Genomic DNA, 63204 nt, shown 5'->3' on the forward strand with positions numbered 1-63204 from the left:
AAATGTTTCTGTGTGAAATGGCTTTTCTGTGTGACATTACGAGTCATCTGAATGCAATGAACTTGCAGCTGCAGGGTCGGGATCGTGTCATCTCTGATATGTACAGTACAGTGAAGGCATTTAAAACCAAACTGACTCTGTGGGAGACGCAGATGCGGAAAGAAAATTTGAGCCACTTTCCCAGCTGCCAGACCATGAAAGAGAAGCTCTCTACCAGTGCATTCCCGAGCGCACAGTTGGCTGATAAAATAGGTATGCTTGCCGCTGACTTTCGACGCCGATTTGCTGACTTTGAAGCACAAAAAAGCAGGTTGGAACTGCTCGGTAACCCATTTGCTGTTGACGTGGAAAGCTCACCACCAAACCTCCAAATGGAGTTGATTGACCTCCAATGCAATGATGCACTGAGGGCAAAATATGCGGCAGTGGGTGCTGCGGAGTTCGCCCGTTTCCTCCCCGACACAATGCCCCAGCTGCGCATCCAGGCTGCTCAAACGTTGTCTATGTTTGGCAGCACATACCTGTGTGAACAACTGTTTTCTTTGATGAACTTGAACAAAACATCACACAGAAGTCGACTTACTGCTGAACACCTCCACTCAATTCTGAGGATTTCCTCAGCTCAGAGCCTTACCCCGAACATTGATGAACTTGTGGAAAAGATGGGACACCACCAAGTATCACCCTCAACCTCAAACAAGTGAACATTACTGTGCAATCACATATTTAGAGTTTTTACTCAGTTCAAGTTTAAAAGTTAAAGTTTAATATTTGTTTTCACTGCATGTTACTTCTCCTTAAACAAAGTGTTGTTTTTGATTAATAGATTTTTGCACTTTATTTTATTGTATTTCAATCCAATTATATTTTAAAAATATTTCAGTTGAGTGGATGATAGAAAATTGCTATTATTGTTTTTTTCTTTGAAGTAAATTTAGCCCACTTTTGCTAAAATAGAAAATATAGGCTACTGATGGTGCCTTGAATACCGGTTTCTTTCATTTAATGTTCATGTTATGGGGATTTTTATATAAAGGAAATTTGTCTTTTGTGTCTGTTGAAAATTAAAGATTACTGACAGAGCCATAAGAAAATATTGCTTTATTTATCTGATCATATTGGAATATATTTGTTAGGTTTTCAGTAGGTTCAATTAGGTTCACTAGACTATATGCGTCATTTAAAATTTTTTCAATGAACATTCGAACAGTCCGGCCCTCGGCTTGTAGCTAAATTTTTTATTTGGCCCTCCGTCCATTTGACTTTGACACCCCTGCTGTATGCTATGAACCATGCTCACTGGATACATAGAGCACAAACTTGAAATAATACTGAACAAAAATGTAAACGCAACATGCAACAATTTTTTTTTTTACTGAGTTCGAGTTCATAAAAGGAAATCAGTCAATTGAAATGAATTCATTAGGCCCTAATCTATGGATTTCACATGACTGGGAATACAGATATGAATCTGTTGGTCACAGATACCTTAATCGAAAGGTAGGGACTTGGATCAGAAAACCAGTCAGTATCTGGTGTGACCACCATTTGCCTCATGCAGCTCGACACATCTCCTAGAGTTGATCAGGCTGTTGATTGTAGCCTGTGGAATGTTGTCCCACTCCTCTTCAATGGCTGTGCGAAGTGCATGGATACTGGCGGGAACTGAAACATGTTGTCGTACATGTCAATCCAGAGAAATCCAAACATGCCCAATGGGTGACATATCTGTTGATTATGCAGGCCATGGAAGAACTGGGACATTTTCAGCTTCCAGGAATTGTGTACAGAATTGTGTACATGGGGCTGTGCGTTATCATGCTCAAATATGAGGTGATGGCAGCGGATGAATGGCATGGCAACGGGCCTCAGGATCTCGTCACAGTCATCGATAAAATACAATTGTGTTTGTTGTTCATAGCTTATGCCTAACCATACCATAACCCCACCACCACCATGGGGTACTCTGTTCACAACGTCGACATTGGCAAACCTCTCGCCCACACAACGCCGTATACGTTGTCTGCCATCTGCCTGGTACAGTTGAAAGCGGGATTGATTTGTGAAGAGCACACTTCTCCAGTGTGCCAGTGGCCATCGAAGATGAGCATTTGCCCACTGAAGTCGGTTACGACGCCGAACTGCAGTCAGGTCAAGACCCTGGTGAGGACGACGAGCACGCAGATGAGCTTCCCTCATCTGAGATGAGCTTCCCTCATCTGAGATGGTTTCTGACAGTTTGTGCAAAAAGTTCAGTTGTGCAAACCCACAGTTTCATCAGCTGTCCGGGTGGCTGGTCTCAGATGATCCCGCAGGTGAAGAAGCCGGATGTGTAGGTCCTGGGCTGGCATGGTTACACATGGTCTGCGGTCATGAGGAATGTTGAATGTACTGCCAAATTCTTTAAAATGACATTGGAGGCGGCTTATGGTAGAGAAATTAACATTTCATTTTCTGGCAACAGCTCTGGTGGACATTCCTGCAGTCAGCATGCCAATCGCAAGCTCCCTCAAACCTTGAGACATCTGTGGCATTGTGCTGTTGGACAAAACTGCACATTTTACAGTTGCCTTGTATCGTCGCCAGCGCAAGGTGCACCTGTGTAATGATCATGCTGTTCAATCAGCTTTTTGATATGCCAAACCTGTCAGGTGGATGGATTATCTTGGCAAAGGAGAAATGCTCCATAACAGGGATGTAAACAAATTTGTGCACCAAATTTGTGAGAAATAAGCTTTTTGTGTGTATGGAACATTTCTGGGATCTTTTATTTCAGCTCATGAAACATGGGACCAACACTTAACATGTTGCATTTAAATGTTTGTTCAGTGTAATTTGAGTGTCCCGGATTTACATGTGCTATGTTACATCTACTCTATGAGACTCTATGAGGCTGGAGAGTCAAGTCCATTTATATGTGAAAAAGAGCAACACCGTGTGGTGGTCTCTGGTAGAGGTGCTGGTTTAGATTTGTATTTGTATTTATTAAGGATTGCCATTAGCTGCTGCCTCAGGCCTCTACTCTACTACCACATATCTACAGTACAAAATCGATGTGTGCATGTGTGTAGAGTGCATGTGTAGCATGTGTATGCCTGTGTCTGTGCCTGTGTGTGTCTTCACATACCTCGCTGTTCCATAAGGTGTGTTTATCAGTTTTCTAAATCTGATTCCACTGCTTGCATGAGTTACTTGATGTTGAATAGAGTTCCATGTAGTCATGGCTCTATGTAGCTAATGGGGATCCTTAATAAATACAAATAATGTGTTCTGGACTTGGTTATTGTGAAGAGACCTCTGGTGGCATGTCTTGTGGTGTATGCATGGGTGTCCGAGCTGTGTCCCCATCTTAGCTACTGTTTTGACCATGACAGTTTACAATCCAGGGATACTCCAAGCAGTTTAGTCACCTCAACTTGATCAATTTCAATATTTAGTTGAGGTTTAGTGAGTGGTTTGCCCCAAATACAATGCTTTTAGTTTTTGAAATATTTAGGACTAACTTATTTCTTACCACCCATTCTGAAACTGACTGCAGCACTTTGTTAAGTGTTGGAGTAATTTCACTCACTGTAGTAGCTGACGTGTATAGTGTTGAGTCATCTGCATACATAGACACACTGGCTTTACTCAAAGCATGTCATTAGTAAAGATTGAGAAAAGTAAGGGGCCTAGACAGCTGCCCTGGGGAATTATGTTGGAGAGGCTTCCATTAAAGAACACCCTGTGTGTTGAATGTCCTTCCCTATAAGTGTGCTGAAAGTCTTTAGTCAATTTTTCCAGCAGCAGACTATGATCAATAATGTCAAAAGCCGCAATGAAGTCTAGCAAAACAGCTCTCACTATCTTTTACAGTAAAATAGCATTGTATCTGGTCAAACATTTTTTTCTCCAAAAGTTTACTAAGAGTTGGTAACAGGTTGATTGGTTGTCTATTTGAGACAGTAAAGCGGGCTTTACTATTCTTGGGTAGCAGAATGACTTTTGCTTCTATCCAGGTTTGAGATCACACAATTTCTTGTAGGCTTTGATTGAAGATATGGCAAATATGAGTGGCAATATCGTCCGCTATTATCCTCAGTAATTTTCCATCCAAGTTGTCGGACCCTGGTGGCTTGTCATTGTTGATAGACGGAACTCAATATTACAATGCTTGTCTTTCATAATTTGATCAGTGTAGTGTCGATGTTTGTTGCTGGCATGTCAAGTTTTCTAATCTTGCCAATGAAAAAAAAGTGTTATAGTATTTGGATATATCAGTGGCTTTTGTGATGAATGAGCCAACTGATTCAATGAATGATGGAGCTGAGTTTTCCTTTTTGGCCAACATTTCATTTAAGGTGCTCCAAAGAGTTTTTACTATCATTTAATCTTTGTTTCATAGAATAGTTTCTTTTTCTTTTTAGTCAGTTTAGTCACGATTTCGAAATTTGCAGTACGTTTTCCAATCGGTTGTGCAAACATACTTATTTTCTATTCCTCTGCCTCATCCCTCTCAACCATAAAATGTTCAATTCCTCATTAACCCATGGGGATTTAAGTTTTTACAGTAATTGTCACGCCCTGACCATAGAGAGCCCTTTGGGTTCTTTATGGTGCAATAGGTCAGAGCGTGACTAGGGAGTGTTCTAGTCTTGAATTTCTATGTTGGTGTGAGTATGATTCCCAATTGGAGGCAGCTGATGATCGTTGCCTCTAATTGGGGATCATACTTAGTGTGGTCCTTTTCCCACCTGCATTTGTGGGATATTGTTTTGTTTTGGTTTAGTGCTACGAACTGCACGTTTGTTTATTCTTTTTTTTTAAGGTTCAATTTGATAAATATATGGAACTCTACTCACACTGCGCCTTGATCCGCTCATTATGTATATGACGAACGTGACAGAATATCCCACCACTACAGGACCAAGCAGCGTACCATGGAGGTAAAGGAGAGCTGGACATGGGAGGAAATAATGGGTGGATGCGAGACATTTCCTTGGCCGAAGTCGCCAAGTAGTATAGGAGGACAGCAACAATGCCGGGGTCCACGGCCACAGAAACCCCAAGATTTCTTTTGGGGGGGGGGTCCACAAGGGGCTGTCGGTTGAGCCGAGGAGAGAGCCAGAGACCGTCGGGGAGTCGATGGAGCTGTTGTAGGAGGGAGATCGGAGAGAGATGTTGGTTAGGTGTATTCTGCACAACATTCACCCTGAAGAGCATGTAATCAGTCCGGTGCCACCTGTGCCGGCTCCACTCACCAGGCCTTAAGCGCGCCTCCCCAGCCTGGTACATCCTTTGCCGGCTCCCCGCTCTCGCCCTGAAGAGCGTGTCATCAGTCCGGTGCCACCTGTGCCGGCTCCACGCACCAGGCCTCCTGTGCGCCTCAACAGCCCGGTACGTCCTGTGCCGGCTCCCCGTACTCGTCCACCAGTGGTGTGTACAGGCCAGAGTCTCCAGCGACGGTTCACAGTCCAGAGCTTCCAGCGACGGTTCACAGTCCAGAGCTTCCAGTGACGGCTCAGTCCAGAGCCTCCAGCGACAGTCCACGGGCCGGAGTCTTCCTATGCGCCGGTGTCCAGTCCAGGCACGGCGTTCAGCCAGGCTTCAGGGTCAGATCAGCGGTCTGAGCGGGGGCTATGTCCCACACCGGAGCCGCCACAACGCTAGTTGCCCACCCTAACCCTCCCCATCCAGGTTCAGGTTTTGCGGTCAGAGCCCGCACCTTTGGGGGGGGGGGTTCTGTCACGCCCTGACCATAGAGAGACCTTGAGTTCTCTATGGTGCAATAGGTCAGAGCGTGACTAGGGGGTGTTCTAGTCTTGAATTTCTATGTTGGTGTGAGTATGGTTCCCAATTGGAGGCAGCTGATCCTTGCCTCTAATTGGGAATCATACTTAGTGTGGTCCTTTTCTCACCTGCGTTTGTGGGATATTGTTTTGTTTTGGTTTAGTGCTATGTGCCCTACGAACTGCACATTTGTTTATTCTTTGACTCTCCTCACGCTGCGCCTTGGTCCGCTCATTATGTACTATATACGACGAACGTGACAGTAATTTTCTTAATGGGTACATGCTTATTGGAAACTGGAATAAACCATTTCATAAGTGTCAAGTGCAGCTTCTGGTTGCTCCTCATTACACACCACAGGCTAGCAAATATTATTTACATCATCAACACAGGAATCACTACAAAACTTATTGTATGACCTCTTATACACCATATTATGCCCAGCCTATGGCTACTATATTGTGATCACTACATCCGATGGATTTACTAATGCATGTTGATGATTTCATTCCTGTTTGCTATTCGTAAATACCCTGGTAGGTTGACTGAAACAGGTTGTAGGCACTGGTTACAGTTTGAAGCTTTTTGCTGAATGGTCAGCTGGATGAAAGACAGTCAATATTTAGTTCACCCAGAAAATATAGCTCTCTGTTAATATCACATACATTGTCAAGCATTTCACACATATTATCCAGATATTGACTGTTAGCACATGGTGGTCTATAGCAGCTTCCCACCAGAATGGGCTTTAGGTGAGGCAGATGAACCTGTATCCATATTACTTCAACAGTATTTAACATGAGATCCTCTACATGAATGTGGCCCTGAATATACACCGCAACATCACCCCCATTGGTATTTCTGTCTTTTCTGTAGATGTTATAACCATGTATTGCCACCACTGTGTCATCAAAGGTATTATCTAAGTGCGTTTCAGAGAATATGAATTCTATCTCTTACTAGCAAGTTATTGATTTAATGGACCTTGTTTCTTCGGCTACAAATGTGGGCTATTTTTAGCCGATTTCTGCGATGCTTGATTGTTTTTATTGCATTACTGGGAGGCTTATCAGAAGTAAACATGACAATGTTATTTATATATAAGCTGAGCGTAAGCTGATAGTGCAGGGTGAGCTGAACACAGTGGACTTACTACTAGAGCACACTGCATCAGTGCTATGATTACTGTATACAAGGCACATGATTACTGTATACAATAGCTGTAGGATCAACAGCGGCATTCAGCGGAGTTAGAGGGACATACATTAGGTTACTTACATTGTGACTGCCAACACCACTGTGATAATGTAAACTCAGCAAAGAATGAAATGTCCTCTTACTGTCAACTGCGTTAATTTTCAGCAAACTTAACATGAGTAAATATTTGTGTGAACATAAGATTCAACAACTGAGACATAAACTGAACAAGTTCCACAGACATGTGGCTAACAGAAATGGAATAATGTGGGGGGGGTCAAAAAAAGTAACAGTCAGTATCTAGTGTGGCCACCAGCTGCATTAAGTACTGCAGTGCATCTAGATGTTTTAAAAGCATGCATCAGAGGCTTGTATGTAGCTTGTATGCATGGAGACCTGGAGATGCTAAACTCATTTCTGTTAATTAATGGTAAATTACCGTGATACCAGCAGTCTTTTGTATGACAATAGCCAGCTGACAAAACCAGCTGACATGACCTCCACAGCCATAGTGGGGAGTATCAAACATAGAGGAGGAAAAGTGTGGAGCATCACCCTTGGCCAATAATGTGCCAGTGTTTTCAACCCCAGTAGTGTATCCACAACAACAACAACAACCTCCACAACCTCTTTTACAACATTAACAATGTCTACACTGTATTTCTGGTCAATTGTATGTTATTTTAATGGACAGATAATGTACTTTTCTATAAAAACAAGGACATTTCTAAGTGACCCCAAACTTTTGAACGGTAGTGTATATACTGGTTGACCTCCACATTAGGAACGTACTGACTTCACTAGCTTCTGTGTTATGAGAAGATGGGCGTGTCACTTTCGCCCCGGCTCTCCACTGCCTGGCTAAAAGGTGAGCCACCTTCTTGTCAATGGTTATCCCAAGTTGAACTCAGAATTGATCAAAGTCGTCTCAATAATTCCTCTATTCCGCTTTGTAGTGTACATCTCAGTTCAGGTCTGACAAAAGGTTAAACTACATTAAACTGTAACAAGCCCGTCAAAACATCTTGAACTGAAGAGTGCCATTATCGGACACTCAACATCTCATGAAAGCAATGCTGCAGGAAAGCAGTAGCCTAGGTAGAGAGGAGGACTGTATGTATAATGTCCATACTAGCCTACTAAATAGTGTGCAAAAAAACCCAAAAGTTTATAGTAGGCTGTGACATTTCGAAAATAGTACTTCTAAAGCGTGATTGCGGTGACTCCTGCCATTCGTTCATTTTGGTACAGCGCGTCAATTTATCTGATTATCAGCGGTTGTCAAACTTGAGTCGTAAAAGACCAGTGAATTCTACTAGATCAAACGTCGAAATGAGTATGAAATTAAGTAGTTTAAGTATGTAGTATGCTCATATGGCTAATCGTACACTATCTTGGGAGACATCATACTGACAAGTGAAAAATGTGTAATTAACAATGATAGTTATTCCACTACCTACAAAAACAGACAACGCAAGGTTTGGTCCGTAAGTAAGTGTTTTTTACAGTAGACTACAAACAGTTTACAACCAAGGATTCACAAATAGCTCATTTATTTTGATGTGACTGTTTTGTGTGGAGATTATTCCCACCCAGATCTAGCCATGATGCATCCAATTAGCACTAAGCAAACACTGTTCAAACATGACGTACAACTCTAACGATAATCAGACAGGAATATCATGCAAAAGGAACAAAGTGCTGCGAGAACATCACGCAACCACAGCATATTAGTGTAAATTAACTTCACATTATTTCAAATGACAGACACGGTTCTCACAGCGCATCCAAACACTGACGGAGGGAAATTGACAAACTACATGTTTTGTTTTCTCTGCGTAGTCTCGTCGCCCTTGTGTGTTGTGTAAAACAAACAGCTTTCAAAGCAAAACAGACTTCGTGGAGGGGCAATTTATGACAATTTAGGAGTCCTCAAATTTGAAGACTTTGCTGCGGCCAACATTACTGAATGAAAGGACACTTATCCTAATCTTTTAGTCACTATGTAGACCAAACAATACACCTTCTAACAGGATAATGATCTGAAATTGTGTCCTGATTTACAATACTGGATAAATAAGTCATTAGGTAATAGGCACCAATGGAAGAAAACAGACTGAAACAGGGAGTGACCACCTAGGCTTGTCCAATAAACATTAATTTTCCATTCCACAACTTTTGAAACATTTTTGCTACGATGTGCCCTAATAAATATGACCCAGACATCCCCACAAGGCAGACTTTGAAAACACTGATTTTGACTGCTGGTTGATGGAATAGATATTCTATAGGTCATTCATTTACAATAACTTGGGCATAAAAATGTAAATAAATTAACACGCTAGTACAAATAAATAGATACACCATGTCTCCAGAAAATAACTACTATAACACAGACGTTTAAAAAAATTACAATTAGACATTAGCCAGTTGTAGTTGTCCTGCACAGCATTTGTTAGAATGGCTACAGATGGAAATGCTTCAAATGGAGGAAAAAATAAATACATCTGTTTGTGCATGCATTTAGTAAAGCTGTTGCTGCCCTGAACATAACAGAAACAGGCTGAGATGTTCTTCTGTACAATTAACTTGTTGTTCTTCCTTCCTCCGTTCCACTTCTATCCATCCACAGAGGCATCGGGCTTTAATATCTGATAGCTGATCAAATACTCTGGATAGGCCTAGAGTAAATGACACAGGTGTCAGATCAAGTCAATTTGAACAGCTTGGTTGTCCTAAGGGCATGCTACCATACAATTAACACATTAGATCCAAGAGGAGCGGTATTACAAATGTAATGTAAGGCTGATAACAAATAATGACAATCCTGTGACTTCAGTAGTTAGTGTCAAAATGAAAGTCACACACTAATGCAATATGCCAAAGGCACTAGTTAACGTACCTGCTCTCCTCTGTAGATGACATACTCTGCCAGTGACAGTCCGTTGACACTGGGCCTCCCTGTGACAGAGTGGTGTCCTGGAGGGGAGTGGGCCATTTTCATGGCACTGAACTGCAGGAAGGACTTGCCCAGGGTCACCCTGCAGAACAGCAGGTGCCTGAAGACCCATAGAACCCATCACAGACAATCAGACATCACGCCACATGTGATGCCAGGAAGGAACCTCCATTCAATCAATCCACTTGACACATTTGAGCCATTCTTTCTTAACGTTGTGAAACTCTCATTGGAGTGTTATTAGCGCCCAGCTATGGCTTGGTTCAGTTGTACTATGGTGACTACTAAGACCTCAGCTTTGATATGGTTTACTGTAGAGAAACATCAAAGGACTGGATGGCTGGTTTACCGTTGGCACACGTAGCAGGACCGGTCTTTGTGCAGAGGGCAGCCTGTACCGCCTCCTATCCCGTAGACGTACTGGTTACTCTTAGACGAGTTCTCAGCAAAGTAGATGCCTGCGCCGAACATGCCGCCTTTGTAAGCATGCCTCTCATCAAACCCCTTGTGGAGGATGGCGTTGACAAACGGCGAACCTGTTGGGTCAAGAGCGGCATGAATGCTGGACTGAGCACTTGTGAATAGAATTTCTGAGTGTCTAAAACACCTAAGCACGCAACAAAAAGATCAACCATGAACACAACATGACCCAAGTGGTTTCTGGAGTGTCACGGGTGATGGGTTCTCATTGGAATGTGGGCGGTGCTATTCTGTATATTATTCTCTTACCGTGAAACAACATCCGTTCATTGGAGTGATTGTGATTCTCCTCGGAGACCTCCTTCCTTCGATGGGTGTACCTCTCCCAAAGCTTCTTGTTGCACACTTTCTGGATCTGCAGATCAAGAGGGGAAAATAGTGAATTAACAATACCTTTCTCTCAAAGCAGGGATAATGGTTAATAAAGTTGTTATAACATCATCTGAATGTGCAGTTGAATAATGACTTCCATTAACTAGACTTCCATTAACTAGATTAAACGGGACGTGCTACCTGTCCCAGACCTGCTGTTTTCAACTCTCGAGAGACAGCAGGAGCGGTAGAGATACTCCTAATGATCGGCTATGAAAAGCCAACTGACATTTACTCCTGAGGTGCTGACTTGCTGCTCCCTCGACAACTACTGTGATTATTATTATTTGACCACGCTGGTCATCTATGAACATTTGAACATCTTGGCCATGTTCTGTTACAATCTCCACCCGGCACCACCAGAAGAGGACTGGTCATCTATGAACGTTTGAACATCTTGGCCATGTTCTGTTACAATCTCCACCCGGCACAGTCAGAAGAGGACTGGCCACCCCTCATAGCCTGGTTCCTCTCTAGGTTTCTTCCTAGGATTTGGCCTTTCTAGGGAGTTTTTCCTAGCCACCGTGCTTCCACTGCATTGCTTGCTGATTGGGGTTTTAGGCTGGGTTTCTGTACACCTCTTTGAGATATCAGCTGATGTAAGAAGGGCTACATAAATACATTTGATTTGACAGAATAGAACAGAGCTTGCCTTCCTAATGTGGATAGAAACCAGCCAACTGTACCTTAACAATGTTGTATCTGTTGAAAACCCCTCCTGCAAGCCCTCCATCTCTGTGCCCTCTGATCGTACTCTGCAACTGTTCAAAAACAAGACTCAAAATTCGAGTCAACATTTTCTAATTTACAACAAGATATGATCAATACGATGTAAGAGTTTGATAGCGAGTCATCTTGTTGGTTGTACCTCCTCCTCCACCAACTGAAACTCCTTGTCGTCCGACGCCAGATCTATTAGTATGGTCCCACTGTTCGTCGTGTTCAACGCAAGGTACGGGTTCAAACCTGCATCACAGGAACGTGAACTTCTTTTTACCATTGCAGTAGTTCAAAACTTCACTCAGGATGTGAACTTCAATCGAAGCACACTGCCCTTTCATACATGAAGATCAAGTAAAAATCGAAATCTTTGATGGTTGCATTCACTAACAGCCCTTGAAAACACTTCGTTAAATGCTAAACACATTAACATGCATTTGAAGTGAACCTGTGTTATGGACAACAGCATGGGTCCTGTAGTGTGTAAACGTACTTTGAGGTCCGCTAGTGAGTCTCTCTACTCCTTTGATAATCTTGTGTCTGTGTCCGTAGGCATTGATACCGATCTCTTTCAGCTCCTTGTGTCCCATCTCTACCAGGACATCCAGTGTGATCTTCAAAAAGAGAAAACGGTGAACTTTAAAATAATGCCAGATCTCACCTTCAGCATCTTAAGTAATGCTTCATAGGCCTATTGTGGAACATCCGATGCTGAAGACATCCTTGAAGCTTTTTATATAAAAGAGGTTTATCTAAGTTATCAGACTTAAGCGAGCTGCGTTTTGGGGCTCAGCTTACCTGTTCTCTTTCAAAGATCTCTAGTAGGTGTTCCAGTCCAAAGTTGTTGAGGAACTGTCCGATACTCAGATCCACACCTGGACCCTCCTTCTTGTCCGTGCCCACAGCCCCAGAGGGCCCCAGGAGAGCAGGTAGGTCAGGGAAGGCAGTGCAGGTGGAGGCAGTGGCCTGATTGTCCAGACTGTTGCTGGAGGCCAAGGTGGACAGGGGTGTGGAGCTGGCTGAGAGGCTGGGGGGGACCACCACCCCTACAGGGGCAGACATACGGATTACCTGGGGTTTATAGCAACCGGGCAGGGCTGAAGGTGGCATGGCCGCTGTCAACAAGGCACGAACATCGTCCACCTGTAGAAAGAAAAGATAGAAAGGAGAAAGAGGCATTGTCCCTAATTTACCAAGTCGTGGAGGAGAAATGAAGAATGACACAAAATATTGACGACTCAATCACAGTACAAACATGCAAAGGAACATGATTAGACTGCATTAGCGACCGTTGCCAACACATCAATAACCCATAGATAGTATGAATAAGGCTACATGCTCCTATGTGAGCAAACCCTTGACATGCATATAATACATTCAAGTCATTTAGCAATGTGTGATGAGAGAGAGAACTTTCCAGGCATTTCATTGCCAGAGACAGAGACAGGTCCTCTCTTCTATTTAGAAAGAGGTCATGTCACCCAGTAGTTGCTGGTGAAGGTCAGGCCATGTGAGAGTGTAGAAACAAGCATTGAGAGACATTGAATCTCCTCAACAACAGCGAAACTCTGGAAAGAATACCAAACAAGACTATGTAGGTGATGTTTAACATGCTGTTAACACGAATCACAAGCACAATATACGATGTCAGGGTGTTGTTGTGATTTGAGGGATTTCATGTATCCAAGAGCAGTAGACATGACAAACAGGTGAGTGTGGTGGCTGTGAGGATGACAGATTATGCTACCCCTTCCCACACAATCCCGTGTTGGGGAGAGGTTGTCAGCTCAGAGACAGGATAGCAAGTGTGTGTGGACGGATACCGTGACGAGGTCCAGCGGTGATTGGCCTTCCTGGTTGCGGAGGGCGGGGTCGGCCCCGTGAGCCAATAGCAGGGCACACAGCTGGGTCCTCCCTTTCTGCGCTGCCTCGTGCAGTGGAGTGAACGCCCACTTATCTGTGGCGTTCACGCATGCGTCGTACTTGATGAGCAAAGCAGCCACATCCACATGCTGCAAATGAGAACACATTGGACTCCACTTGGCTCTTGGTTCGTGTCTTGTAACTTTCTCTCGTTCTTTTGGTCAACTTGCATCTCAGACTCAGATATAGGACTTCGACTAGGCAAGACCTCTACTAGTTAATTCACCCTTTCTCTTCTAAAATCTAGGTTGAGGTGGTAACCCAACCAACACAGGTTTAAGAAACAAAGCAAACAAAAGGGTGAGAAACATCTATAGGGAGAGAAAGGGTTACGAATATTGGTTTAAAGAAAAATCACAAAACACTATATTAAACAAACAAGATGACACCATTTTCTTGTCTTTTTATTTACGGAAAACCAGGGGCACACTCCAACACTCAGGCATATTGTTTAGTGAGTCCGCCAGATCAGAGGCAGTAGGTGAATTGGACCATTTTCCTGTCACGCTAGCCATTCAAAATGTAACGAGTACTTTTGAGTGTCATGGGAAATCTATTAAAAGTACATTATTTTCTCCAGGAATGTAGTGAAGTAAAAGTAGCATTTGTCCAAAAATATCAATACTAAACCAAAGTACAGATACCCCCAAAAACGACTTATGTAGTACTTTAAAGCATTTACACCACTGCTTATTTGAGATGATCCAATCTGTGTGTGTAGTTAGAGCAAGCACCAGGCGGGTCGGGGAGGACTGTGGTGTGATGAGCTCCTCGTTTCTCAAGGGTCTGATCAAAGCAATCTACTGGCCTTTTGTTTCCAACAGTGTTTTGTGTCATAGAGACATGAGTGCTAATCATTTGGTCAACATACATACTTCACCCCTCATCACTGAAACCAATTCATGCTTAATTTTTTTTCTTAAATGAGCTTGTTGTAAAGGCCGCAGAAGATGCCAATTTGTATTCAAAGGTGTGCTTAATCTCTGAAACCAATTCCTGGTTACATTTTTAAAGAAGCCTTTGACAAGGATCTTGGTGAGTGTTTGGTGTGCCGAGTACGAGGCACTGACTCTTTCAACAACCACAGAAAAACCTAGGCACATCAATCAAGTCTCTAGACATCCGGTTTACTTTTGGTGTCTCTGAGAAAATCATACCGTACAGGTATGATAGGATGGTAGGAAGACTCAATGGACACCTTTAGAGTGTGATTGTGCTGTGAGTGTGTACAGTAGATTAGGGTAACTGGGACTCACCCCGTAGGAGGCAGCGTTGTGCAGGGGGATGAGCCCTCCCTTGTCCTGGGAGTTGACCTCTGCTCCATGCTGAAGCAGGTACTCTGCTACCTCCAGGTTGTTGTAGCCAGCTGACACAATAGACACATAATTAGTTTAATCAGAAACGGCAATGATCTGAAAATGCTATTCTCCTAAATCCGTAGTCCCGTCCTGATGGTCTGCCGGCTTTTCAGGCGTTAATGATAAGTTAGTTGAATCAATCAAATTCAGGGGAGAAGACCAGACTTGAAATGCAACATTTAAACTAATTGCCTTGAACAAAGCTCCCTAGTAACGGAACAAGCACCAGCTGCCAAACAGCCTCCATTCCCGTTGGCAATACTATGGCTACGGTCCAAACACTTAAAAGACACACCGTATCCCCTCAGCCCTCAAATTAAGTGGACACTTCTGATGACGTATCGTGATGTCTGACGAGTATACACTTGCAGGGTAAGGAGCGAGGGAGGAAGGAATTATTTTTTTAAATGGACCACCCTTGGCCGGAAATTTGTCACTCGTTCGTCCCGTGATGAATGTGTTTCCAGTCATCGGTAGCTTGTGGGTGCTGTATATGTGCTACAGTCAATTATGAGTGCATGTCTACTTATATTAAATATATCATTATTAATATACGCCTACTGTATGATAGCTAGCAAATTAATTTGCGAACTAACATTAGCCTGCTTAGCTGGAACTTCTGAATAAGGAAAATGTTTTATTTCTACAATTACCAAAAGATCCAAACAAAAACCATTTTACGAGACGTGTTTGTGCCGTCATGTGTATTAGAAGTGTCAGGATTTGGCCAGGGTTGTTCCGGTTTTTGGTCACTAGATGCCCCCATTGTGCCTTTTGACCTCTTGTTTTCCCTTGATCCCCATTATTATTTGCACCTGTGCCTCGTTTCCCCTGATTGTATTTAAACCCTTTGTTTTCCTCAGTTCTGTGCTCTGTGTTTGTATGTTAGCACCCAGCCCTAGTACTCTGTGTACTCTTGTTGATCCCGGTGGACTCTCTTGTGGAATTCTATTTTTTGTTCTTGTTTGTTTGTTTTTTGAGTATCTTTTGAGGCTTTTTGTGCTATACCTTCCACCTTGTGGATTTACCTTTTTGTCTTGGAGGATTACCTTTGTTCTTGTGGAATTCCTTTTGAGGTTGTAGAGTTACCTGTTTTCCTGAAGAACTTCACTTTTTACTTCATTAAATACACCATCTCAAGTACTGCTGTGTCTGCCTCATCTTCTGGGTTCTGCCGACTATTCGTGGCTCAGTTGGTTAAGTGACTGTTTCTCACTCCGGAGACCCGGGTTCGTAACCGGGTCCTGACAAGAAGCACAATTTCTAACTTATTTGCGTTCATTTTAACTTACCTAACTTACTTATATGTTGACTACTCCATTGATGTTGTTTTTAAGTTTTCACTGACTTTTCTTAGCAGATGTACAATCGCCGCAAATTGAATTATGAACAACAGCCCAACTTCCACGGCCCGATGAGGTCAACCTGGGACTCCAAGCCAAACTCTACCGAGTCCACCCCCCTGGATCCTTCATCTGCAGCCCTCGGCTTCACCCGGTCCATTCCCAAACCCCCACCCCCCGAATCCTCATTCTCACATCCATTACATTTCTCAATAAACATTCAAAACCCTTAAACTTGTGAATGTTGGGTTGGAACAACGGCTTGTACACAATGAAGCTCTCAATGACTAGGGTTCAAGATCACTGTCCTTACAGAAAGCTCCAGCGCGCTGACTGACCTGCCAGGTGCAGCAGTGTAGAGTGCCGTCCATGTGCGTCTCTACAGTTAACATTATTGGGGCTGCAGAGCTTCTCGACCCGGGCCAGACAGCCCTTCTTGGCTGCGTCCAGCAGGGCAGCGTCTCCTCTTAGCAGGTCCTGCATGTCAGTGTCCCCATCCTTCACCAGGTCCAGTGGAGTGCTCCCATCTCGGTTCTTCTTGGTCGGGTCTGCACCATGCTGGGAGGGGAGTGATAGGGGTGTGTGTTTAGATCATCTGTGCCAGAACCGGAAGGCTCTATAGTATGTGTTCTACTGCACAGGATTAGGATGTGTCTGGTCTCTCGAAATACAAACGCAAATTGTTTTCAGGGTAAGTGATGACTCTAAATCATTCAAATCCAAGTGGCACTGTAGATGGTCCAACACAGTTGAAAATAAACTAGCACTAATCTGTAAGAGGGAAACAAACTCCTTTACCTGCAGCAGCAGTTTGCAGATCTCGTATTTTCCTTTGGCGGCGGCCTCGTGCAGAGGGGTAAACTTCCACAGGTCAGCTATGTTGACCAGAGCCCCGTGGATGACCAGCAATTCAGCCACCTCATAGTGACCGTAGGAGCAGGCATTGTGTAGGGGGAACAGGCCACTGCAGGAGACAGAGCGAGAGAGAGAGACGGACACACATTACCCTTCTGAGCGACGAGTCTGACACAGGCCCATTGGAGAATAGGTAGAGCCTTGCGTTTTTCCTGACCAAATCACCTGACTGGGAAAAGCTCCTGGCTTAAGTCAGGACCTGTGCTCACCCTTTGTCTTTGGCATGGACGTCAGCCCCATGCAGTAGAAGGTACTCCACCACAGACACACGGTTATACCCCGCCGCAAAGTGGAGCGGGGTGGATTGACGGCCCTCTACATCCCTACAGTTCACATTCTGCATGGTACACAGCTTCTGCAAACATAAAAACAGCAGACATGTTACCACGAAGACTACTGTAACCATTTGAAATCAATCATTTGTAACATGAGTATTATGACAATAGGGCATTGGTTGGTCAGATTATGCCAAAATGTTTTGGAGATAGTTACTTCAACAATCTCCAAATCTCCAGACTTGGAGGCTTCTAGCAACTGCCAGTCCACATCAGAGTTTCCAATCAGAGTTCCCTCTGAAATACATACATAAGACATTTATTGACACTTGAAACGGGAGCAAATATTTCCACCCAGAATGATCATCCCAAACCAGGTTCCTGTCTGTTCGTGTAACATACTCCTAGCTGTTTCCAGCCTACCATGCAGTATCTCCTGCACCCTCTCATTGCCCATTTGGGATGGAGAGAAACCCCGTAGAGACATGACGAGGGGGTCGCAGCCTGATTTCAGCAGCAGACGGCAGGTCTGGAGGTGGCCACAGTGGGCCGCACGGTGCAGAGCTGTCTGGCCCAGGTTGTCCAGGGCATTGACCTATAGGGAGATAATAGTAATTCATTTATTTTATAGGGACAGACACAATCAAATATTGACACTTCGTATTATCAAGAATCACATGTATTGCACCGAGGGCTCTAAAGTGTGACCATTTTGGTTGCATATACTCCTAGATATTTCCTGTGTCGACCTGACATTTTATTTTGGGAGCACCAGTGAGACCAGGAGAAGAAGAAAAATTGCCCAGATAAAAACGGTTGTAAAGATATGCTTCCACTGTGCAGTTGTTTCTGAGTGCCTGACCAAAAAGTGACTTTTTAGGGCCTGTTCATAAACCATGTCGCGGGTCATTCCAAAACCACTCACAGGCATTTGTTTACACCTTGTTCAGTCATGTTACCTCATTAGCTAGCTAGCTAACAGCCAAGTATATTTAAACATTTGGAGGCACAGAGAGAAAGGACAAGGTATAGCTTCTTTAGAATATCAATGATCGTAGCATGAATGACTGAATGAATGATTGATCTCTTGCTTAATTTCAATCAATACCAAGATATATTCCTAGATATTATTTTGTGCTCCTAACTCTAAAGTTGCGAGCACTAAAGATGCATTTAGAGCCCTGATGCTCCATTACCACACACACACACACACACACACACACACACACACACACACACACACACACACACACACACACACACACACACACACACACACACACACACACACACACACACACACACACACACACACACACACTCTCGCGGAATCATCGGCCATTAAGCAAATACACATGTTGGCTTGACCTTTATACTGTTAATAACACTATGATAACACCTGAACTTACCTTTGCCTCGTGTTTCACCAACACCTCGATTATGTCGTTGTGTGACTTTTCAGAAGCCAGGTGCAAGGGAGTCAGGAAGCTTGGACCAATTACATCACAAACAAGTTAAAGTGGTTGTAATCTCTTATCAGAGCATTCCGACTCATTTATATCTGTCATATCAACAACGGTATGAGTAAAGTGACTGGTAATTGCTTGTGGGATAGGGGGTCAATGACTGACACACTTTGCACTACTCACTCTTTAGTCTTCTCATTCACGTTGGCCCCTTTCCTCAGCAGTAACTCGCACACTTGTTTTCTCTTGGGATAGGGAGATGTCGCTGCACAGTGCTGATAAAAACACATCTTAGATCTTAAAACACTGCTTAGACGTGAGAAGAATTCCAAAAACACAGTTAAAAATGGAAAAGACACCATTTGTTGTTTTGTCATGTATTGTTGTATTTCTTTGCATCATGGGACAGTATAAAAGTTGCAGTTCAGAAATGTAAAACAATATATGGGATACTAGCACTGCAATTCATTGACTGTATAATCTGCAGCAACACTATCTGCAGTACGTTGGCAACTCAGTAGTGAGGTGTCTTACCAGTGCGGTTTCATGCGTAAGGGGATGCTTGAAGGTCATGGTCTCCAGTGACATGTGCTTCTTTAGGCGGGGCAGGTCAGCTTCACGTGCTGCCTGGAGCAAGGCATGACCTCTGAACTCATCTGTCACAGACACAAGAGGTCAGAGTGGTTCAGCTATTGCATAGGGAGAACAGGACTCATTATAAAGGTGTTGCCCCTTGCCTAAAATAATTTGTTTCATTCAGTTTTATTAGAGTATTGTAGGCGACCTCCAAGCAAAAAAACAAGGTTCATAAAGAATAGGAACAATGAAAAAGAGGGATCAATATACACGGCTTACAGGCCAGGCGTTCTTTGAGTTGCGAAGTGGGAGACAGGTCAATGGCGCTCTGGTTGTGGCAGTTTAGGAAAGTGGGGTCGGCTCCGTAGCTGACGAGCAGGGAGCAGACGTCCACCCTATTCTTAGAGGCGGCTTCGTGCAGGGGGGTGAACTGCCACAGGTCCATGGCATTCACACAGGCGCCGTGCTGCATTACCAAGGGAGGAGCGATGGCGAGACAGGGGTCAAACAAGACTTGTACAATGACCATTTGACTGTTCAATGGGGCTCCGGGTTAAGAAATGTACATTTTATATACAGTGACACAAAAATACATAAGCTACATACAGGAAGAATGTGTTTCAGACAAACCTTTACTAAAATCTCAGTGACGTCGTAATGTCCATAGGAACAGGAGTTATGAAGGGGCACCAGATCACTGAAACGTCAGAGAGAGTCATCCATCAGAGAACTTGCTGGCAACAGTATTGGAAAGACACACGATGCCTTCCCTGCAGCATAACGATACTGATTCAACGAGGGTGACGAAAGGACAGAGACCAAGTCGTACCCTTTGTCTTTAGCATGGACGTCAGCCCCGTGCTTTAACAGCAGCTGCACTGTCTTCACACGGTTGTAGCCAGCAGCCAGATGCAGAGGGGAGGACTGGAAGATACACCACAAAGGACCATTTAAAATGGATTTGTTTGTTTGTCCAGACTGACACACTCTTTGTTAGTAACATGTTTTGGACACGACTATCTGTCTTTTTTACCTCATTTTAGTGCATTTGGAATTTTAGAGAGGCGATGAAAAATGTTGTCTGCTCATGAATAGTTTAGGAGAACACGTGACTTACCTTCCGACCGTCACTGGCATGACAGTTCACATTCAATGGTGTTAGCAGGGCCATCAGCTTGTCTTCATTCCCACTCCTATGAAAGCATCACATGTATTAGAACATGTAGAGCACAATAATGGTCACAGTTGATTGCAAGGCATCTGAATGGTGGCCATTTAAAAATCTGAGATATACTCCACCTTGCACTTTCTAGCAGGTCATCTTTTCTATATTCACCTGTGATTAGGAAAGTGTGGAAACATATTAGCCCACGTATTCCAAGAAAACTCGCATTCTTCACCGTTTTGATTTCATTCAACTGCGTGTTCTGTCACTCTTGGTTCCCAGAGGAACAGTTTCAGTCTGTTCCCATGCCCAAAATAGATGCAATCATGCAATTCGGTGCTTCTAAAGTGCTTGTGAGGAACATGTTCCTCCCACTCACCGGTCAGCACTGCTTTAGTGGACTCCTCAGCCAGGTCCAGCGCTGTCCTCCCATCTGTGTTACGAATCATTGGCTCGGCTCCGTGTTGCAGGAGCACTACAACACCAAATTCACCCATATCAGCATTTACAATATATCAACAAATAGCTTATGTTCTACAACAACAATATGGAGAGGGCACACCAAAGTTGCCATACTTGGCTTTTACAAAAGTGGTCCTGAAAGCATGTTACAAACGTATCTATGACGGATTGTTCTGGATACTCGAAGCCATAAGAGAACAGTCACTGTGCTTAAACAATGCATATTTCCCCCCAAGGGGACAGCCTCACAGGGAGGCCAGAATCCAACTGTACCTATGCAGACGTCGCTCTTCCCCTTTATGGCGGCCTCGTGGAGGGGTGTGTAACTCCAGTTGTCCCTGGAGTTGGCATCGGCCCCATGGTGCAGGAGCAGGTTGACCACCTCAGAATGGCCGAAGGAGCAGGCGTTGTGGAGTGATACGAGGCCTCCCTCATCCCGGGCATGCACGTTGGCTCCGTTTTGTAGTAGGTAGTCCACCACATCCCTGCGGCCAAATCCTGAATAAGAGAGACGGTATGGATTTATAGATGCACCTGATCCACAGAGAGGCATAAACATACCTACTTAGTGACTATGCATAAACATACCTACTTAGTTATTATGCTTTTTTCCCTTAATTTTCTTAATTAGAAAATGACTGTTACTGCTTATTAATAAATGCATTGATACATCAATAGCAGGTGTAATATAACATGAGATAATAAAATAGTAAATCCTCGAAATAAGTCCTTTATGAATCAACTTGATATTAGGGAATGTATTGTGGATGCACATTGTACAGCCTTTGTGTCTGAATTATTCTGTTACAATAAACTATTAACTGTACAGCGTGTCTTGTTACATTGTCTGCTATATTAGTTACTATATTTGTTACATTGGCAGTGTGGAACATTGTAGCGAGATGTTTCCTGCGCCTAGCAACATTGTGTCAACTGTTCTTACCAGCAGCGAAATGCAGCGGGGTGGATTTTCTGCCGGCGGTGTCTCTACTGTTTACATTCTCCGGTGTGACAAGCCTCCTCACGCGCTCCACATCTCCGTTTCTGCAGGCCTCGAAGATCTCCCTGTTCGGCTCGCCGGACCCGGGTGTATCTACTCCCGGGGAGACACCACCCAAGCCCATTACCCTTGAACACTGTCGGGTGGACATAATTGGTGTGGTATTTTCGTAAATGTAGAGCTTGGAATTTGTGTTTGCAGACCCCCAAAACCTTGCCACCGAGGCCATGAAAAAGGAAGAGTTTCTGCGAATTTATCGCATATCGTTACAAAACATGAAAATCGCGATGAATTCCGTGACATCGACAATAAATATGACTGTCAGAGTCAAATCCTTCCTGGCAACGAGAACATCAGTGCGCTGTCAAATAAGCATCCCATACCCAGTCCACATTAAAATCAGCCTGTAGGCTGCGGCTTGGAGCTTCTATCATGTTGCAGATACGTCATCTACCAAAATATCGATTAATACCGAACCCCATTATAATTGCACAAAGCAATTCATTAATTATGTAATATTGAAAGCCTCACAAAGAGTGGTTGTACGCCCCAAATAACAGGACTGCTATTCTGCTTGCAGCACTGACGATGACGTCACTTTCATATGGTAATGAGGAAACCTTCAAAATGAAATCCTGCATTTCAAAACATTGCAAGGTGGACAACTAATTCAAAATATATTATATTTTAATCAATGACGATTTTCTTTGTGTGCTCATAAACAAATGCAAGAAGGAATTTATGGAGAATTAAAAATCAAATCAAAAGTTGTTAACATTATTTTAAGACCATATTGAAAAATCTAATGTTCAGAGTGGTATGTTGACAATAGTAGGTTTAAATTGAAAAAAGTATTATTTGTGCCAATGTAAAAGTGGGGTTGGGAGTACTCAGTGGGGTCTGTAGAATATATTTTTGGTGTACTTTTATGGGGCACTAAATGATAAGGAGTGTTGCAGTTCTAATCACATTGGTAACCAGTTTATAATAGTAATAAGGCACCTCAGGGGTTTGTGGTATATGACCAATATACCATGGCTAAAGGCAGTATCCAGGCACTTCGCATTGCGTTGTGCGAAGAACAGCATTTAGCCGTGGTATTCTGGCCATTTACCGCACCCCCTCATGCATAATTGCCTAATTATACTATGGGATTTTTAAAATACTTGTTTCTGATTGGCTTGAAGGGCATTCTAGAGCGTACTTCCCTATAATGCACTGTATTTGCACGGCACAATTCAATGGATATAGTTCATTCTTACATGTTCTATGTTTGAGCTGCTTTTGAAAGCAAAAGTTGAATTGAAAACATTATTGGCATTGTTGAATTCGATTTTCATAAATGCCAAGCAAGGGCTGATGGTTTTGTTAGCTGTTTGTTTGGTTACCATGGCAACCACTGTAGCTATCTCGTAAACTTGCTATTACATTTTACATTACATTTAAGTCATTTAGCAGACGCTCTTATCCAGAGCGACTTACAAATTGGTGCATTCACCTTATGACATCCAGTGGAACAGCCACTTTACAATAGTGCATCTACATATTTTAAGGGGGGTGAGAAGGATTACTTTATCCTATCCTAGGTATTCCTTAAAGAGGTGGGGTTTCAGGTGTCTCCGGAAGGTGGTGATTGACTCCGCTGTCCTGGCGTCGTGAGGGAGTTTGTTCCACCATTGGGGAGCCAGAGCAGCGAACAGTTTTGACTGGGCTGAGCGGGAACTGTACTTCCTCAGTGGTAGGGAGGCGAGCAGGCCAGAGGTGGATGAACGCAGTGCCCTTATTTGGGTGTAGGGCCTGATCAGAGCCTGGAGGTACTGAGGTGCCGTTCCCCTCACAGCTCCGTAGGCAAGCACCATGGTCTTTAGCGGATGCGAGCTTCAACTGGAAGCCAGTGGAGAGAGCGGAGGAGCGGGGTGACGTGAGAGAACTTGGGAAGGTTGAACACCAGACGGGCTGCGGCGTTCTGGATGAGTTGTAGGGGTTTAATGGCACAGGCAGGGAGCCCAGCCAACAGCTAAGTTGCAGTAATCCAGACGGGAGATGACAAGTGCCTGGATTAGGACCTGTTCTTTCCTGTGTGAGGCAGGGTCGTACTCTGCGGATGTTGTAGAGCATGAACCTACAGGAACGGGCCACCGCCTTGATGTTAGTTGAGAACGACAGGGTGTTGTCCAGGATCACGCCAAGGTTCTTAGCGCTCTGGGAGGAGGACACAATGGAGTTGTCAACCGTGATGGCGAGATCATGGAACGGGCAGTCCTTCCCCGGGAGGAAGAGCAGCTCCGTCTTGCCGAAGTTCAGCTTGAGGTGGTGATCCGTCATCCACACTGATATGCCTGCCAGACATGCAGAGATGCGAAAGCCACCTGGTCATCAGAAGGGGGAAAGGAGAAGATTAATTGTGTGTCGTCTGCATAGCAATGATAGGAGAGACCATGTGAGGTTATGACAGAGCCAAGTGACTTGGTTTATAGCGAGAATAGGAGAGGGCCTAGAACAGAGCCCTGGGGGACACCAGTGGTGAGAGCGCATGGTGAGGAGACAGATTCGCGCCACGCCACCTGGTAGGAGCGACCTGTCAGGTAGGACGCAATCCAAGCGTGGGCCACGCCGGAGATGCCCAACTCGGAGAGGGTGGAGAGGAGTATCTGATGGTTCACAGTATCGAAGGCAGCCGATAGGTCAATTGGTAGAGCATGGCACTTGTAACGCCAGGGTAGTGGGTTCGATCCCCCGGGACCACCCATACGTAGAATGTATGCACACTTGACTGTAAGTCGCTTTGGATAAAAGCGTCTGCTAAATGGCATATATTATTATTATATTAAGGATGAGAGCAGAGGAGAGAGAGTTAGCTTTAGCGGTGCGGAGCGCCTCCGTGATACAGAGAAGAGCAGTCTCAGTTGAATGACTAGTCTTGAAACCTGACTGATTTGGATCAAGAAGGTCATTCTGAGAGAGATAGCGGGAGAGCTGACCAAGGACGGCACGTTCAAGAGTTTTGGAGAGAAAAGAAAGAAGGGATACTGGTCTGTAGTTGTTGACATCGACATGCTATAGCTAGCTACTTCAGTGGATGTTGAACACATTTCTACATAAGAGATAATCAACGAGGGGCTATGAGTTCTATGGGAAATAATGAACGAGTGGAAGGTGGGGGACGCCATTCTCGTGGAGTGTACTGTAACTGACCTTTCAAGGAGCTGCATTATTTTCCAGAGAACACTGAGTTGATTATATCATGGCAATAACTTAATAACACATTTGCCACTAAAAATATGTTAATATGCCGGTAGAAATGTGTACAATGGGTGGGTCTAATCTTGAATGCTAATTGTTTAAAATAAAATTCCAGCCGATGTCTATTCCACAAGTTACCACCGGCTAAATCTATGACATTAAAATACCCTATTTACTCTGTTACATCTGACTGCTATGGGGGAAAATTACAAACTTTGTTACGCACATGCGCTGTATTGGCCTTAACCGGTACATTTCCACTGTCTGTTTCTCTCAAGTAAGGAGAAAACAGTGTTTTTCCTCTTTTGTTTCTGAGTAACTTAGTCACATGGACAAAAGACAAAGGGCCATCTGAGAGTGTCCTGTTTTTGGTCCATACTGTTCTTCTCCTATCTTTCAAGGACACAGCTGTGTAAAGATATGAAGAGAACAGAGGCTGGCTTGAGCAGCAGCGACAATTCTATTAGCAGAAAGGAGTATCAAAACTGGCGTTATCACTTGTTTGTGCGCTATCTTCCCACCATGATCTCACACACCTGCTAATCTGCCAAGTAGACAAAGGTTATAAAAGCTGAGACCCAACTCTTGTTCTTTGGGCTCTTAACGCTGCACTTTGGAGTGGATTGTTAACTGCTCCAGATTTGCAAATCTGACAATAAAATGTTGCTGTTTTGAAGAATCTGCAGAATCTCTTCCTTTTGATTAGAATTCCTTTTGATTAAAACCTCCAGGTACTTAGTCAAACATGGATACTAAGTCATTCTTGCATATTATCATCCATTATAGGGGGAAAGGGGAGTTCCTGGAGAGACAGCAAGTTTCCAGTATAACCTTCTTTAGTAGCATTGAACATGATAGCCTTGATGGCCTTACAACAAGAAAGCAAAATGATAAAACACATTAAACAAGTACTTCCTTGCACAAGTACCCCCTTGACCAGCCAATAAGTAGTCAAGTGCCTCCCTGTTTTGCAGTGCTTTTACTTCTTCATTCAGAGCAACCAATGCTTCTCTAGTAGCATTTCCCATTTTTTTCAGAACCCTCAACCGAACCCTCAATTCTCTTTCAGTGTTTCCAAGTACTCTCATGGCTGGCACCACCAACCCCAACAGTACACATCCATCCCCAATGGATGTAAACTCCTTTTAGTAAAGGTAAACTCCTTTTAGTGTGATATACTTATTGTAGACAGAAATTGTATAACTCACATTTACTGGTGCTTGTAGTACAGAATCATGTACAACAAGAGGGCAGTTATTGCTACCATTAACCAACATAGTACAGTTACAAACATTTTCACACAAATGGTTACTTCCATTTCCTCTAATACACTAGGGGGCTACCAGTGATCCTACTATATGGATGGGTGAGTCACCGCAATTGTTTGTCTAGGATTTACAAGGCTGACAGTAACATTGGGGGGGGGGGGATTGGCCAATGACAGTATTGAAGACAGTTGAATAGTAAAGTTCACCCCCAAGGGAATCCCTATGTATTCCAGCTGGAGAGAGGAACAGACTCTCTCCCTCATCTTGACCTTTTACTTCTCTTTTCTGTTGGCTGACTTCTCCTTCTGGACCACTACTCTGGGTCTGCGGTGGGTCTGCGGTGGCAAAATCGTGAAAGCCCATTGGCTAATCAGGATTGACATACCTTGGGAACTAAAACGTTGTGGTGAATACCAATGCAATTTCGAAACCAATGCATGCAATTTTAATTATTAACTCCAGTTTATAACAAAAAATAAACTGGCAACCGTCCAGTCAAGGCTTAGCATGCTACGCAAAGTGGCTTGCAAAGTCACAGAACATCCTAACACAATAATCAGGTTACAACAGCTAGTAGCTATTAGTCACGCATTTGCAGAGACACAGAGGACACAAAAATGTCCACTACAACTCCCCAAATACAGTTTTGCCAAGCTTGTAGCGTCAAACCCAAGAAGACTCGAGTCTGTAATCGCTGCCAAATGTATTTCAACAAAGTACTGAGTAAAAGGTCTGAATACTTATATAAATGTGCTATTTCCATTTTTTTTTAAATTAATGTGCAAAAATGTCTAAAAACTTGTTTTTACTTTGTCGTTATGAGGTAACGTGTGTAGATTGATGAGGGGGGAAAAAACATTTTAGAATAAGACTGTAATTCTCAGGATTTGGCCAGGGTTGTTCCGGTTTTTGGTCACTAGATGCCCCCATTGTGCCTTTTGACCTTTTGTTTTCCCTTGATCCCCATTATTATTTGCACCTGTGCCTCGTTTCCCCTGATTGTATTTAAACCCTTTGTTTTCCTCTGTTCTTTGCTCTGTGTTTGTATGTTAGCACCCAGCCCTAGTACTCTGTGAACTCTTGGGGGGGGGGGATTGGCCAATGACAGTATTGAAGACAGTTGAATAGTAAAGTTCACCCCCAAGGGAATCCCTATGTATGGGAGACCATTACCTACTCCCACAGGACCCAACCCACATACCCAACACAATGTCTTATATGAGATGCCATTTGTCACCATTCCAGCTGGAGAGAGGAACAGACTCTCTCCCTTATCTTGACCTTTTACTTCTCTTTTCTGTTGGCTGACTTCTCCTTCTGGACCACTACTCTGGGTCTGCGGTGGTCCCTTTGGCTCAGGACTTTCATCTTCACCTGAACGGTCACCCACAGGAGGGCAACTAACTGTTCCAATCAACACATTGGTGCAGATCCAAACAGGCAGGCCACACAGCCTAAAGGATGGGACTCCCGCCATCCTCCTCAGGGGCAGGAATTTGTCTGCAGTGTGACACGTGAATCCAGGTGTCCCTCTCAGTTACCTTTACCGCAGTCGGGTGGTCAACAAAACCTGATATGATCCTCTCCAATGAGGATCCTTCCAGCTCTTCCTTCTGTAGCTTTTTACCCCCCCAAAAATCTCCAGGGCGCAGACAATGCTCAGTTCCTCCTGATTGGTTGGGCAGAGAAGCCTTCACCCGTGGGACGAGAGTCTTAAGAACGTCGTCAAGTGAGACACAGTATGCTACCATGTCTTCTTCCATTCCCTGCAACGTCAACCTGTTTTGAGGAAATGGCATGTGGGGGGGGGGGGGGGGGCTTAAAACAACAATAAACAAACACGCACAAAACCATGGGGGAAACAGGGGGTTAAATAAGGAACATATAATTATGGGAATGGAAACCAGGTGTGTACAATGAAGACAAAACAAATGGAAAATTAAAAGTGGATTGGTGGCGGCTAGAAAACTAGTGACGTCGACTGCTGAAAGCCGCCTGAACAAGGAGAGGGGCCAAATTCGGCAGAAGTCGTGACACCTTGATATTTTCCATGTTTAGCAATGCACTGTGCAACTTTGTAGCTCCCCCTCTGCTGCTTGATTTTTGGCTGCATGTTGATTTGTAAACACACTGATTTGCTATTGATACCGGGACACAGCCCTCTTGATTCCTTCAGCCTTGTCCGCCCCATGCTTGAAGTTTTTGTCATGTCTTGTTTCAGAATAATACCGTACACTTCATGTCCGACAAACAACAATTTTACAACAGAGAGTGCAAACAGACTGGTCCTTCAGTAAAACTAATCAATACTCCTTTGTCCAAGAGGCAATAAATTAGTGAATATCTGCCTTATTTTTCTTTGCTGATTCCATTTTGCACACTTAACTTTTTGTTGTTGTCTGCTGCTAGCCATGTAAAAACAAATCTCTCATCTTCAGTGCTGCCTTGGTTTTGAAGGGAGAGGTGGGTCGTCTTGTGCTGAACTAATAATATGAAACTCCTGCAAAATCGTGAAAGCCCATTGGCTAATCAGGATTGACATACCTTGGGAACTAAAACGTTGTGGTGAATACCAATGCAATTTCGAAACCAATGCATGCAATTTTAATTATTAACTCCAGTTTATAACAAAAAATAAACTGGCAACCGTCCAGTCAAGGCTTAGCATGCTACGCAAAGTGGCTTGCAAAGTCACAGAACATCCTAACACAATAATCAGGTTACAACAGCTAGTAGCTATTAGTCACGCATTTGCAGAGACACAGAGGACACAAAAATGTCCACTACAACTCCCCAAATACAGTTTTGCCAAGCTTGTAGCGTCAAACCCAAGAAGACTCGAGTCTGTAATCGCTGCCAAATGTATTTCAACAAAGTACTGAGTAAAAGGTCTGAATATTTATATAAATGTGCTATTTCCATTTTTTTTTATTAATGTGCAAAAATGTCTAAAAACTTGTTTTTACTTTGTCGTTATGAGGTAACGTGTGTAGATTGATGAGGGGGGAAAAACATTTTAGAATAAGACTGTAATTGTCAGGATTTGGCCAGGGTTGTTCCGGTTTTTGGTCCCTAGATGCCCCCATTGTGCCTTTTGACCTTTTGTTTTCCCTTGATCCCCATTATTATTTGCACCTGTGCCTCGTTTCCCCTGATTGTATTTAAACCCTTTGTTGTCCTCTGTTCTTTGCTCTGTGTTTGTATGTTAGCACCCAGCCCTAGTACTCTGTGTACTCTTGTTGATCCCGGTGGACTCTCTTGTGGAATTCTGTTTTTTTGTTCTTGTTTGTTTGTTTTTTGAGTATCTTTTGAGGCTTTTTGTGCTATACCTTCCACCTTGTGGATTTACCTTTTTTGTCTTGGAGGATTACCTTTGTTCTTGTGGAATTCCTTTTGAGGTTGTGGAGTTACCTGTTTTCCTGAAGAACTTCACTTTTTACTTCATTAAATACACCGTCTTAAGTACTGCTGTGTCTGCCTCATCTTCTGGATTCTGCCGACTATTCGTGGCTCAGTTGGTTAAGTGACTGTTTCTCACTCCGGGGACCCGGGTTCGTAACCAGGTCCTGACAGTAATGTAACAAAATGTGGATCCCCGGGACCACCCATACGTAGAATGTATGCACACATGACTGTAAGTCGCTTTGGATAAAAGCGTCTGCTAAATGGCATATATTATTATATTAAATAACACCATATATACACAACGTCACCGCATCAAAGGGACGATGGACAGGGCCATGTACAGTCAAATCTTGGGTGAGAACCTCCTTCCCTCAGCCAGGGCATTGAAAATGAGTCGTGGATGGGTATTCCAGCATGACAATGACCCAAAACACACGGCCAAGGCAACAATGGAGTGGCTCAAAGAAGGAGCACATTAAGGTCCTGGAGTAGCCTAGCCATTCTCCAGACCTTAATCCCATAGAAAGTCTGTGGAGGGAGCTGAAGGTTCGAGTTGCCAAACGTCAGCCTCAAAACCTTAATGACTTGGAGAAGATCTGCAATGAGGAGTGGGACAAAATCCCTCCTGAGATGTGTGCAAACCTGGTGTCAACTACAAGAAATGTCTGACCTCTGGGATTGCCAACAAGGGTTTTGCCACCAAGTACTAAGTCATGTTTTGCAGAGGGGTCAAATACTTATTTCCCTCATTAAAATGCAAATCAATTTATAACATTTTTGACATGCGTATTTCTGGATTTTTTTGTTGTTATTCTGTCTCTCACTGTTCAAATAAACCTACCATTAAAATTATAGACTGATAATTTCTTTGTTAGTGGGCAAACGTACAAAATCAGCAGGGAATCAAATACTATTTTCCCTCACTGTAGGTTCAACAGACCCTACTGAGTAATCCCAATCCCATGTTTACATCTGCACAAATAATAGTTTAAAAAAAATATAAACCAATATTTAATTCATGTGCAGTGTATTGCATTGCAGTGCATAGAGTGGGCAGAGTAAGGAGTCACCAGCACACTGTATTACACCCGTTGCCCAGCACAATAGAGAAATTTACGTTTTAGACTTTATTGAGTTATTCCAATTACACATATTGTATTTTATTAGAACTGTATTTCTTTACCCTACACAATAGCTTTCAACATTCCAGTATTGGTGTAAACTTTCGAAAAAAATGCTGGTATAAATAATGCAATATTAAAAAGTATGTCATATCAAAAAGTATGTCATATTTTAAAGGCAGTTGCAATGCTGTGGAAAAACAATTGTACAGAACGAGAGTTTAAAAATAATCGGTGTTTCCAAATTCTATCATGTCTTTGTAGGGGGACTCTTAATTGGAGAATAAAATAAATCAGCGATCGTGCTGCTAGCATAATGCTGCCAGGAGAACGGTTATTTTAAAAAACGAGGTATTTTCACCCATCACGTGATGAGATGCTTAAAATCCAGTCGTGCTGCTGTGCCTAGCATCGCCTCTGGTTGTGATTCCTTTTTGTAATGAAACCACTTCTGAAGCATTATGCACTGACTGGAAATCGATTTCTCTATGAAATAAAGGTCACACTTACTTAAAAATATATAATTTCATTATTATGAGGAAGAATATGATCATCTAATTGTCTCTCCACTGCAGTCTTCTCTTCTTAATTTGCCAGTGGATAGTGCTTATTGTCACATTTTTACAGCAGCAGACCTATATGCCTGTTATATTCATACCACCTATACAACCATACAGAAAATGCTCAAAAATGGTTTATACTTCAGAAGGAAAATAATATGGGAAAGAATTTGATGCAATATTATTATCAAGTTATTATCCCATACTGTCTAATTAATATAATATATGTCTATGCTAGTTTCATGATATGCTGGGCCTGCTCTTGCCATATATCTCACCTATTGTATCTGTCAAATGGCTTACCACCAGTTTTCACAATTCACATTTTTTAAAGTGAGTTTGACCTTGAATTGTCTGTGTAAATCTGGTGTATTGGCTCCACTTCAACTGGTCTGGACAACTGAGCAGTGTCCCGATTTATCACAGATCAGATAGCCAGTTGTGCCATCCCAAAACCTGCAAATGAAATTAATCATGTTTTCTCTATGATAAATATTTAAGAAGGATAATTCAACCCTTCAACCAAAGAGCCATATACTGTTTGTGCTTTTTTCATTTTCTGATTACTATTTTGTATCTTGTTGTAAATTCACTGAGATAGAAATGTATTGTACTGTTGTCTATTTATAGTCTGTATATAATATCAAGACTCTGGACTGTTCATATGGACTATACAACTAGAAATATACCATATCACCAACATTTAAAAAAATGGAAATATATACAGTACCAATCAAAAGTTAGGACACACCTACTCATTCAAGGGTTTTTCTTTATTTTTTAAACTATTTTCTACATTGTAGAATAACAGTGAAGACATCAAAACTATGAAATGTCATATGGAATCATGTAGTGAACAAAAATACCAAGATTGTGTAAAGCTGTCATCGAGGCATAAAGGGTGGATACTTTGAAGAATCTCAAATTTATTTTGATTTTTTTGATCAGTTGTTTGGTTCCTACATGATTCCATATGTATTACAATGTAGAAGATCATTCTAAAAAATCTAGTAAAACCCTGGAATGAGTAGGTGTGTCCAAACTTTTGACTGGTACTGTAGTTCTTCGGTTGAAGGGTTCCATTTTCAACACAAAAAAAAAAAATGAAATTTAGGATATGAAGTTACTTCTATTGCCAATGACTTATGTAACTACAGTCTGGTGAGGACAAGGCAAACGCATCTGAACTTGGTGTGCTAAAAATACTTCTCAGTAGCTGCCAGGCCCCTGTTTCTGGCCCTCTATTCATATCAGCACCCCCTATAGGCCGTTGGGAGAGTACTTAAATGTGGGAAGACTCCATGTTCTATGTCATTTAGTGTGAATCATCTGTTTATTGGTTGATACGGTATATGAACCAAATAAACCACATTCAAAAAGATACCCACAAATAGCTCAGTAGACTATACTTATCAAAAGTTGTGGTACATTTCTACAAAGGACCAATCACCTAGTTTGTTGGCTCTATACAGAATGGATTATATCATGATATTTTTTAAAGGGACGAGTATGCATTTTGGCTGCATTTCAAAAATATGTCCCTACTCCCTAAGAATCATTTTGGTCATTTTCCACTGGGTGTCTCTAAGTCTGAAACAATGTATTTTTCTACTCAGTTGGGTTGTTAGGCAGACTGCCAGATTAAACACTGTAGAGTGAATCCTTCAGGTAGGCCTACCATCTGACCTAACCAATCCAGAATTCATAACAATTCATTGTTGTGATATGGGTACTCTACCACTTGCAGGGATATCAGCCAGGAAAGCATTTTGACCTAAATAAAGTTTTAAATATGTATCTTGGTCAATCATTCAAACCACATCCAAATGCTAGAGGAAATATCCAACACAAGAATAGAAAATATTTTGTTACAAATAGAAATAACCGCTTAATAGCATAACTATAACAGAAGTTTGCAGTGTTTTCTTGGGCCAGTGCCTCAAGTATAAGGAACTATAAAGATTTGGATCTGAAGGCATACCCAAACAGTATTGTTCGTTTTGCCTCAGGAAACTTATTAATAATGCTGACTCATTTGAAATTCCACCGAGGAGTATGTATGCTGGAAGAAAAAGCAGGTGAAGTGTGCACTTTTAAAGGATATTGAATCATGTGAAACTAAGCCTCAATGGGTGCTGATATCAAGTAAGCAACAGGCACACTATTATGACTATTTTAGGCTGCTGCTGCAATTTCAACCTTACTTAGATACTGTATTTAAAGAGTAATTTACACTATCTCGGTGTGTCACTAGTATGTTTTTCAGTTGCTCCGGAAGTTACTGTATAACAGTGAGCTTGCATTTCGCAGATATGCAGACCGTCATTAAACTTAACTTCCTGTTATGCAAAAACCAACGAATGTGTAAGAACTCCTGACCGCGACCGCTCGGGAAGCGCACACAGTACTTGGCTTCAAGCCAAATGGTTGCTATGAGGAAATAGGTTGCAATCAGAAATGTTTTTAGACAGACTACTGTGTAAGAAACTTTTTTGCCTTTACCAAGTTTTCATAAACCATATCTAGATTGGATTGTTTTAGTCATTTGCTTTTACATTCGGGGATATTACACATCATATTGTGAAAGTAGATCATCCATTTTACACAGTTATAACTCAAGTCAGTTATGGAACGGGAATTCTTTCAAAGTTCCTACTGCAATGATGTAAGGGTCATGTATAGCACCTTATCTCCCAATAGAGACAAGAGTAGAATCTCAGTCACGTCTGAGTAATAAGGCTTCTGATGCTGGACATTTCACTTGACACCCTCTCACACTACCCTCTCCATGGCGCCTCTTCTGTCTACCACGTCCATGATAGCGGTGAGAACACTCCTCCAGCCCTTCACAAGCTAAAAAGAGCTACGATAATCTGCACTGCTCTAAAGCCAGCAGAGACAAATATAAACAGTTTCCCTAGGACGCTTCAGGGCAAAAGTTGTCCTCGCTAGCATGGCACCTAGCAGATGTTCGTACCCCTATGATGAACTGATACTCTGCTCAGACAAGTTCAACTCGATGTGCTGTGTCAGGGTGGAGGTATTTCAAAGCCTACAGTTGCCTGAGATCTCAAAGAAATATCTCCCAACCCAGGCTCCCACTTTTGTGTAGTTATATTTAGATTATGATCCCCGATTTTTCCGATCCAACTAGAGTTAGTTAGACCAGGAATTTCACAAATAGGCTAATGGTGTGTACAAAATGCCTCAGGTCTGTCTTCAAACTATGAGATATGGTATTATAGATGTATATAACGTATAGACTACAAACTATTATTATTGTTATTGACATGCACATATTTAGTTGCTAAACATAAAAACAACCAGTAGAGGTCTATTATGACTCAAAATCTAAATCTTCTCCTCCACTCCCCATCCTGCAACGTAACCCGAACCGACTAGACATTTCAGCACGTCGGGTAGGAACGTAGACACGCAACGCTGAGCTGGTCGCTGATTGCTCGAGCGCTCGGCGTTTGGCTTTACCATTGGCTATCATCCGGGGTTAATTTGAAGCAGTATGCGAATCGTCTGGATGTACAGATGGAGACTGGAGAGCGCCTAAACCATTGTTAGTACAGCTGGACTGCAGAGGTGAAGTGGGCGTGCCACGCAGCATTCAGGATCCTCAACCTTCATTGGAATGGCAAAATAAACAATAACACAATTCTGTTCTTATGAAGTTAGTCCGTTTTATTCATCAGCAACATTTAAGGGTTTTTGGCTGTTTCAACGCTTTCCAATGAATTGCACAAGGTAAGCTCTCAGTGCGTCAAATGTGAAGCGCTTCGATGGAACTACTGTCATTGGATGGGGCATGAATTTTGAACTGCGCAATTAATAAAAACGAAAAGTTTCTGAAATATAATAGTTTTTGAATCACAGGTGAGATTACATCTGTCGATGAAATATCATAAATTGAATCACTGGCCAGTTTTCTTATGCCTGTGATACTTTTTATTACATTTTCATTGACTGGCCAGTATTGTTGCATAGAGCTAGATAAAAGGTCACCTATTTATACTCAAGCCTACTGCCCCCATGATCTACATGAAAACGAATAACCTATAGTCTATGTGGCACAGCTATTATCGTGTGAGCAAGGACTTGAAATGTGGATAGCTGTTTATCTTCTGGACCTTTGTAAGCTATTGCTGAATATTTTCTGGATAATAATTAGGCCTATTTGAACTGTAAAAGTATGCAATATAGCTCCATACATACGATTATTATAGCCTGCTATAAACTATTTTGAGCATTATTATCAGTGTAGATATTCAAACTGTTCCAGGAACAAATATATTGAATACTTTTACACATCTGTGTTGGATTAATTTAGATGACAGGTCTCTTTCAATTAATGAACTACATCAATCCCCCCAAAAGAATGAAAGCATTTCTGCATACAATATTACTACGGAAGTGTGGTTTGAGTATCCCTAAAATACTGTTACCTCTGACACAGCATAGCCTGTGTACAGACTTCTGACATGAGTTCTATTACTTTCTTTGACCACATCCTGTATGGGCTTGACTATGTTCAGTTGAAACTGAACATATAACAGTTTCACCTAGAACCCTGTTGTCCTCTTGGTGCGGTCTTCTTTTTCAACAGGGTCCTACACATGTTGGACACCAGGCCGATGCCAGGTCCCATCATGCCAGTAGATGTAGCCATGAGGATCTGCCTGGCCAGCTCTCCGCCCCTCCGCAGCTTCTTCAGCACGTACGAGGACTGCCGATCGCGAAACCTGGCCAACTGCTACAAACCACTGAGGCCGTGCATCAGCTCCAAGCAGGAGGCAGAGGCCTCCAGCCTGGGATGGAAGAGTCCCAAGGCCAGCGGGAAGAAGCGGGTGGTCTTTGCCGATTCAAAAGGCATGTCCTTAACGGCCATCCACATCTTCAAGGAGTTTGAGGAGGACCCACTGTCTGACCTGCAATTTGACCTGTCGGACCTGGCCAATGCCACCACCGGCCTGAAGGTCTCCATAGAGAAAAGTTTTACTCTGGACTTCCCTCAGCCTGCTGCAGATTATCTTGACTTCAGGAACCGGCTTAAGAAGAACCAAGTGTGTCTGGAGAACTGCACGCTCCAGGAACGGTCACTCACTGGCACTGTGAAAGTGAGGAATTTAAGCTTTGAGAAACTGGTTTCCATACGGATAACGTTTGACTCATGGGAAACACACACGGACGTTGCATGTACGTACCTGAACAATGTGTACGGTTGTTTGGACACGGACACCTTCGCTTTCACCGTCGACCTGCCAAGTTCTGTGCCCTCACAGGAGCGGGTAGAGTTCTGCATATGCTTCACTACCCAGGATCAGACATACTGGGACAACAACGATGAGAAGAACTACAAGTTGCTCCACAACGACACAGACGCTGACCAGACCAGCAATCCCATCATCCAGACCACCGCACCAGTTGAGTTCCAGAGAGACGGCAAGACGCCGGAGATGGAGTTTGACCAGTTCGGGAGCCCGAGAACGTCCAGTGGATTCTTCCCTGAATGGCAGAGCCGGGGACGCATAGAGACCACAGCCCCATACTGGTGAAGCAACAACAGGGCCTTTATGAGAAATCCACAAGATGCTCTCATAACATCAATTCCATTTGAGCGATAGCAGAACATTTAACTGTGTGTTCATATGAGAGTGCCGGCTGACCCCCCCCCTTCCCCCAACAATGAAGATATAACCACAATCTGAACCGTTAAGATGACTCGAACATCAACAGTTGCGGTCATTGTGGGGCCCTAAGAATGGACATCTTTGTTTTTGTCACTGCAGTGAAAAGGTTCAGAATGTGCTGTCTCTTCATGTTTAGTGGGTATATGTGAAGAAACAGAAATCTATAAACAACCATTTGATCCTGTTGTTGTCATCCAGTTAACCCCCTAATCATTGTGTACCTGTACACAACATAAAGCATTGTGGTAATATGCCATCATAGCCACACAAATATTATGATTTAAATAGTCTAGAATTAATTACAAATTGCAAAGGGCATTAAAGGCTCAGATATAATAGTGTACTCGATTTATGCAGTGAACTAAAGCATTTTATAGATTTGGAAATGTTAAATTATGATTTGTCGTAACATAGATGCCTTCCTCTGTGATCTTACTTTGATTGTCCGATAAGCAGTCTGTAATACAATGGCGTTACTTCACCACCTGTATACACAGTGAGTAAAGCAGTTTGTAATACAATGGCGTTACTTCACCACCTGTATACACAGTGAGTAAAGCAGTTTGTAATACAATGGCGTTACTTCACCACCTGTATACACAGTGAGTAAAGCTGTTTGTAATACAATGGCGTTAATTCACCACCTGTATACACAGTGAGTAAAGCTGTTTGTAATACAATGGCGTTACTTCACCACCTGTATACACAGTGAGTAAAGCTGTTTTCAAAAACAGAAAGACCACTCCAAATTTGGGAGCCTGCACTTTAATTCATATTTTTAGCATTTAGGTTTAGCATTTTGTACATGGAGTGCTGTTTTGGTGAGTTTACAGTATATCAACATAATTAGCTTTACTTGCCCTGTAATAGCTGGAACTATTGTTTGGTGTTAGATGTACGGCAAGCCACCAGAATATCAGTACAATGTAAGTAAGTCACCCGAATGTTGCCAGACATTGTTGCCAGAGCACACGACTTTGCACTGACCGAAATATGGTATGCCTTTAACATGTGAAAGAATAAGAAGTTGAAAGTGGAATCATTTGGTACAACATAAAGTACTTCATATTGAAGTTGTCTAAAATGCCATGGTACCATTTGATTGAAGACTTTCAGGTGAAAAAAATGAAAAGAAATACAGGTAAATATGCATGACGATACCCCAGCATATTATCAATTAGGTGTAGGCCTAAAATGGAACACCTCCCTTTTTTCACTTAGCATTTTTCCTACCTCCATGGTATTTGTGAAAATCCTTCACATGCAAACACATTCAATGTGCTCTTCCTAACCTGCTCTTCAAAATGTTTGCTGCTACTGTACGAATGTGCTGTTCTATCTTCAATGTGTTTCGTGGACCCATGCTATGTGAATTGTCTCCTATGGGTAAAAAAAAGGGGGAAGAGAGTGAGGGGCAGTGGGGATGTTATTTAAGGAATGTATGAGTAAGTAAGGGAAGTGCTTAAAAGGGAAATGAATGGAAAATAGGTCCGTGTTCGAGGGCTATGCTTGTGACTGAGGCTTCAGTATTTACCAGACAGTGGTGAACACTGTTAGCTACTTTGTTTCTGAAATGGAAATACGGCCAAATGTAAAGGGCTATGACACAAGCCACGCTGTCTAACCACCAGCATGGTTTTTTCTACTACAAGGAAAGGTCTCTGTGTGTGAGAAATGGTTGACTGTTTTCTGTGTTCCTTTTAGAAATAAAAACAAATCTAATGTCTAAGGCTCCTGACTTTTCAATCTGGATTTTATGTATGAGATGATTATGTTGTCTAAGCAGTATTATCCAGCTGGGATCACTGTATGTGCAAAATACCATTGTCTAAAGCTCAAGTACAACATTCTTGATGACATTTGGTGACTAAACAGGGTGCACAAATTATAAAAGTGGTGTGACTCTTATTACAAAAGTATATTTATACAGGGGTGACCGTTCAAACAATCAAGCAATTGAGAGCAGACACAAACAGTCATTTGGTCATCTATGAACATTTGAACATCTTGGCCATGTTCTGTTATAATCTCCACCCGGCACATCCAGAACCAGGCCAACCCCTCACAGCCTGGTTCCACCCTAGGTTTATTCCTAAATTCCAGCCTTTCTAGGGAGTTTTTCTTAGCCACCGTACTTCTACACCTTTATTGCTTGCTGTTTGGGGGTTTTAGGCTGGGTTTCTGTACAGCACTTTGTGGCATTAGCTGATGTAAGAAGGCCTTTATAAATACATTTGATTGATTTATTGATTGATTGACAGTAGGTCAGCGTCTGGTCCATTGTTGGTCCATATGTTTCCAGTGTCGCATGTGACGCACGTCTCTCAGAAAGTGCAGAGAGCCTCACTTACGAATGCTGAAGAGACAAATAGCCACACAGGCAATGTTAACAGACGGACGTAGAGCACTGGGCAGACAGAGAGCGTGTCTCATTGGCCAAGATTGATGAGCTGTCAGATGTATGAGCATAGACCAGACAGGTCGCTGCTATTATTAGAGACAGAGAGCAGAGCAGACGATAACACAGACTGTGTGAGCATAATGATCGCTCTGCCTGCGTACCAGCACGTACCAGCCATTTGCTGCAAAAGCTGTTTAGAAATGCAGTTTTCGTCAGGATGTATTGAGCCGGAAGAACTTGGCATGTTTGACTTTGCATTCAATCAGAGTGTAGAAGAGAGAGAATGACACAGAGACGAAGGGAAAGAAAACTTCTCCCGGACAGGTCGAGTGGGGAGACGTCTGTGTTTACTGTTTGAACGTAAGAGTTGAATTGAGCGAGTCAGTGACTATCAGGTTCAGATTGGTTAAAGCACTGAGAAAGATCCGATTTAAGTAACTAAGAAGCATCGTCTTGATAGCATTCAGTCCCCTAGCAGTCTGTACCCTAGCTGAGGCATATCGCTTGTTTTTGGATTCGTCTTGTTCTGCTTCTGACTGCCTGTCTCATACAGGTACAGATGGTCAGCGATTGAGCGTCAACGCACTCGTCCCATGCATGAATCGATCAGCACGTGAGCAGCTGAACCAATATCACAAACCGAATAATACTATTTTCAGCTAGTTCAAATAAATTGTATCAATAGAGTACAAAAACATTGTTGGAATTGGCATAGCCTACCCTGCAAATAATGGGACCCTGAAATTATATAATCTCATTGTTAATGAGATAGGACACTTCAATAATATAATTTCACACATAAACTTACCAAGGCTATCACAAGTACGATGGACGAAGCCAGGTTTTGTGATTAATCCGACATGATCCATCTCTAGGTAGTCCGTCAACTTTCTCACAACTTGCTTACAATAACATCTACTATAAGTAGAAGTGGTGAAGATTTGCGGCAATCAAGCCATGTGTCCTTGTGCGTTGGTCAGGAGCTCACCACCTTTTCGAAGTCAAAAAGGTCAAGCACAGTACCTCGGATAGCAACTGTGGGCGCTACTAACTGTCCAGTCACTCTACGACCTAGACATGTCATATTACTCACTCATTCACACCTGCCCTTTTACACTGCCAATGCCTTACTCTAGCCAGCATCCCAAAAAATGGATCCTTTGCTATTAACACCTTGCGAATGAGCCCAATGGCCTGCCAGATGTGTGTTAACTTTGGTTACTCATCAGACAGAGTTGAATGAGAAGTTAGGGAACGTAATGTTTCCAAAGACGTTGTGGGGTTATAATGACAAAGACATTTTAACTCCATTAAAACTCCAAAGAATTCCAGACGCATGTCCCTTAAAGCTGGATACAGTATATGGGGTTGTCAGTGGTTCACCAATGATAGAGAATCCACTACAGGTCAACTCAGTATTGACATGGTATCCGCTTGAACATTGAAGCCAAAGTAAAGATCAGTGTTTGTAATCAGGTTATTGGGAAACAGGATGTTTCATCATTGTTTACTGACATAGTTTAGTTATTTTCATGTTGCTGGTCACAGTGAAAATTATGTTATTTTGGCAGGGACAATATAATGGCCTGTCTCAATTAATTGTTACAGGATCAGCACATAAGACTGGATTCAGACTTGAAACATTGGTTTTGTCTTTCCATGTACTGTACACGGTTTTAAAAAATCCTGTTGTTTTTAAGGTAACAGTAATCCTAACATTAACCTTACAGTAATGTACTGTTAAACCAGAGTTTCTTTGGTATTTACGGTAACATACTGTATTTTATTTGACAGTAACTTACAAGTAATCGGCTGCCGGTAAGTTACTGTAAAACAACTGGATTTTTTAACAGTGTATGTATGTCTTTAATCTTTGGACATTTTTTTAAAAAAAATGGATATGATGTCTTTACAAGGGTAGAGTTCTCTGTTCTTTCACTTGGAAAGAAACATACAAAACACTTGCCCTCTCCCATGCTCTCTCTCCTTAATATTTTGATTTACTTTGGAATTACTTCATGTTGTTTTGATGCTACTCTGATGTGAAAGCATTGTAGCTGTGATTTTCTAATGAGACATGGCATATTGGCAGACAAAGACATTATTGAAATTATGCCCATTATTTATTCATTATCAACTTGTCTACGGCAGAACATTTGTAGAGTTGACATGTGTCTCTTCATTTGATACAGGGTTCTGATTTACAAAAATAGGTTGAAAATACCTTGATGCGGTCATTTTGGTCTTTGGTTTGTTGGTCAATGCTAAACCCAGACAACATCCGACCCTGATGGACTACTCTTCTACCTAGAGAAACTAGGGACACGAGTGGCTTGTTTAGAAGTACATCTAAAGCTTGAATATACCTATAGGGCACAAAATAATGAGAGTGACTGTTTTATATGTCAGACAGAATTCACTTGGGGAAACAATGTCTAAAGAAGTCTTGCTAAACTCCAAGCAACCCAAAATACCAGACACTACCCCATAGAGGCAAAACATGGCATCTATAGTGAATTCTAGTAACTCCTTATCAATCCTCAAGTGTGTGTTTGTGTGTGTGTGTGTGTGATTGTAATGTCTATTACTTAATGGACAAACTTTGTTACTAGTGGGTGACATTGGGCAGGTTAGTGGGCCCCAACATCTCCAAGGTGTCTCTGTACTGTACATCATCGGAAGAGGTGGAAACTGAATATGTAACACATACTTTGTCCTAAAGTCACATGCTGTGACCAGATCATGTTAACGTCCTCCTCTTATATGTTGTCCTGTCAAGCCCTCACATAGAATGTAATGACATCATAGGGGGCAGGAGCTGACATCACTAGTGACTCACAAAGTGACTCACAAATAATGAACGTGAGCTTTTTTGCCACGCTTTCTTCCTAGTCTCCATTCCTTCCTTGCAAACGGACACTATTCTTGGCGCATGCCTCAGCTGCCTGGTATGGTGGCAGAATAATCCAAATGTCAACCTTCACTCACACTAGCCAGGGTCCTGGACTGCAAGAGTACGTGACTGCTCACAGTTGAACAGAGGAACATTGTTATACAAAAGCAAAAGGGTGAAGATACACTTTAAATGCAGAGTTGGATATTATTTTATGCCGTTTACCATTAAATAGTATGTATGCTCGCCATTTGTATGCTCACATTGGACAGAGAAAGATGTCCCACTTTAATATAAAAAATTGGCAATGTCTCTTCCTTGTACTTTGAAATCTTCTTTATTCCAAAGTGTTAACTTTAGGCGCAGCCTATTTCCCATTACAATGTTCACAAGCTAAAACTTCATATACTGAAAGTGCAGAACGAACCAAACCTCTTCAACTCTCAAAAGGCTACATGACATCTGTCTGGTCTTGTGGGACCCTGGAATGTCGAAATCTCACGAGGAACTAGAATGTAAACAAACAGTATGATGTAAACCATGCAGAAAGAGTCATAGAGCTCTTGAGCAAGAATGCTATATTATTGCTTAAAAGGAATACAGGAGACAGAGGAGTATTTAAGCATTAAATGACCAAACGTCAAAAAGAGTGAGCTTTGATTTCAAATCGACATTCCATAAGCATTAACCCCCCTATAGTCGATGTCTGCGCATCCGCATGAATCTAATTAGCATAAAACACAAATCTCTTTTATGCTAGAGAAATGTGTTTTTGGCATGGGCTGCATCTCAATCAACCGCATCCGCCGATGTCGGCCATCCACATCGGCGGTGGAAGGTGACAGGGCTACAGCGGTGTTTGTAAGACCGACCAGGAGACATCCTGAATATCGGTCTTCTCACGGAAACGTCTGTAGCGTCCGAACGATTTGGCCTGCAAAACTAATATGACCCCTCTATGGGAAGACGAGACTCCCACAAACACATTGTTTTGCTGAAGGTAGCCCGTTTCAAAAATGAATGGGACTACAGTGCCTTCAAACTATTCATACCCCTTGACTTTTTCACACATTTTGTTGTGTTGCAGCCCGAATTTGAAATGGATTAAATGTAGATTTTTTTTGTCACTGGCCTACACACAATACCCCCATAATGTCAAAGTAGAATTACGTTTTGTTTTCTTGTTGGTACAAATGAATAAAAAGGAAAAACTGAATGTCTTGAGTCAATAAGTATTCAAACCCTTTGTTATGGGAAGCCTAAATAAGTTCAGGAGTAAAGATGTGCTTAACAAGCCACATAATAAGTTGCATGGACTCACTCTGTGGGCAATAATAGTGTTTAACATGATTTTTGAATGACTACCTCATCTACTGTATGTACCTCACACATACAATTATCTGTAAGGTCCCTTAGTTGAGCAGTGAATTTAAAACACAGATTCAAGCACAAAGACCAGGGAGGTTTTCCAATGCCTTGCAAAGAATGGCACCTTTTGGTAGATGGGTAAATATACAAAAAGCAGACATTGAATATTCCTTTGAGCATGGTGAAGTTATTCATTACACTTTGATGGTGTAATCAATACACCCAGTTACTACAAAGATACTACAGACCTCTTTCCTAACTCAGTTACCGGAGAGGAAGGAAACCATTCAGGGATTTCACCATGAGGCCAGTGATGAAAAAACTATTACAGAGTGAAAGGAGAAAACTGTGGATGGATCAACAACATTGTAGTTACTCCACAATACTTACATAATTTACAGAGTGAAAAGAAGGATGCCTGTACATATTACAAATATTCCAAAATATGAATCCTGTTTGCAACAAGTCCGAAAGTAATATTTAAAAAAATGTGGCAAAGCAATTACATTTTTGTCCTGAATAGAGAGTGCTATGTTTGTGGCAAATCCAATACAACACATTACTGAGAACCACTCTCCATATTTTCAAGCATAGTGGTGGCTGCATCATGTTATGGGTATGCTTGTAATCGTTAAGGACTAGGGAGTTTTTCAGGAAACAGCATGGTGCTAAGCACTGCAAAATCCTAGAGGAAAATCTAGTTCAGTCTGGTTTTCACCAGACACTGGGAGATGAATTCACCTTTCAGCAGGACAATAACCTAATACACAAGGCCAAATCTAACCTGGAGTTTATTACCGAGTAGACAGTGAATGTTCCTGAGTGGCCGAGTTACAGTTTTGACTTCAATCTGCTTGAAAATCTATGGCAAGGGCTGAAAATCAAATCAAATGTTCTTTGTCACATGCGCTGAATACAGTGAAATGCTTACAAGTACTTAACCAACAATGCAGTTTTAATAAAAAATAAGAGTTACGAAAAATATTTACTAAGTAAACAAAATTTAAAAATAAAAGAGCAACAATAAAATAACAATAACAAGGCTATATACAGGGTGTGCCAATACCGAGTCAATGTGCAGGGGTACAGGTTAGTTGAGGTAATTGAGTTAAATGGTTGTCTAGCAATGATTAAAAAACAATTTGACAGAGCTTGAACATTTTTGAAAATAATAATGGGCAAATGTTGTACAATCTAGGTGAGCCCCTTAGAGACTTACCCAGAAATGTAATGTAATCGCTGCCAAAAGGTGATTCTAACATATTGACTAGGGGGTTTGAATACTTATCAAATCAAGAAATATTAGTTTAGGTTTCATTTTATTTTGTATCTTTTTTTTATTTTATAGATTGTTGACAAAAAAATACAATTTTAATCCTACTTTAAAACACAGCAAAATGTGGAAAAAGTTAAGGGGTGTGAATCATTTCTGAAAGTACTGTATAGATGGAAGTAGTTTAGTGCAATATAAAGGAGTTATATATGGGTACAAAAATGATAATTGATATGATAATAATTTCCAGATCTTTCTTATATAGGATATAAGACAGACAGACACTTCAAAACAAACATATTTTTAATGTATTTTTTGACTATCTGTCCTTCCATGTATGGATCTGTTACTCAGTGCGTTTCTATGTGGTAATAGATGTAAAGCCAAATTCAATGTTTTATCAAATAATTTTTGTATATATTTTGTTGTGATAACAAAAGAAGTCCTAAAAATCCAAATCAAATAGCTAAATGATCCTTGTGATGACTATTATAAAAACAATTCCATATGTTAGTTTAGTAGAACCTCCCGCCCACGCCCAATAGGCTGTCCTGCCCAATAGGCTGTCCCGCAAAAAAGACCAGACAAATGAGATGAAAAGGAATGAGTGTCAAACTGCTTAGTTCACAGCGACTTCTGATATAATTCGTTCTCACAGTGAGCCTGAGGTGTCTACTGTACTGCACCTACCTGTTGCTTTCAGTTGGACATGACTGCACTTTCTCAAAGGCATGTCACATGTTCAATGAACAAGGAAATACTGAGAAAATAGAATTACGCCTGCAATCTCAGGGCTGTTGTAGATGAGCACGGTAGGCATATGACTTCCCCAAAATAGCATTGTTGAGTAACACCTTGAGCTCTTCATCATACATTTTTTTAAACACTTTTCTGTGGCTACGGCATTGCCCCATATCATCCCTTTCACATGGACATTTTGTTGTTTGTGCTTTGGAACTGATGGACTGGCACAGGGATTAGTGTGTGCTGAATATCCCCTTGGCTGTGGCGTGCTTCAGAGAGCGTGTCGTTTGCCGCAAAATCCACATCAGAGTGGGCGGTGAGGACCGGCGGAGAGAGAGAAAGCACGGGGGAACAGGGAAATGACATCGTCCAACAGGGACACCATTCTTCCCTCAATTTAAAATGTGCTTATCACACTGACCATCGTTGTCTTGCCCAGGCACAGACGGGAAACTCCAGGACCGCGCGCAGAGGTTGTGATTTCTCATGACTGACCTGATGTGAACAGGGACAACTCAGAGCCATCATTACTACTAACTATAACTAGGCTAAGTTATGAAAAGTGAAGTTTAGTAGCTAAGGCCCGGTCTTCTGAATTGTATCAATTTGACTGGATCATATTCTCCAAAATGTGAAAGGGCGTGAAAAACTCTAGCTTATGTAACTCTCTTTCCAATATCAGATTCACAGCCATTTCATTACATTGTAAATCACAAGGCTCCATCTGTCATAAACTTGGTTTAAATAAAGCCATCAGTCTTATGTATATAGCAATATGTCACCCTAGACGAAAGCCTCCTATATTTCATTTCAGCCTGTGACATAGACCTACTGTATTTGCTCTGAATATTACTATAAACCTATAGCCTGTTCAAACAAAGATTGGATTCCTCAGCTGATCATCTGCAAAATGAAACTAAGCTAACATCTGTTAGCCTGTTTCCATGAAAATGCTGCTCATACCCTATTTAAATTGGGATTATACAAAGCCTTAAGACCCTCGACAGTGTATAGTGGATTTGTCTTGTTTGATGTACAGTACACTCTAATATGACCCGGTTCAAGAGGTCAAACTTTCATTGCAGAGGCGATCATAAGAGAGCTACAGTACTTCCATATTGAGAGCAAGGTATGTCTGAATAGCCTCTGGTCAGAGCCTTGAGCTTTGACATAGAGATGACAGGGTATCCTATCAAATAAGGGGAAATTGAAAACGTATTTTCAAAGACCTCACTTGTTTCGCCTCAGCGTAACGGCACGCTCCACTAAATTCTTTCCAAATCCTCCCAGGATTTTCCATTAATGAAAACACCAGGGCATAATAATCCCACCCCATCCCTCGTCCATCTATACCTCCATCCCACCATCCTTAAATCTGGTTGACCAGGGGCTCAGCCACTATTGTTCACCAAATAACATTCTTCATCCTCTAAAATGCTTTCCTTTATACATTTATATTTACCCTAAGGGATGGATGGTCAGTTTGAAAGCTACTGTAAGAGATGAAGATACCGTATTTTACAAGAATTGATCATCCAAATCTGTTGTACTCTTTGTTGTGTGTCTTTCCTGATCTTGAGCCGATGTGCGATGGGGGAAACTGTCCTTAAGGTCTTCCTGACCCTGGGGTTACCTAAAGGCCAGTGAGGTAATATGTGGCCTTTTTTTCAATTAGAGTTGCTCACCTCCTTTGTCCTCTTTCTGCTCCTTTTGAAAAAGGTCAAAGTTAATCGAGGAGAGTCGGCGAGGAGGGTGAACGTGGATGGAAATGCACTTGCTTGAAATGAGACGAATTAAGTTAGTGGTACAATATGTTTCATAGATAATAAGTAGCATATTGTTTTTAAACGTGTGCATTTCTTTCTCCTCTGCCAAAACAAAAGCTGACTCAAAAGGGGTGTGGCAGATTTTCTCTCTCTTCCGCGGTAGAATACATGAGTATCCTCAATGAAAGGTGGCTATCGAGGAGGGAAGGACACTCTACCATTTGTCTACTAATGAATTGAGACACTCCACGTCTACTCAACCACTTACCAGTTTTCTCGGGTCACGGAGGGAGAGTATTTTGCCCAAACGAGAAAACCCCTGTGTCCTTGCCCAAGGTAGTAGGGGATTGGATAAAGCTGCCTGCCCTGGAACATTTTGAATCATGGGGGTAAAATCTCTCTCGGAAGAGTAGCATTGACACATTTTAAAAGTTTAGATGGTGCTAGGCTGTTTGATTGGGCATGATTCCAAACATGCAACTGTGAACCTGATCTGACGTCTGATTACAGACCAGAGAATGGAATGCATCATGCGGGAAGTACTGGTGTTATGTACCATGTGTGGCATACAACATGTCATGATATCCTGGACTGTGTACTGAGTTTACCCAGTCACAGCTTATAGGTCAAACATGAAGACAAAGGGAGAGGGCGGGTCCCAACGGTCACCCTTATTTAAAGGGGCATTCCGGAGTTGAAACAATAACAAAGCGGCCACTATGTATTTTGGTAAAAAGCTGAGGGATGGGCCTGAACCACTTTTAAATTCATAGACATAGCTATTGAGCTAAGTGACCATTCCAATTATCCAAATCATAGTTTAAAGTATAATTTTGAAGGTATACCATGTTTGTTCAGCTGCAATTTACAATGTTAACAAATATTGGAGTAAAACAAGCTTATGTTTTGGGTTCTGATGGGGTACGACAGTTGAACTAACTCATGGGGCATTTCTAAGTTATATTCTTCAAGAATCAATGTGCATTCCAATCATTTATAATGGATGTAGCAACTACGGATTTCCACTTTAAGAATGATTGCCTTTTTATTACATTTTATTGAGATATTGCTGGTTTCAAACAGTCCCCATTTGTTGAATAGCTAGCAAACCAAAAGACAAAGACAAAGCCTGTTAAATTTAGTGGCTTTCATTTATATTCAAAGAGGGAGTTCTTTTAGATTCCACCAATGTTTTTAAGAGCACTTCCAAGCCCCAAGTAGGTCAAGTAGGAAGAGAAGGTTATGTAAGGAGTGTTGTTTTACTGCTGTGTCTACTTGGATCTATGTTTTTTCGCCTTTATTTTTATGAACAGAATTTTCTTTTCCACATACAGTGATGACACACAGTACCAGTCAAAAGGTTGGACACACCAACTCATTCAATTTTTTCCTTTATTTTTTACTATTTTCTGCGTTGTAGAATAATAGTGAAGACATCAAAACTATGAAATAACGGCATTTGTTATTTCATAGTTTAGACGTCTTCTACAATGTAGAAAATAGTAAAAATAAAGAAAAAACATTGAATGAGTTGGTGTCCAACCTTTAGACTGGTACTGTGTGTCATCACTGTATGTGGAAAATAAAATATTGTTAATAAAAATAAAGGGGAAACAAACATAATATGGAATCATGTAGTTACCAAAAAACTGTTAATCAAACCAAAATGTATGTTATATTTTAGATTGTTCTAAGTAGCCACCCTTTGAGGGCTCCCCAGTGGCACAGTGGTCTAAAGCATTGCATCTCAGTGCTAGATGTGTCACTACAGACCCTGGTTTGATTCCAGGCAGTATCACAACTGGCTGTGATTGGGAGTTCTATAGGGTGGGGCACAATTGGCCCAGCGTCGCCGGGGTTAGGGTTTGGCCCGGGCAGGCTGTCATTGTAAATAAGAATTTGTTCTTAACTGACCTGCCTAGTTAATTAAATATTAATACAATTTGCCTTGATGACAGCTCTGCACACTCTTGGCATTCTCTCAACCAGCTTCACCTGGAATGCTTTTCCAACCGTCTCAAGACTGGAGTTCCCACATATGCTGAGCACTTGTTGGCTGCTTTTCCTTCACTCCCTGGTCCAACTCATCCCAAACCATCTCAATTGGGTTGAGGTCGGGTGATTGTGGAGGCCAGGTCATCTGATGCAGCACTCCTTCACTCGAATTATTGGTCAAATAGCCCCTACACAGCCTGGTGTTGTGTTGGGTCATTGTCCTGTTGAAAAACAAATGATAATCCAACTAAGTGCAAACCAGATGAGATGGTGTATCACTGCAGAATGCTGTGGTAGCCATGCTGGTTAAGTGTGCCTTGAATTCTAAATAAATCACTGACAGTGTCACCAACAAAGCACCCCCCACACCTCCTCCTCCATGCTGCACGTTAGGAACCACACATGCAGAGATCATCCGTTCACCTACTCTGCGTCTCACAAAGGCAAGGCGGTTGGAACCAGAAATCTTAAATTTGGACTTGTCAGACAGATTTCCACCGGTCTAATATCCATGGCTCGTGTTTCTTGGCCCAAGCAAGTCTCTTCTTATTATTGGTGTCCTTTAGTAGTGGTTTCTTTGTAGCAATTCAACCATAAAGGCCTGATTCATGCAGTCTCCTCAGAACAGTTGATGTTGAGATGTGTCTGTTACTTGAACTCTGTGAAGCATTTATTTAAGCTGCAATCTGAGGTGCAGTTAACTCTAATGAATTTATCCCCTGCAACTCTGGGACTTCCTTTTCTGTGGCGGTCCTCATGAGAGCCATTTTCATCATAGCGATTGATGGTTTTTGCGACGATACTTGAAGAAACTTTCAAAGTTCCTGAAATTTTCTGGACTGACTGGCCTTCATGTCTTAAAGTAATGATGGACAGTCATTTCTCTTTGCTTATTTGAGCTGTTCTTGCCATAAGATGGACTTTTACCAAATATGGCTATGTTCTGTATATCACAACACAACTGATTGGCTCAAATGAATTAAGGAGGAACGAAATTCCAGAAATGAATTTTTAACAAAGTACACCTGTTAATTGAAATGCATTCCAGCACCAGTACCTCATGGTTAAGAGAATGTCAAGAGTGTGCAAAGCTGTCATCAAGTCAAAGGGTGGCTACTTTGAGGAATCTAAAATAAAAAGTATATTTTGATTTGTTTAACACTTTTTTGGTTAGTACATGATTCCATATGTGTTAATTCATAGTGTTGATGTCTTCACTATTATTCTACAATGTAGAAAATAGTCAAAATAAAGAAAAGGCCTGGAATGAGTAGATGTGTCCAAACGTTTGACTGGTACTGTACATTGAGTGCTAAACCCCCGTAGGTTAAAAGTTGGGTCAAAAAAATAAGAAAATCCCTTATGTTGATGATTTTTTTCCCAATCCAATCAGTTTTCCACGTTGAATTTTTTTTTGGCCAGCGGGATAAGGTCTCTTTTGACATGACTTGTAATGATAAACAATAAACTGTGTTCTGGGTATAAATACAGCCTACAGAGTACAGATTATGCAATATATGTTTTTATCATAGTAAAAGCTAGCATATAGTCTTAGTGAAAAATGTGTCATTTTAAAAAAAAAAGGTCAAATAAAAAGGGATAAAAACATAGGTGCTGGATTTTAGGCCGGTAGCAACCACCACAGGGTGTCCGTTCAGAACACCAGGAAGCAGTAGTTCCAGTTCAAGTGTTTAATGAAGATCCACACACACACACACACACACACACACACACACACACACACACACACACACACACACACACACACACACACACACACACACACACACACACACACACACACACACACACACACACACACACACACACACACACACACACACACACACACACACACACACACCAGCACTCTGATACTAATTTGGGTTATTTAGCTGCACACACAACAAACATCAGAAAAGAAAAGCAATATTTCCTTAAGGAGGTAGAATAAGCAGGAGGATAAACCGGTTGGTCCTCGTAATAGAAACTACTGACTGACTGAGGCCCTGCCTGGTCGAGTCCTATGCTAAGTGCCGGGAAAATAGGCTGCTTATTGGCTAATAAAATATTAATGATTGGCGTGACCTTGGTTCAATAAGAAAATCAAAAGAAAGTTGGGGTCTTTTTTTTACACTTAGCTACCCCATAACTTAAATACATTTCACACCATAACAGCTATCAACTGAAAAATACATCTTATGGTGTACAGTATCGAAGGGCATCCAAAGCCATCACTATGTTAGAGAGAGTCAAAATAACTCATCCACAGTGATGTTTACATATCTACCAGTGGTGTGCAAAACAAGAGCTTCCTGATTAAGCAAACACACAGGAGATGACGAGCTCAGACAGGAAAACAGCCTCTATAACTGGGTCAGATCGAGAATCTGGTGGTGGGGGGGGGGGGGTAAACAGGGTTAAACAGGATACCTTTCACCAGACTGTGCTGTGATTCAGCAGATCTTGTCTACATGGAGATGACAGTACAGGTTAAGGTTAAGGTGGAAAGCAAGACTCCATTGTTGTTTTGACATGACCTGACTCTCTTGTACCCACAACAGCAGATGAGACAGAGAGAGAGAGACAGAGAGAGAGAGAGAGAGAGAGAGAGAGAGAGAGAGAGAGAGAGAGAGAGAGAGAGAGAGAGAGAGAGAGAGAGAGAGAGAGAGAGAGAGAGAGAATGAGAGAGAGAAGAGAGAGAGAGAGAGAGAGAGAGAGAGAGAGAGAGAGAGAGAGAGAGAGAGAGAGAGAGAGAGAGAGAGAGAGAGAGAGAGAGAGAGAGAGAGAGAGAGAGAGAGAGAAGGGTAAATCAGCCTTTAAGGGCAGAATCTGAGAGCACCCTCTGGTCCACCCTCAGGCCTGCACAGCACTTAAAGGGATGGGTGTGAATGAGTGACTAAGTGAGTGCATTCCCAGTGTGTGTTCTTCACTGAGCACTCTATCCTTTCTGACTGTGCTGCCCAGCCACAGAGGCAATGATGAATGTGGGATGACAGACATGTCTTGGAAACTTTCCCATTTCTAAAACGATTCATTCAGATGTCTGCCTCAAAATGAATGAGTCTTGTTTAGGCATACCTCATGCCAGATGAAGAAAATGACAGAATGTCTAGATCATCCTTTCACCATCAAACTGTTGAATTAATGTCATCCATCCAACCATGTCAATGGTGTGATCTAGCTCAGACTCTGAACATGGGTGTTGATTTGATTTCTTTGTTTGGTTTTCAGGCCTGTACCTGTCCTGACAGATAGCAATTTTGATCTAAGTCCAAGCAGGAAATGGGTTTTATAACTCTATCTCGCTACAGGCAGATAACAAAAATTTCCTGCTTCGTTGGAATGTCGTGCATGCCTCTTCTTTTCAATAAGCATGAGAAGCTACTGAATAACTTGTTAATTCTACAGTACCCTTTTTCACTACTCCTTGACCACTGTCAAGGGCAGTGGGGTGGTGGTATCCATTTTATAATCTGTTGATTCACTCGTACATTAGTATGGAAGCATTTACTCTAACCATGCACAGTCAGTTCCATTATTATTGGTGCCCTTGATAAAGAGGAGCAAAAAAGACTGTATAAAATCAGTACAAATACTGAGCTATACTGTATGCTTAAAAGAAAAATATATATTACTACAACTCCTCAGTGAAAGCGACTTTTTTAACAACTAAATAAAACAATTCTCAAAATTATTGGCACCCCTGTTTTCAATACCTTTCAACATCAATCAATCAAATTGTATTCGTCACGTGCTTGCTTTGTAGACAACAGGTGTAGACGAATAGTGAAATGCTTACTTACGGATCCATTTCCAACAATGCAGAGTTAACGATAAGATAAAACATAAAATACAAAATGTAAATGACACAGTGAATAACAAACACAAAATAAAGAATCAAAATAACATGGCTATTTATAGGGAGAAGAAAATAAAGATGACTATGTACAGGGAGTACCAGTACCGAGTGGATGTGCAGGTGTACGCGGTAACTGAGGTAGATATGTACTGTACATACTGTATAGGTAGGGTTAAAGTGACTTGCAGCAGCGTACAGTATATGCTTGTGTTCCTAGCTCCAACAGTGCAGTAATATCTAACTATTCACATCAATACACACTCATCTAAAAGTAAAGTAATGGAATTAAGAAATATATAAATATTAGGACGAGCAATGTCGGAGTGGCATTGACTAAAATACAGTAGAATAGAATACAGTATTAACATATGAAATGAGTAAAGTAGTATGTAAACATTATTAAAGTGACTAGTGTGCCATTATTAAAGTGAACATGAATTCCAAGTCTATGTTATATAGGGCAGCAGCCTCTAAGGTGCACGGTTGAGTAACCAAGTGGTAGCCGGCTAGTGATGGCTATTTAACTGGCCTTGAGATGGAATCTGTTTTTTAGTCTGTCGGTCCCAGCTTTGATGCACCTGTACTGACCTCGCCTTCTGGATGATAACGGGGTGAACAGGCCGTGGCTCGGGTGGTTGATGTCCTTGAGGATCATTTTGGCCTTCCTGTGACATCGAGTGCTGGTGGTGTCCTGGAGGGCAGACCGCACCACCCTCTGGAGAGCCCTGCACTTCATGATGACAGAAGTGAGAAGTGAGTCATCACTTTATGATGACAGATAGTCATTTAGTTCAGTTACCTTTGCTTTCTTGGATACAGGAATAATGGTGGACATCTTGAAGCAAGTGGGGACAGCAGACTGGGATAGGGAGAGATTGAATATGTCCATAAACACTCCAGCCAGCTGGTCTGCGCATGCTCTCAGGACGCGGCTAGGGATGCCGTCTGAGCCGTCAGCCTTGCGAGGGTTAACATGCTTAAATGTCTTACTCGCGTCGGCCACGGAGAACGAGTGCCCACATTCCTTGGGAGCGGGCCGCGTCTATGGTACTGTGTTATCCTCAAAGCTGGCAAAGAAGGTGTTTAGCCTGTCCGAGAGCAAGACGTCGGTGGCTGGTGATTGTCTGTAGACCCTTGAGACCATTGAGTTGCGACACCACTTTGTCTCTGCACCAATGTTTTACCTGTTTGATTGCCTTACGGAGGGAATAACTACACTGTTTGTGGCTGGTTTTCCCTTTGTAATCCGTGATTGTCTGTAGACCCTTGAGACCATTGAGTTGCGACACCACTTTGTCTCTGCACCAATGTTTTACCTGTTTGATTGCCTTACGGAGGGAATAACTACACTGTTTGTATTCTGCCATATTCCCAGTCACCTTTTCATGGTTTAATGTAGCTCTCTGCACTTTCAGTTTAATGTGAATGCTGCCATCTGCTGCCACCACAGTTTCTGGTTTGAGTAGGTTTTAATAGTCATAGTGGGAACTACATCCCCTGTACACTTCCTGATGAACTAAGTCACCGTGTCCATGTATACATCAATGTTATTATCCAAGAACATATCCCTGTCCACTTGAACAACAATCTTGAAGCCTGGATTCCAATTGGTCAGACAAGTGTTGAATAGACCTTAGCACGGGTACTTACTGTCTGAGGGTCTGTCTATAGGAAAGGAGGAGCAAAATGGAGTCGTGATCTGATTTGTTGAAGGGCAGGGGTGGAATGGGGGGGCTTGTAGGCATCCAGGAAGAGAGGATAGCAGTAGTCGAGTGTTTTCCCAGCCGAGTACTACAGTCAATGTGTTGATAGAACTTCTGTAGCGTTTTCCTCACATTTGCTTGGTTAAAGTCCACAGCTGCAATAAATGTGGCTTCAGGATATGTGGTTTCCTGTTTGCATAAGTCCAGTGTAGTTCCTTGAGGGCCGTCGTGGTATTGGCTTGAAGGGGAATATACACGGCTGTGACTATAACCGAAGATAATTATTTGGCGAGGTAATACGGCCGGCATCTGATTGTGAGATATTCTAGGTCAGGCGAACAAAAGGACTTGAGTTTCTGTATGTTATCACAATCACACCATGAGTGGTTGATCATGAAACATACACCACAGCTTGGGGGTAGAAGCTGTTCAGGGTCTTGTTGGTTCCAGACTTGGGGGATTGGTACCACTTGCCATGCGGTAGCAGAGAGAATAGTCTGTGGCTTGGGTGCCTGGAGTTTTTAACAATTTTCTGGGCCTATCTCTGACACCACCTGGTATGGAGATCCTGGATGGCAGGAAGCTCGGCCCCAGTGCTGTACTGGGCCATACTCGCTACCCTCTGTAGCGCCTTGCGGTCGGTTGCCAAGCAGTTGCCATACCAAGGGGCAATGCAGCCAGTCAAGATGCTGTCGATGGTGGAGCTGTTTAACTTTTTCTTCAGCCTGCTGAGGGGAGAAGAGGCATTGTCGGGCTCTCTTCATGACTGTGTTGGTGTGTTTGGACCATGATAAATCCTTAGTGATGTGGACACAGAGGAACTTGAAGCTCTCAACCCACTCCACCACAGCTCATTTTCTGTAGTCCACGATCAGCTCCTTTGTCTTACTGACACTGGCAGGTCTCTGACCCTCATTGTCATTGTGATCAGGCCTACCACTGTTGTGTCGTTGGCAAACTTAATGGTGGTGTTGGAGTTGTTTGCGGCTACGCAGTCATGGGTGAACAGGCAGCACAAGAGGAGACTAAGCACACACCCCTGAGGGGCCCCCATGTTGAAGGTCAGTGTGGTGCATGTGTTGTTGTACTGTATAAGATAAGTAATACAAATTCTGAGCTACAGTTGAAGTCGGGAAGTTTACATACACCTTAGGCAAATACATTTAAACTCAGTTTTTCACAATTCCTGACATTTAATCCTAATAAAAATTATCTGTCTTAGGTCAGTTAGGATCACCACTTTATTTTAAGAATGTGAAATGTCAGAATAATAGAAGAGAGAATTATTTATTTCAGCTTTATTTCTTTCATCACATTCCCAGTGGGTCAGAAGTTTACATACACAATTAGTATTTGATTAGCATTGCCTTTAAATTGTTGAACTTGGGTCAAACGTTTCGGGTAGCCTTCCACAAGCTTCCCACAATAAGTTGGGAGAATTTTGGCCCATTCCTCCTGACAGAGCTGGTGTAACTGAGTCAGGTTTGTAGGCCTCCTTGCTCACACACACCTTTTCAGTTCTGCCCACAAATTCTCTATAGGATTGAGGTCAGTGCTTTGTGGTGGCCAATCCAATACCTTGACTTTGTTGTCCTTAAGCCATTTTGGCACAACTTTGGAAGTATGCTTGGGGTCATTGTCCATTTGGAAGACCCATTTGAGACCAAGCTTTAACTTCCTGACTGATGTCTAGAGATGTTACTTCAAAATATCTACAATATTCCTCCCTCATGATGTCATCTATTTTGTGAAGTGCACCAATCTCAAAGCACCCCCACAACATGATGCTGCCACCCCCGTAATTCACGGTTGGGATGGTGTTCTTCGGCTTGCAAGCCTCCCCCTTTTTCCTCCAAACATAATGATGCTCACTATGGCCAAACAGTTATATTTTTGTTTCATCAGACCAGAGGACATTTCCCCCCAAAATATGATCTTTGTCCTCATGTGCAGTTGCAAACCATAGTCTGGCTTTTTTAACGGTGATTTTGGAGCAGTAGCTTCTTCCTAACCGGGCGGCCTTTCGGGATATGTCGATATAGGACTCGTTTTACTTTGGATATAAATACTTTTGTACCTGTTTCCTTCAGCATCTTCACAAGGTACTTTGCTGTTGTTCTGGGGTTGATTTGAACTTTTCGCACCGCCTTCCTGAGTGGTATGACGGCTGCATGGTCCCATGGTGTTTACACTTGCATACTATTGTTTGTAAAGATGAACGTGATACCTTCAGGCATTTGAAAATTGCTCCCAATGATGAACCAGACTTGTGGAGGTCTACAATAATTTTTCTGAAATCTTGGCTGATTTCTTTTGATTTTCCCATGATTTCAAGCAAAGAGGCACTGAGTTTGAAGGTATTACATGAAATACATCCACAGGTACACCTCCAATTGACTCAAATGATGTCAATAAGCCTATCAGAAGCTTTTAAAGCCGTGACAAAGTTTTTTGGAATTTTCTGAGCAGTTTAAAGGCACAGTCAATTTAGTGTATGTAAATTTTGACCCACTGGAATTGTGATACAGTGAATTAAAAGTGAAATAATCTGTCTATAAACAATTGTTGGAAAAATTACTTGTGTCCTGCACAAAGTAGATGTCCTAACCGACTAGCCAAAACTGTAGTTTGTTAACAAGAAATGTGTGGAGTGGTTGAAAAATGAGTTTTAATAACTCCAACCTAAGTGTATGTAAACTTCCGACTTCAACTGTGTATTGTATGCTTAAAAAAGGAGAAATTATATTGTTTTATTTTAATACAATTGCTCAGTGAAAGAGATTCTGTTTAAGTAATAAAACAAATCACAAAAAGATAGGGTTCAAAATGATTGACAGCCCTGTTTTCAATACCTTTCCATATCAATCAATCAATCAAATGTTATTTGTCACATGCTTCATAGACAACAGGTTTAGAATAAAAGTGAAATGCTTACTTAGGGGTCCTTTTCCAACAATGCAGAGTTAAAGATAAAAAAATAGATTAAAGATTTACAAAAATATATATATATATATAGTGACACAGTAAAAATAAATACAAATAAAGAGTAAAAATAACATGGCTATCTATAGGGAGTAGAAAATAACATGGCTATACACAGGGAGTACCGGTACTGAGTCGATGTGCAGGGGTACGAGGTAATTGAGGTATCTATGTACTGGACATGCAGTGGGGCAAAAATGTATTTAGTCAGCCACAAATTGTGCAAGTTCTCCCACTTAAAAAGATGAGAGAGGCCTGTAATTTTCAGCATAGGTACACTTCAACTATGACAGACAAAATTAGAAAAAAAATCCAGAAAATCACATTGTAGGATGTTTTATGAATTTATTTGCAAATTGGTACCGCTTGCCGTGCAGTAGCAGAGAGAATAGACTCAGACCACTGGTGTGCTTGGCCATAGAGCTATATTTTCATGCCAGGAGGCTGAAACTTGGCCACAACTGTTTTCAAATATGGTTTCCATAACAACTTGATATAAAAAAGTCTCAAGGCCATTGGGGTGTAAGATTAAAAAGTTGTTTATCTGATTATGATTTCCACCAACCAACCAGACGGCATTGATTTTCTGTGTCATGGAGAAAATGTTTGCTCCACAGATAAATTATTAGACTGTATTAGTGATTTTAATACTGGATGTCTCACAACTTCCTCAAGCTAATTCAAGACGAGATTGAGGTACTTTTTACTGGACCCCAAAGCACAGGGGGAGAATCTGACCGCACATTTTAATTCACGGGCAATAAAGATGAAACACCAGGTAAAAAACCTAGGTGTCATTTTAGATTCTGACCTCAATTTCGAATCACACATTAGGTTTGTGACCAATGTAGCTTTTTACCACATGAGGAACATTGCCACGGTGCGGACGTTTCTATCTCAGGCTGATAAAGAGAGCCTCATCCATGCTTTTATTACAAGCAGGCTTGACTACTGTAATGATCTCCTGTCTGAAAGTCATTGCTCAACTGCAAAACATACAGAATGCTGCAGCACGGGTACTGACCAAGACCAGACAGAGAGCACACATTTCACCAGTTTTAAAGTCTCAGCACTGGCTGCCTGCGAGTTTTAGAATTCATTTGAAGGTAATTCTATTGGTTTTTAAATCGATTCACGATTGTGCACCCCAATACATATCAGACATGCTTTTAAGGTAAGTATCCAATAGGTCCCTCAGGTCCTCTGGTACTGGCCTTTTAACTATCCCAAAGCCTAGGACCAAGAGGCATGGAGATCAGCCTTTTATTCCTTTGCCCCTGCCTCTGGAATAGCCTGCCATAGAACCTGAGGGGGCAGAAACTGTGGACATATTTAAAAGATGTCTTAAAACACAGCTTTTTAGCATTGCTTTTCCTTAGGGTGATATTTTTTCACTCCCTTTTATTATTGGTATTCTTTTGTTTTTTATCCTCTTACAGTATGTTTGTTATGTAGTAAATGCCCTGCATGATCCAAAGTATGTGGACACCTGCTCGTCGAACATCTCATTCCAAAATCATGGGCATTAATGTGGAGTTGGTCCCCCTTGCTGCGATGACAGCCTCCACTCTTCTGGGAAGGCTTTCCACTAGATGTTGGAACATTGCTACCGGGACTTGCTTCCTTTCAGCCACAAGAGCATTAGTGAGGGCAGACACGGATGTTGGGCGATTAGGCCTAGCTCGCAGTCGGCATTCCAATTCATCCTAAAGATGTTCAATGGGGTTGAAGTCAGGGCTCTGTGCAGGCCAGTCAAGTTCTTCCACATCGATCTCGACAAACCATTTCTGTATGGACCTCGCTTTGTGCACGGGGGCATTGTCATGCTGAAACAGGAAAGGGCCTTCCCCAAACTGTTGCCACAAAGTTGGAAGCACAGAATAGTCTAGATTTCCCTTCACTGGAAGTAAGCGGCCTAGCCCGAACAATGAAAAACAGCCCCAGACCATTATTCCTCCTCCACCAAACTTTACAGTTGGCACTATGCATTCGGGCAGGTAGAGTTCCCCTGGCATCCACCAAACCCAGATTTGTCCATCGGACTGCCAGAAGGTGAAGATTGATTCATCAGTCCAGAGAACGCGTTTCCACTGCTCCAGAGTCCAATGGCAGCGAGCTTTACACCACTCCAGCCGACGCTTGGCATTGCGCATGGTGATCTTAGGCTTATGTGCGGCTGCTTGGCCATGGAAATCCATTTCATGAAGCTCTCAATGAACAGTTATTGTGCTGACGTTGCTTCCAGAGGCAGTTTGGAACTCGGTAGTGAGTGTTGCAATCGAGGACAGACAATTTTTACGCGCCTCAGCACTTGGCGGTCCCGTTCTGTGAGCTTGTGTGGCCTACCACTTTGTGGCTGGCTGAGCCATTGTTGCTCCTAGACATTTCCACTTCACAATAACAGCACTTACAGTTGACCGGAGCAGCTCTAGCAGTGCAGAAATTTGACAAACTGACTTGTTGGAAAGGTGACATCCTTAAATGGTGCCACGTTGAAAGTCACTAAGCTCTTAAGTAAGGCCATTCTACTGCCAGTGTTTGTCTATGGAGATTGCATGGCTGCATGCTCGATGTTATACGCCTGTCAGCAACGGGTGTAGCTGAAATAACCGAATCAACTAGTTTGAATTGGGTATCCAAAGACTATTGTACAGATAGTGTATTTCTGTTTTTATTTATTTGTCTTTTTTTTAAATGTTTTTTTCTTTGAAGGGCATTGCAATGCATTGATGTCTGAAATGTGCAATATAAATTAAGCTTGATTTGGTTTGATGTAAGGATGAAATTCCTCAGAGCTTTCTCACTTTTATTGGGAAAGGCCTTCGCTTCCACTATGTGTGCAAAGTCACTGACACTCATGCACATTATATATTTTTGTATCTGTGATTTATTGCAAGCCAGTATTCCCATTCATCTACTCTCAGGTGTTCTTTTAAGAGTTTTGTGGTACGATTACCTCGATGGCGCCACAATCCACCTTGAAAGTCTGCCGAGTGATTTTGATTTGCCCCCAATGTTTTTAGTGAAAAACTAAATTCAGCTAAAAATATGTTTACTTTAGCAAATACTTTCCAACAAATAAAAAAAAGAGACATATGTGATAATGCCTCAATGTAATCGAGGTATTAAATGATTGTCACATACACACAGCCAACGCTGCTGTCCCATGTATATAGAGATATCATACACTGAACCGTTTCTTTTATACCATTTTTCACACTGTGTATTCATATACTATATTCTCCACATAGCTCATTCTAATATATCGACTGCTGTAGCCTACATTGCATTTTGTTACACTGTTTATTTATACACTGGATTCTCTGCATAGCTCGCTGCATTATATATGCTGCTGTACATATCATACTTAATACTGTATACATCTTTGGTTTGTATACACATAGATCACACTTGGATTACTGATACAGTGTATTTTTGTTTCTAGTTTTTGATTATTACTTGTGTACTTTTTTGCTGCACTGTTAGGAACAAGTAATACAACCATTTTGCTGTACCTGCTATAACATCTGCTAAACTGTGTACGCAACCAATAAAACATTTTTTTTCAAATATAATTTCTTTTTTTGGCTGAGTTGTGGTCAATTTGCAGTGTACAAATGATTATAATTCTGTTCCGGGCCCCCGACCATCCACTCCGACAAAAATTGTCTAGTTGCCTACCTCTGGTGTATTATAACTGTCTGCCTTAGACAGTTACCTGAAGCTATCAACTTCTGACAGGTATCCCCTAAAGCAATTTTATAGTGGCTTATAAGTATGCTATAAAACACCATAACAAAGATTGTGATTTTTTAAAACCTTTATTTAACTAGGTAAGTCAGTTAAGAACAAATTCTTATTTACAATGACATTTTTTCTTATTTATTATATTTACAATGACGGCCTACCCCGGCCAAACCCAGACGACACTGGGCCAATTGTGCGCAGCCCTATGGGACTCCCAATTACGGCTGGATGTGAACCAGGGACTGTAGTGACACCTCTTGCACTGAGATTTTTATTTATTTATTTTATTTCACCTTTATTTAACCAGGTAGGCAAGTTGAGAACAAGTTCTCATTTACAATTGCGACCTGGCCAAGATAAAGCAAAGCAGTTCGACAGATACAACGACACAGAGTTACACATGGAGTAAAACAAACATACAGTCAATAATACAGTATAAACAAGTCTATATACAATGTGAGCAAATGAGGTGAGGAGGGAGGTAAAGGCAAAAAAGGCCATGGTGGCAAAGTAAATACAATATAGCAAGTAAAACACTGGAATGGTAGTTTTGCAATGGAAGAATGTGCAAAGTAGAAATAAAAATAATGGGGTGCAAAGGAGCAAAATAAATAAATTCATTAAATACAGTTGGGAAAGAGGTAGTTGTTTGAGCTAAATTATAGGTGGGCTATGTACAGGTGCAGTAATCTGTGAGCTGCTCTGACAGTTGGTGCTTAAAGCTAGTGAGGGAGATAAGTGTTTCCAGTTTCAGAGATTTTTGTAGTTTGTTCCAGTCATTGGCAGCAGAGAACTGGAAGGAGAGGCGGCCAAAGAAAGAATTGGTTTTGGGGGTGACTAGAGAGATATACCTGCTGGAGCGTGTGCTACAGGTGGGAGATGCTATGGTGTCCAGCGAGCTGAGATAAGGGGGGACTTTATCTAGCAGGGTCTTGTAGATGACATGGAGCCAGTGGGTTTGGCGATGAGTATGAAGCGAGGGCCAGCCAACGAGAGCGTACAGGTCGCAATGGTGGGTAGTATATGGGGCTTTGGTGACAAAACGGATTGCACTGTGATAGACTGCATCCAATTTGTTGAGTAGGGTATTGGAAGCTATTTTGTAAATGACATCGCCAAAGTCGAGGATTGGTCGGATGGTCAGTTTTACAAGGGTATGTTTGGCAGCATGAGTGAAGGATGCTTTGTTGCGAA

The 63204-nt window shown here is 42.0% G+C and overlaps 2 protein-coding genes across 4 annotated transcripts; one reads left to right on the forward strand and one right to left on the reverse strand.

Annotated features, from left to right (window-relative positions):
* Window positions 1-8502: 8502 nt before the first annotated feature.
* On the reverse strand, window positions 8503-23026 carry LOC124040017 (poly [ADP-ribose] polymerase tankyrase-2-like). 2 transcript variants are annotated; one of them, XM_046356718.1, is made up of 26 exons: window positions 21924-23026; window positions 21254-21478; window positions 20898-20993; window positions 20653-20689; window positions 20471-20546; window positions 20183-20277; window positions 19984-20050; window positions 19633-19819; window positions 19312-19433; window positions 18961-19052; window positions 18721-18799; window positions 17735-17906; window positions 17529-17608; window positions 17246-17391; window positions 16920-17085; window positions 16460-16679; window positions 14677-14786; window positions 13321-13509; window positions 12296-12640; window positions 11991-12111; window positions 11646-11743; window positions 11464-11538; window positions 10655-10760; window positions 10275-10461; window positions 9869-10025; window positions 8503-9647 (listed from the first exon to the last, which is right to left on the reverse strand). In XM_046356718.1, exons 1-26 carry the CDS (start codon window positions 22207-22209, stop codon window positions 9585-9587), a joined length of 3597 nt encoding a protein of 1198 aa, XP_046212674.1. In that variant the 5' UTR covers window positions 22210-23026; the 3' UTR covers window positions 8503-9584. The 2 variants fall into 2 exon arrangements, with proteins under 2 accessions (XP_046212674.1, XP_046212675.1); XM_046356719.1 differs by lacking the exon at window positions 13321-13509 and having other exon boundaries at window positions 21924-23023.
* Window positions 23027-35075: 12049 nt separating this feature from the next.
* On the forward strand, window positions 35076-39002 carry LOC124040018 (protein phosphatase 1 regulatory subunit 3C-B-like). Of its 2 annotated transcripts, none has more exons than XM_046356722.1 (2): window positions 35076-35333; window positions 36122-39002. In XM_046356722.1, the coding sequence occupies exon 2, from the start codon at window positions 36203-36205 to the stop codon at window positions 37139-37141; it is 939 nt and encodes a 312-aa protein (XP_046212678.1). In that variant the 5' UTR covers window positions 35076-35333; window positions 36122-36202; the 3' UTR covers window positions 37142-39002. The 2 variants fall into 2 exon arrangements, with proteins under 2 accessions (XP_046212678.1, XP_046212676.1); XM_046356720.1 differs by having other exon boundaries at window positions 35077-35333; window positions 36193-39002.
* The last annotated feature ends 24202 nt before the right edge of the window (window positions 39003-63204 follow it).

Source organism: Oncorhynchus gorbuscha, linkage group LG07, assembly GCF_021184085.1.
Source record: "Oncorhynchus gorbuscha isolate QuinsamMale2020 ecotype Even-year linkage group LG07, OgorEven_v1.0, whole genome shotgun sequence".
Lineage (NCBI taxonomy): Eukaryota > Metazoa > Chordata > Actinopteri > Salmoniformes > Salmonidae > Oncorhynchus > Oncorhynchus gorbuscha.

Bases quoted from the DNA above. Each gene is read 5' to 3' on its own strand.
- LOC124040017 (XM_046356718.1), bottom strand. From the start codon at position 22,209: ATGGCCTCGGTGGCAAGGTTTTGGGGGTCTGCAAACACAAATTCCAAG. The intron at 14,787-16,459 runs GTCAGTCAGCGC...CTATTGTGTCAG, and splicing joins TACACTGCTGCACCTGGCAG to CTGGCTACAACAACCTGGAG. The intron at 12,641-13,320 runs GTATCCGTCCAC...TTCTTTCTACAG, and splicing joins CACCGCTGGACCTCGTCACG to GTGGACGATGTTCGTGCCTT.